The 60,948-nt window shown below is 41.0% G+C and overlaps 2 protein-coding genes and 1 non-coding gene across 9 annotated transcripts; 1 reads left to right on the top strand and 2 right to left on the bottom strand.

The window, feature by feature from the left end:
• Positions 1 to 1,792: 1,792 nt before the first annotated feature.
• Positions 1,793 to 12,360, bottom strand: RBMX (RNA binding motif protein X-linked). Of its 7 annotated transcripts, none has more exons than XM_064712772.1 (9): positions 12,240 to 12,360; positions 10,870 to 10,996; positions 10,566 to 10,672; positions 4,971 to 5,142; positions 3,785 to 3,901; positions 3,319 to 3,433; positions 3,077 to 3,202; positions 2,897 to 3,000; positions 1,793 to 2,391 (listed from the first exon to the last, which is right to left on the bottom strand). In XM_064712772.1, the coding sequence occupies exons 2-9, from the start codon at positions 10,976 to 10,978 to the stop codon at positions 2,084 to 2,086; spliced, it is 1,158 nt and encodes a 385-aa protein (XP_064568842.1). In that variant the 5' UTR covers positions 10,979 to 10,996; positions 12,240 to 12,360; the 3' UTR covers positions 1,793 to 2,083. The 7 variants fall into 7 exon arrangements, with proteins under 7 accessions (XP_064568842.1, XP_064568848.1, XP_064568845.1 ...); XM_064712778.1 differs by having other exon boundaries at positions 2,897 to 2,985; XM_064712775.1 differs by having other exon boundaries at positions 10,870 to 10,999; positions 12,240 to 12,295.
• On the bottom strand, positions 10,746 to 10,817 carry LOC135448009 (small nucleolar RNA SNORD61). Its single transcript, XR_010440377.1, has one exon. It is a non-coding gene; the product is annotated as a small nucleolar RNA SNORD61 (small nucleolar RNA).
• Positions 12,361 to 16,484: 4,124 nt separating the features above from the next.
• LOC135447686 (transmembrane 9 superfamily member 2-like) lies at positions 16,485 to 44,151 on the top strand. The gene is made up of 17 exons (XM_064712771.1): positions 16,485 to 16,704; positions 17,077 to 17,144; positions 18,434 to 18,527; positions 20,110 to 20,237; positions 20,462 to 20,591; positions 21,544 to 21,671; positions 22,845 to 22,956; positions 25,074 to 25,153; positions 26,067 to 26,175; positions 29,348 to 29,480; positions 30,464 to 30,583; positions 30,761 to 30,818; positions 33,691 to 33,850; positions 34,464 to 34,615; positions 35,547 to 35,658; positions 36,072 to 36,243; positions 43,512 to 44,151. Exons 1-17 carry the CDS (start codon positions 16,588 to 16,590, stop codon positions 43,577 to 43,579), a joined length of 1,941 nt encoding a protein of 646 aa, XP_064568841.1. The 5' UTR covers positions 16,485 to 16,587; the 3' UTR covers positions 43,580 to 44,151.
• Positions 44,152 to 60,948: the final 16,797 nt, after the last annotated feature.

The raw sequence follows: 60,948 nt of genomic DNA, 5'->3' as shown, positions 1-60,948 counted from the left end.
GCTGCCATTCCCAAACTAGCTGGTTTATAAAGCCTTCTTAAACCTCCTCCTCCAAAACTTAAACAGAAGTCAAAACAACACTTAGCCATGACGAACATCCATTCAAACCTACAAACACAATGACAAGGGAACTTCCTTGCAGCTATTACACTGGTTTAATATTTACCTTATGTACTGGTACAGGCACCACTCGTATCTGCTGTCAACAGATGAACCAGCACTATTTCAGTGGTATCTTCTAGAAGTTATCCCCCTGCAACTAAGAGAAGATACAACAAATTGAGAAAAATGTTTTACAGCACAAGCTAACCTACAGTAATTGCCCTTATTTCAAAACACCGGCACAAGTTTTGTTTGCAGATTATTCAGTTGCAAGTTTTTACTACTTCTTTAAATGGTGGAGGATTCACTCACTGGCTTTGAATGAACTGGAATGGCTTAGAGAAAGGTTGCGTGGCTTATGGATTCTCATTCCTTTTCAATGGTGCACTGCCATGTTAAATCCATAAGTTGAACGACAAAATTTACTGAGGACTAAACAGTAGTACAAAGGTTTTGGGTTTGTGGTTTGGTTTTTTAGTTGGAGGTCTTCATGTTTACTATATTCAAGTATCTTTTGAACTTCATGGCTTCACCCAACTTATAACAACTTGCCACAGACTCTGCCACATGCATCCCTGGGTATCCCTGCAATGCAGCGTCAAACTAAACAGAGTTAGGCATCCAACTAAGCATCAAGTCTGCATTCCTTGCTTCCAACTCCCAATAGTTGAGCTGATATGTCTCAACCTAAACCAATTCCTCACTTCACAAGGTTTAAATTTTGTTAATATGCTGCATATGCAGCCTTTTTAAGCATCTTCTCTGAGAGATACTGGTCACAAAATACCCCCTCCCCACACTACATGGCAATACTGTGTATACAGTGAGCTGGATTACAGCTTTAGTTTCAAAACTGGTGCCATAAATGCTTTTATCCAAGGATTGTTGAATTTGGAGAATTTCTAATGTATTGGGGAATTTATTTTCCTTTTTTTCTTTAATCTATACAGCACTTCCATTGCCATTACATGCAGCTTGTCTTACTGTACTAGAAGAAGTAAACTTGTTTCAATTTTGACTTAGACTGAAAAACTAGTTTGCTTTGCTTACCATCTTTGCTGTTTCACAGGCATTTGATGCTCTTAATCAGCTGTGGAATGCTGAAAGATTCACTTATTTTAGGAAGCCATAAGCCTTTCAGAAGTTGGAGAGAAAGACTTCTTTGCTTATCTTATTTTCTCCTTTGGAATCAAAGATGTTCCTTTAAAAGTGAAACACTACAGAGTTGCAAAAATTTGAAACAGTGTGAGTAAGCATCGATTTGCAGCTTCTTTGATGGAATTGGTCAATGGTTTGCAGATTGTTGTTTTTTTAACAGTATTTTGTAGCTGACTTACACGAACGTGATTTTTTTTGCAGGGGAGATCTTTTTAAACTCCCCATGAAAGAGTAGGAAGGCAGAATATAGTATTATCCACTTGCTTTTCTGGCTTAAGTGAATGAAATCCTCTATTTCTCTTTACACAAGGATCTGAAGGCATTTTGTACTGGGAATACTGTGACTTCAAATTCTAGGCATAACTGAGCTTTATGTGGAATCATCCCCACCACCCTCCAAATCACAAGCAATACTTTCAGAATGAGATGCTGAACATGTAGAGCAATCCATCTCCATGTTAGATGGTTGGATGTTGTGCGGAAGATCTTAAGAACAGCTTGTTCCATTCATGACGAAAATCAGATGGAAGTGTGGCATTTCAGGGAAACTTTACTTTGAAAATTACAACACTAGTACACAGCTCAAGCTTATACATTTAACATCTGCTTTCTGAAAGAAATGTTAACAATTTTGAAATGATATTAAACATTGTTTCAACTTTTCTCACAAAAGCATAAAAGTCATGGAGGGAAAAACTTAACAGGCAACAATAAAAAAAGGTTAAAAACAACTTTTCTTTTTAGTAGTCCTCTGGTAGTAAAGATAGAACAGCTTCCACATTTGAGAAATAATGTGTCTTGGTCCAAAAGTTTAAGAGTGTTTTTAGTATCTGCTTCTGCCTCCACCTCTATCGGATCTGCTTCCACCACGGCCACCACCTCTGGGCGCCCCACGGCTTGAACTACTGTAAGAATCCCGAGGAGGTGGATAGCCCCTTTCCATGGATGGGGGAAGACCCCTGTCTTGTCTTCCCACACGATCACGGCCACTTGAGTAGACATCACTTCTGCTGCTTGAGTAACTTTCTCTGCTTCCATATCCATCTCGTGTGCTGCCGTAATCATCATAGCGACTGCTTCCACCATATGATGGCGGGGGCCCTCGAGCAGGTGGAGCACTACGTGAGTTACCTGCAGGGTCAACGGTCAGGTAATATGGCAACACCGTAAGTTATATAGAACAATTTCAAATCTGAATTTACAGAATTGATGTATTAAAATGTTTACTGCTACTCTTTTTATATGTATTGAAGATGGTCTTAATATAATCTGCCACACTAATGGTATTTTAAGTGGGGATTGCATATCAGGCAGTGAGTGGATTTAGAGATTTTGAAGGAATGAAGACGGTGTTTGTTTATTCAGGCAGGCTCTTTAACTGGATATTCCAGTACAGCTTGTTATTTTAGAGAAGAAATTCAGCCATATTTTCCAGAGACAGCTGTCATTCTGAACTGTAGACTTTGCTTCTTTAGCTTACAGCTTATTAAAAAGACGATCAAATGATAACCAACAACTGCACTTTCACTGTAGGGGAAAAAAATTATGCCACTTCCCCCTAAAACACAAGCAACCTAGTCAAAGTCAGATGTTATGACATCTGTACGTTTATATGATCCTCAAAATGGATTCTTACCGTAACTCTCATATGAATCTCTGTAGGAGCCTCCACTTGGATGATCCGAGTAGTCTCTGTCACGCCCACCACCGTATCCATCACGATCGCTATAGGAGGAAAGACTACTAAGACTTAGTACAAATCACTAACATTACAGCAAAAATAAAGTGACAGGGAGAAAACTCCAACAGTAGGTACCTATATCCCCTGGAGGGGTATTCATCACGTGAGCTGGAATGACCATAATCACGATATGCGTAGTCTCGTGGAGGTGGTGCGTAGTCCCGGGTATCCCTGGAACTGGGATAATCTCTGCTTGAATAACTACAAAGAACAAAAACTGAGATGTTAGCCCCATGTTCTACCACAGAAGGTCTGGAATCAAGTTCCTTCTCCAAACAAAAACCAGTTCACTAAAATAAAACAGTAGAAAAATTTACCCGTCTTTAGTGCTGTAGCCATCATCCCTTGGAGACATGTAGACATCTCTCCGTGATGGCATTGGCTCTCTGCGTGGAGGACCACCGTAACCATCTCTTCCACGTGACACAGGAGCTTCAAAGTAACAGTCCGTTTAATTAGCATTTAGCCATGCAGAACATTCAAGGCAAATACTAACAAATAGCTTCAAGCAATTTAATAATATCTCCAGAGCCTACATTTAGAACACTTTACATTTCTGCTTGTACAATTTTAAAGCGGCACTAGACAAAACATATTCAAAATGCACCAAATTGTTCCCAACAGCTACAAAATTATACTGGTCTGAAAGGAACCAAAGGTTAGAGGAACAGTACATCATCCCACAGCAGACTGAAGTCCGAATCAATGATTTGCACCAGTTCCTAAGGCAAGACTAAGGTTCTAGAGCTGACCAAGCAATTAATTTAGTCAGGAAGTCCTCACCTCTTCCTCCCATGCTACTGCTACGCACTGGTCCTGAAGGTGCAGATCTTTTAGGTGGAGGGCCTCCACTTCGTGGAGGTGGGCCCCTCTTCATGGGGAGTGGCCCTCGAGAAGACCCTAGAAGGAGAAGCCACAAACCAATTATTATTTCTGTGATACTCACCTGCATTTTCTTAAAGCCTGAACTACGACCACCTAAAGGTGCCATTATTACCACTACATGATCAACAGTAAACCTCTAAAACTAGTCCTCTCCTGTCTAAACCTCTAAAACTAGACCTTCTCCTGTTTTCTAGCCACTTTAAATGCTACTGGCAGAATTGAGAGCCAAACTTCCCACAGCCTAAATTCCTGTCAAGAACTGTCTTTTAGAACTTATCCAAAAGCTACAGGGTGTGACACAAAGGAAAAAGACAGCTGATACCTGTAATCAGTCACAGCTTAAATGCTGAACAAGTTACTGTTCTCAGAAGAGCTACTTGGGGGGGATGTACTAGAGAAGAGCCTACAGAGAGGGAACAGAGGCACTACTACCAAGTTTGCAGAACCTAATGTACAGACTCTTCAAGACAGAAGTTTCACTATTTCCAGGGGTTTTTTTCCTGTCTTACAGCTTTTACTGTTACACCTCAGGTACTGTTTGCTACTTAAGTGAGTTTTGTTTTGATACTGAAAAGTCTGAATAAATAGCTGTATCTTAATGAATATCCAGTATCAAGTAATGTACTTTAGAATGCTTCAACTTAACAAAAAAGGTTTAGCTGCCCTCTCACTGATCTGGAAGGATCAGCCCTACAATTTTCTCAGTTTAGACCTCTTGCTATAAAGAATGAAAGGCAGTTCCCTTTCCCTGGTGGTAGCGAATCACTTTTTCAACTTGAATACCAGAAAGCTTCCTTTCTCACGTGCAAGGCAGGAGTTCTGCTTTTCTTTCATAGGCAAAAGTCAAGTGGAGTGTTAGTTGTAGAAAGGAATCTTCACATCTGAAAGCCTTTTCTTAAGGTGTACTTGCCTAATCAAAACTTTGACTAAACTGCCGAGATCGTATTTCATCATTTTAATAAAGAACAAGGAGTGCACTATTCAGGTGTTTGACTTTTTTTTTTTTCCAGTAGGATTATTGTCATCTTCCAATGGGATTGGTCTTGTGTTGTCGAAGTGTATAATGAGAGAGGTCAATACATACCCAAGTGACTCCCTCTTGAAGGTGGTCCTCTCGCGCCACTTCCGCCTCTTGCGCCTCTAAGGCCCCTGGGAGGACCTCTGCTTCGGGGAGGGGGTGGTGGCCCACGCCTACCACCACTTTCAAAGGATGGCTTGGTTGCTTGTTCCACTTTAATTGCCTTCCCATCTAATGACTAAAGAAGAAGCTGCTTTACTTACTGCTCAGTCATGTTTGTATTTCTTAAATCAAGCCCCTCTTGCTTCACTATTTATAGGGCTTCCATTTTATAAGTTAGAGCAATTCTAGAACTGATTTCAGTCTTCAGTATTAGTCCCCAAGTACTCAGCAGCATGTTGGGCCTAATTTCAATTTCTACAGTACTTCATTCTTGTGGTATTGATGGCAAAAAACCCACAGAGCAGCATCAGAAAGGCCTTTCAGTGAAAACACAAGTGTCCAATGATTACAGCAGCCCCACGTCATTTATTCTGTAAATGAAACATGATATATGATCTACAATTTACTTTCAATTGCCATGTACTTTTGTACCAAACTAGGAGTGCACCTGTAGTTAAAAGATTAAGCTGAAGGTAACTTAGCTTCAGTCGGAATTTCTGGCAATGGGGAGGCCGTTTAGCACATTTTCTTGACGTCCTGATAAAACGGTGATCACTGAAGTATTTAGAAGCAATTTCAGCATCTACACAGCAGACTGAGTAAGCCAATTCACCTCTTTTTTCTAGGGTTTCAAGCTGGGTTTTCAATCAAGGTGACTGTCACAATTTACTCTATTACTTGCTTTTCCACAGGGAAGGTGCTTTGTGGTTGGGGTATTTTTGTTTGTGGGTTCTGTTGCGTGGTTGTATTTTTTTTTTTTTTTGTGGTATGAAAGAAGTAGAAGCTTTTGCTGGAATACAGATCTGCAATACCAGGAACTCTGCAGCCAATATACCTCAAACATGAGCAGGTACAAACAAGCTGAGTAATACAACCTAGTTAATCAAATTTCTGGATGATCTTTAAATGCCACATGTTTGGCTATTATAGCACAATCAAGACCACAAGGCCTGCTAAAATTAGGTTATTCCATGCCTATCCTGGCAAACATGGTTTTTTTGCCTTTTTTAGCAGTTAAATATTTTAACTCTGCCACGACAACTTATTAATTATCAGGCAGAAAGCGTTGTTCATTGCACTTCTTTGCTGCAACAAATGAACAAATTAAACTGCTAAACTGCTAGTAATGTCTTTATCTACACTGCTAATAGTATTTTATAGAAGCACTGAATATTTTTTGTTCTCTGTCAAAATTTAGCTCTCTGAAAATTCACTGTAATGGTGGATGTATTTTGCCAGCTAGAGTTGTAGTGATTGTTTGAAAACCTGAGTGTACATACACAGGTTCAACTTGATCCACTGTGAGGAAAAAAAAGTAAGAAATACCAGCAAAATCATATTGGTCTTGGCTTTGACTTAGTGCAATATTTTACTTATGGAAGGTTTCTCAAAAAGCCTTTTGGCATGACAAACTGAAATATCCACTCTAATGACTGGAACTTCTCAGTTTGCATCATATGATTTGCCATTGCAATTAATCTCTAAGTTTCATCCTTCTCAAGCATGAACAGAGAGCCTGAAGCCTTAAGCTTTGCTATGGCCACTGCTGTCCTTCATTTCATGGATAGTCTTGACAGCTTGTTTTAAGTTTAGAAAGCAAACACTGTCCCCTTCTGCAAGCATGGGTTTTGAAAACCTGAATGCTAGGTTTAAATTCTTTCATTTCTGTTAGGTAGGAGGCACAGTTTTCCTTGTAATTTCTCCTCCTATTTTCTTCTGCCTTGCACTTAAGCATCTTACCTTGGCAAAAGATTTTCTTTGCACACTGCTTTACAAAAATAGTCTTAAAAAGCTATTCCATAGGTCCAGAAAGACCTTTCACTAGATACAAGAATGTATTTTTTGCTAACCAGAATATATTTGTTGAAGTTAGTCCTATTTCAAAGCAGAGGGGACATTTTATGGTTTCTTAGCTCAAAGAAAGGTCTTACCTCACCAAACATAAAAGTCACACAACCCATCTCAAAATAAGGAAGTTTTTTCAATGAGCTCAAAGCACAAGCTGTCAACATGAACACTCAGTAGCTTATTTTTATAACCTTGATTTTGAGTGTTATAGAAGCATTTTTAATACGATATGAGCACCAGAAAGTAAAGTCACTGTGGTGCTAAAAAGCATGGAAATAATTTAAGCTACAAGTAATTTAGGACGGTAATAGTTTGGCAATCAAAGTCTCCTATGTGTGAAATGAATAATCTGTACATATTTGTAAAGTGAGACAGGGAATTTCAACCAAACACAATTAGAGAACTATCCTGCAAACTGTTCCACATTTCAACAGAAAAGATTAATGAAATTTGCTTAATTTTGGGAGTGGGGCAAGAAATCAAGTATTTCAAAGAAACTGTTACAATAACTCGAATGAAGCTGGTCCTAGCACCGCACAGGGCTTTCCTCTTCAATGGATCACTTCGCTGCTGATGCTGCAATGACTCCATTTCTCCATGTTCCTTGATGGCACATTAAGTGAGTTTCATTTTGCCATATATATCCAAGAAATGAAGATCCATTTCTCAAGAGGCCAAGCTTCTGTACATTGCATCACTTCTTCCCAAAAGAACAGGAAACACTTTCTGTCAATTAGACAATCTTCTATAGTGCTGAGTACAGTTCACGCTGGAGGGATTGTAGCATCTGCTTCCGTCCGCTTAACACAGACCAGCTGGCTTGGCAGGTCTACACTGGAATAAAATCTTTGGTTTGTCCTGACCCTTTGCCTAAGGTCATATCCTCTCTTTAATTATCCGTTTCATCTTAAAGACGCAGAATCAGAATGTCATGAGAACAGCCCACAGCACCAAACAACCATTACAGACTGGAAAGTATCCACATTTATGTGTCCAGGTAAGCATGTTCATTTTGTGGCATCAGGATGGAGACTTGACAGCCATGAATTAAGATTCTTCTTAAGGCTAGTAAGCTGCTATTAAGTACTTCTACATTTCTTTTGCGCTGCTCAGACATCATAGCATTGATTGAATTTAGAAGACAAAGTAACTGTAGTGAGAAATCTCCATCCCAACTCTACAATAATTATCTTGTGATCTCTTTCTGCAGGACAAACTGATCTTCAACGCTTCGACTAGTCTATGCTTGCCTCAGTATAGTGAAATATAGCTGTTCACATAACTACCCCTCACCCAAACTGGTGCAAAACTCTGCATATATTTTCATAAACATGTGCAAAATAAAAATCAAATGCAAATTCATTCTTGCAGAATCTCTTGGAGTCAGCCTCTTCTACTGGCTACAACTTCAAATTCCTTTGGGATGACAGAATGAGCAACAGACAGGCAAAGCAGAACTCTTCCCCCAGCCAGACAGATCACCTAACTCCTTACAGACTGCTTGAACTGCAGTCTGCACAGTGCTTCCGCTGCTGCTTCTCAGCAGAATTAGAATCTCAAGAATGCTCCAACCCATCTTTTCCAAATGGACAAAGAGACCTTCAAATTGTGATTTATGACAACTGCCTCTTCTCACACCAGGCTTTAAACACTGCTCTTCCCTCAGACCTTGAATGCAGAGTCTTTTTGGAATACAAGCAGTACCTGTTGTCCAGAAGGCTTCCTGAAGATGAGAAGGAGAGACCACTGCATGAATATCTTTCATATCCACGGTCAAAGCAAGTTGGAGTAGAAGACATTCTAGAGCAAATCCCATCTGAGAATGTTCTTTTCATATACTATTTGCTGTTCAAAGCAGATGAAGGTACTTCTAGATTTATAGTGAAGACAAACCCACGAGAACAAGGATCCACAAGGCCGTCCTTTCTAGCATTTCTTGCCAAAAATGCAGGCTGTGCATTCCAGAACAAGTAGACATAACCTCAGCCACACACATTGTCTCATTTAGCTACTTTACCAAGCAGTATTGTCCCAAATATTTCCAATGTGACCAAACACGGGCCTCAACATTCAAGATGTAGAACAGTTGGTGATTATTTTCAGAGGGATTTTGATTTGCAAGCTGCACTCCACAAACACACAGATTAGTGACTGAATTCCTTTCAGTCTGACAACTGCCTATTGGTCCTTGAAATTACCTTATGTGAAGATTCAATGACCATTTCAGGGAAAATAAATTATTTAAGCACGGCAGTAAACAAGTCTTCAGAACTGTGGCAAACTAGACAGTGGAGAAATAAAATTCAATAAAAGGAGCACCCTGACAGATGTTTAGGCTGGTATAGAAAGAACGTCATCTGAATTTGCCACTCTCTGCCTTGACAAAACTACTAGTTTGCTTAAAAGGCAAGGAAGTCTTCTAAGAGAATAACCCTAATTGTGATAAGATTGTCATAAAGCAGCCAGAAACATCAGTCCATGGAGAAGAAAATCCACTATCCTTCTGCAACACATACTCTGCTATAACACAAATAACAAGAGGTTTTACAAACCTCTTGTGTTTATGAACACTACACAAAGCTCACTTTCTTATTCCTAAAGTTGTTTTACTTACTGACTGCAACAACTGGTATTTTTCTTTCACTTCAACTTCTTAAACAAGACAAACATACCAAAATCCCAAGTGTCAATTAATCACAATCACTCGATGTTTCTTCACTTTACTTGAATGGCATCTCAAGAGACACTGCTTACAATGCCAGTGCAGTGTGACCTAAACACAATCATTCACAGAATGCAGGGAAAACCAGAGTCTGCAATTCAAGAGACCTAAGATGGCTTTCCCTGCCTGAAGAGACAGCACCTTTATAAAGATAAGCAGTTGTTTACCAAAAAATTGCCAACTTACATCTACCTTTTCAAGCACGTGCCACAACAGATAGAGATTACAGCAGCCTACAATTCTCTGACAAACTATCCTGGTATTATCTTTTAACCTGTGCTGCAAACGCCTATATTTTTATTTTTAAAGACAATACATATCTTATTGCTCCTAAAGCTACACCCTTGTGTTTTAGGGCGTAAATGAACAAATTCGGTTGCTGGCTAACTGCAAAGCCATTGCACATAAACTAGAAAGACGCCCCTCACACAGACCAAGCAGATCAATGATGCAAGGCCCAAATGCAGGAGATTATACTCAGAATACCAGATAGCTCATCAATGCTCCAGCACTCAAGGGAAATCACAGTTACCCATGTTAAAGGAACAATTACTAATTTTCAGGTAAGTCACTTCCCTGAAGTGTAATTTACACAGTACTGCAATCAAATATGATCAAAAAGGAAAATTAACCCCAAAATCATTATTGAAACATGCAAGAATGAAGAGCTGATTCCTCCATCACCGATTAAGGAACAATAAGAAAAGAGAGCATAGCTGACTGCTAGCCAGACTTCCATTTTCTATTAGCAAATCCATGAACAGGAGAAACAAGGAGACAGAGACATTTTGTCGAATTTAAAGTCACAACTTGTCTCCACGATCTTCTAATCCATGCTCTTTCCAACTTTTATTACCAGTTGATTTACCCCAAAGATTAATTGTCCTGGTCAGTAGCAACAGCAACACATAAATGGTCTTAATTCCTACCTTTCCATTCATATCTCTGGCAGCATCTTTTGCATCTGCTGGACTCTCAAACGTGACGAATGCAAATCCTCTGGACTTGTTCGTTTCCCGATCTTTCATCAAAAGGACTGCAGAAACAAAGTCACATCAGCCTTCCCTGTAATTCCCAGTAAGGAACACTTAACCTTTATTTAACCTTTTAAGCTCAGAACTTCTTAGAGGACATGTAAGCACCATCATTTCAGATGATCAATGCCAAAAAGTCATCACAGCTATGCTGTTGTTTGTTTTATACTATTGCTATCTTAAGAAAAGTTCTCTTTACCTTCCACAATGCGTCCATATTTGCCGAATACAGCCTCAAGGGCTTTTTCATTAGTCTCTGTGTTCAGGCCCCCAATGAACAGCTTCCCAGGACGATCTGCTTCAACCATTTTGATTCTGTGAATGACCTACTAAAAAGAATGAGGCCATTATTAACAAAATATCAGACTGCAATAGTGACTTCATGGTATATAAATTACTTCTGTCCTCAAACGTACAAGCAAATTTTCTTTAGAAAGGTATTAGGTAAGAAATATGAGGTATAAAAAAAAAAAATCAAGTAATTACAATTTTTTGCAGTGGAAGCAACTCGAAGTAGTATTAACAGTTACTTCTTCACGTTATATAATGTATTTAAAAGATATTAAATAGAAATTTGAATAGTGGAACAAGGCACTGTTAAAATGAAGCAATATTGGTGAATGCGAAAACTCTTCCAGAAGTGCTGTTCCTTTTGTCCTGGACGTTTTAAGTAATTTGCTTACTATGTCAACGTAATACAAAATTGTTAACTCTTCAGAGCATCTTAGGTCACTGTTTTTACATTAAGTTCATTCTTTGTATTATTTAAAGTACATGGAGCCTATGCTTAAGTCCTGGCCTACACAACATGAGAGGCTGAACTGACACCAGACCACCATTGCAGTTCTACACAGCAATGCCACTGCTACAGTCGCGGGGGCGGGAGGGCTTAAAAAGAAAAAAGCCCAAGAGCCGAAGACAAAGCCAAACCCCCCGTGCCTGGCAGGCCGCCCGGCGCCTGCGGACAAGCGCTGCCCGCGTGTCTCCAGCGCGATGGCGGGAAGGCCCGCGCCAGCTTCGGCACTCGCGGGAGCGCGGACAAAGCACCCCCGAGGGAGCCGCGGCGGGGCCGAGCCGGGCCGCACGGGGCGAGGGTTCAGCCGCGCTCCGGGCACGGTGAGCACGGGGGGCGTCGGACCCTCCGCGGGCTCAGGCACCGCCACAAAATGGCGGCCACCTCTGGCAGCGGCTCCGCTCCGGCCCCGCGCCGGCGGCCTCCTCGGCACTCACCCACCGCGCGACTCAAGCCCGTCCGCACACATCGCCGCGGCGCGCCCGCCATGCCCCCGTCGCCCTCCCCCGGGATGCTCAAGAACCCCCGCACATAAAATGGCGGACACCGCGCCTCACACCGCCAGGACCCTCCTCGCCCCACCGCAACGGCGGGGGTCCCGCCGTCTTAACCGGAGCCGGGCAAGGAGGGACTGCGGGCCGGGCCCGGCTCCGCCGTGCCTCTGCTCCGCCGCGAGCGGCGCGCCACGCGGCCCGCGCCCCACGGACCTTTCGCCCCGGGTCTCCGCAGCGTCCTGCGGTGCCGCCCGCAGAGCCCTAGCCCGCAGCAGCGCTCACCTCAGCCCGCGCCGATCTGCAACTGCGCAATGGGGGCGAACAAAGGCGCTGCGGGCCTTTATAGCTTTACGTCACCTGCCGGACGGAGCCCCGGATGCGGCGGCATCGGCAGCGCCGAGCCCGGTAGGGGGCTCCCGAGACCCCCCGGGGCCGGTGCGAGGCTCCCGTCGCGGCCGAGAGACAACGGGGCCCGGATGGGACGGGGCTACAGGGGCGAGGAGTCCCGTCCTGCCAGGAGCGGGGAGCGGGCCGCGGGCCTCGAGCGGCGGGAAAACAGCGGGAGTGCGCCGTGCGAAAGGAGGGGTAGAGCTTTGTTTGCCGGCTGTGCCTCGTCCCGAAGGATTGAGGCCCCATGTGTAATGCTGTGTCGTTCTGGACTCCTCAGCACGACAAAGGAGCTACTGGAGATAGTAATCATTACAATAATGAGTAGATGTCTGGAGCGTCCCTCTTAAGAGGAGAGACATGGAAGCTGGGGCTGTTCAAGAATGAGAGGGGATCTCACTAATGCAGATAAAAATCCCAAAGCCAGATGCCATGGGATGGGGATGGTGCCAGAGTCTTTTCAGAGGTGCTTAGTGACAGGAGCAATGGTCATAAACTAAAATACTAGAAGTTCCAGCTCAACATGAGAAAGAACTTTGCATTGAGGGTAGCACAACCCTGGAACAGCTGCCCAGTGAGGTCATGGAGTCTCCCTCTCTTGAGACATTCCTGTGTCACCTGCTCCAGGTGACCCTGCCTTGTCAGGGGGATTGGACTGGATGATGTCCCAGAGGTCCCTTCCAATGCTAACTGATTTTGTGAAGCAGCAGATCTATCACTTCTTTGGAAGGAAAATCACAGTAGTATCAGTTAAACTTTGGAGTTTACAGGAGCTTAACCCAGTTTGCTAAAGCAGCCTTAAAGGCATTTTTAATTAGTTTGATTAATAGATGTGTATGGCAGCACCTCTTCCTTGGAGAATAACAGCAAACCAAAACAAGTGTGATTTAAAATTAAACGTGTTGATGGCACAAAATTTTGCCATTTTTGTTCAACTAACTCAAGTTGTTAATTATTTGTACTCAAAGTTCAACTGCGATTTTCTTTGTCTGGCTAAACCTGATAGTGGAAAAGTTAGGAAATCTGCTCATGCACAAATTGGCTAAACTTTCATTATTTGAACCTGAAGATTATCTAAATTTATATTAATCAGTTATCAAGGCCTATTTTCTTAGTGCCACCCAGTCTAACCACCATACAGTCTTTTAAGTTCTACCTTGCAGTTCTTGCTAGCAGCTCTCCAGACCTTAATTCCTGGGAGATGCCACAGAGTCTATGGACTCCAAGGGCACTGCCCAGTGCTGTTATAGTTACGCAGCTGCATAATTGCTACATTCTGATAAGAGAACATCAGACTCTCCTTATCTTCAGTTTTTCAGTCTGTCAGATACTGATATTCAGCTGCTGTTTGTGCTATGGGAAGCAGAAGGCAATGTTGCCTCAGAGAAGCTCATAGATGTGTTAAGAACACAAAAGAGGGGAGCTCTCAAACACTACTGTAAACTCCAGTATGTACTTGAAGATGTCACCTTACCAGTGTGGATGCTCAGAGTTTCTGGATGCTGTTACTGTGAAGGGGAAAAGGGAAAGATGACCTTTATAAGTAGGTGGAACAGCACTGCTTGTGATATCAATCCAGTTGCCAAAGAATGGCATTACCAGATACTCATCCAATTATCATATGAAGAAAAGCTTCAAATTCTAGTTTCAATACAAAACAATTTAAAGTTAGGAGCCTCCCTGGGATGGATAGTGAAAACTAAAGCAAATTGTTAGTCCTGTAAGAAATATGCTAAAAATGGCCTCCGTCAAGGTGGGGGTCTCTGTGCTTCTCTGACCTATGGTGTATTTACTGACTGCCACACAACTGGAAAAATAAGCAAATGCAAACAAAAGCCTCTTTTTCTGTCACCTCTGATTTAAAGACTAAAATATTTAATTGATGACTCCAGGCTTCATTTTAGTAACATTTTGTTAACACGTACTGAACATGTGGTTAGGTGGGATTTGCATGAACATAATGACATTTGAAACAGCAATTGAACATAAATGCTGTAATTGTATCAGGGCCACCCATTGTTCTAAAAATTCTTCTGACCATTGTTCTAAAAGGAATCTTCATGAGGCTTCTTATCAGAACTCAGTTGCATCTTCATTGCAAACTGGAATGGTATTTTACAGTCTCTCACTACATAGTGTATGTATGGTCTTGCTCCAAATTCAGTCAGATCTTTTCCTAGAGGATGAAAGGGTATATAATTCTTTGTCACTCTCTTGAATGAATCTCTGCATGTTTAACAGTGTTGTTGAATTTACACTGCAAACTTGTTCATGCAAGTACTATGTACCGTGCTCCATATTTTCATCAAACATATTGGCCTTTTACCAAGTTCATCATGCTTTGGTTTTAAACTGGATAAAAAGTTTAGGAGAGCTGAGGGATGGGGACTAATGAATACATAAATAATCTGAATCCAAAAGATTAATTCAGAATTAATAAAAAAGGGAATGTTATTCTCTCTAGATATGCAATCAAAAACTAATAACTGAAAAATGAGCATAATAATTTTATAACAAGGAGCAATTTTCTAGGCACTGTCAGTTGATGGGTGTTTATAGAAATTCAGGAATTTTCCTCTGTAAAACTCAGACTAGAGCAGATGAGAACAGCACAAAATAACTGTTTCTGGCATGGACTTTGTCAGCCATTTCTAAACTGGAACTCCTTAATGTGCTTCTCCCAAATCACCTATTTGGGATCTCAATTTGGCTCCATTCAGTTGAGCCATACAAGGTGGATCATAGGTCCCTAAGACATAGCTGGACCTGCCTGAAATGACAACTCTAATTTCCAGGCTCAGCTGAAAAAACATGAGAATTCTTGTGCTCCCCCTTATTCTTTTTCCTTTTGCCTGTTGCAGTTCTATGGTAAGGGCAATTCACTACATATTGATGAACTGGTTAAAATTAACGGAGGTGGATGTTTTGCAGGGCAATACAAATGTAGTATCACTGTCCAGAAATGTGAGTGGCAACAACAGCTTTGCCAAAACGGAAAATACAGAGAGATCGAGGTGTTTGCTACTCAGTGATACTTTCTGTATCATTGACAGGAATGCCTTTAGCACAGTGTCTCAGACAGCTGTGAGTACCCATCTTGCCATGGTAGCACAGAGCTTACAGCCATCACTTGCACTTACCCTGCTCCTCAGACATGTTTTGCAGCTTTCCTGGAGCACTGCTCCTGCCATCGCCACCTAAACAGCTGACACTGGAGCTTGACATCATGTTTGTGGTGACCGTGTTGTACCAAGAGGCCATGTTGTGGCTGCAAACATTACAGGCTACATCAAAAAACCACCAAATATAATTCTTCCAGATTGCTATATGAAAACTTGGATTTCCACCCCTAATTTCTGAGCTGGTAATATCTTGCTTAAGCCTTTTTCACTCACTCTCTACAACTCCCTGAAAGGAGGATGTAGCCAGGTGAAGATCTGGCTGCTCTCAGGTAACAAGTGACAGGACGAGAGGACATAGACTCGAGTCTTCAGGGGGAGGTTTAGGTTGGACATAGCAGGAATTTCTTCACAAAAAGGGTACTTAGACATTAGAATGGGCTGCCCAGGGAGGTGGTGTAATCACTGTCCCTGGGGGTATTCAGAAAGACTGGATATAGTACCCAGTGCCGTGGTGTGGTCAACGTGGTGGTGTTCAGTCCTGTGTTAAATTCGATGATCTGAGGTATTTTCCAACCGAGTTGATTCTGTGCTTTTTGCTGAGGGCTAAAACTTGAAAAGAGATTCTGGCATCATAGAATCCTAGAATAGTCTGAGTTGGAAGGGACATTCAAAATCATCTGATTTCACTACCCCTACCCTGCTCGCCATGGGCAGGGACACCTTCCCCTAGTCCAGGGTGCTCCAAGCCCCCTTCAATCTGGCCTTGAACACTTCCAGTGATAGGGCATCCACAGCTTCTCTCGGCAACCTGCGCCAGGGCCCCAGGCCGCGCACCCACCCTCGCAAGAAGGCATTTCTCCCCAGTGTCCCGTCCAACCCCGCCCCCTGGCAGCGGGAAGCCGTTCCCCCTTGGCCGGGCGCCTCCGGTTCTTCAGAGTGCCCTCCCCCAAGATGGCGCCCGGCGCTTCCCTCTTCACCGCGCAGCCGCTGTGGCCCCGACCCGGCCGTGACGCGGCTGCCGCCGCCTCCGGCTGCGCTGGGGCCGCCTTCGCAAGGCGCTGCCCGGGGCGGTCGGGGCTGCAGCTGCGCCTCATGGTGCCTTTGCCCATCCAGGCTGCAAGATGAGGCTGCTGGTTGCCGCACTCTTGCTGCTGGCGCCTCTCGGCGCTGCCTTCTACCTGCCTGGCTTGGCGCCTGTCAGCTTCTGTGAGGAGAGCGAGCAGACCGAGAGCTGCAAGGTGAGAACCCGCACGGGAGGGCCCGACGTGGGCCATCCCCTCGCTGTGCTCCACGCGGGGCTCCCACGGCGAGGGGACTCCGCGGGGTATTCCCAATCCCGCTGCTCGTAGGTGTGGTCCCGCGGGCGGCAGCCTCTGCACCGGGAAGACAGGCACCCCTAGCTGGTGTTCCCTTTTCCCGCTGAACTTTACAGCCCAGCGCTGGGAGGACCCTTAGCTCCTTCTTCCTGGCGTGGCCGGGGCCTGTCAGCAGCCAAGGGTAACTCCGTCATGGGGTAGCAGCATTTGCTGGTTAGCCTCGAATTTCATACCGGCCACACGTTTGTTTCTGAAAGTCCGTACTTTCATGCTTTTTCTCCTTTCCTGTTTCAGTCACTCATTGAGCTCTTCGTGAACCGGCTGGACTCTGTTGAATCAGTTCTGCCGTACGAGTATGATGCGTAAGTACATCCCAATACTTTTCCAGAAGCGTTTGGAAGGACGATTTTCTGTTACTGTAAGGGTGTCAGTATTGTGGCTGTAGGGATGGAAGAGTGAATCCGGTGCTTAGTGGCAGGAATTAAGTACAAGAGGGTGGGAAGGATGAAAGCCACACCTGTGCCACCTGACTGTCCGAAGTTATTGCTTAAAAAAAGGCTGCAGAGTTTCTTATGGGTGCATTTTTTGAGCTGAGTACAAGATTTAGTGTTCGCTGTTTGACATATTTGAAAGTTCTTTCTGCTAGGCAAATCTATGACATAAGGTGCTTTGAATTCCTTTTTTCCCCCTGCTAATTGAAAGAAACTCAGAGACCAGTCACTGTTAACTTTCCTCTTTTTTTTTGCCAAAGCTCTGTAGCTAATTCTTGGTTTGTTGGTTTTGGTTTTGTTTAATTTTGATTCTTTTATATGAAAACTTCTACCTGCTTTTGCAGATATTTATAGGCCTATAAAGTGATGATAAACAATATGATTTGCAGTCTTGCTGCTGGGCACAGAAAAGAAAACTTGCAGGTATTTTAGTTCTTTCCCTGGGCAGTGCAGCAGTAGAAGTAAGATGAAAGACTAGCTAGGAAATCCCCCGTCTCTATTTCCTTTAAACTTTATGGAAGCCAGTGAACTAGGACCACTGATTGAGGAAAAGTACTTATGTTCCAAAGATAAGTATGGGTTTGTTTGTTGTTATGTTGGGGGTTTTTAATATAATGTGCTGCTACCTGTGTTTAATGCAAAGCCAGAAGGGTTACGTTCTCCCATATTCAGCAGTTTCAAGCTGTATATAGCTGACAAGAATTGGTGAATGCTGTTTGGCAGTGTGGCACTGTAAGACTAAAAACACTTTCCTTCTTTGAAATGCGTTTCGTGTTAAATGCTATTTGTAAATATTCCTTTAAGAAAGGAGTGTAGTTTTTCAGAAACTTTCTGCATGAGAAAAGTCTGTAGCACAGTGCTATTTTTTCCCCCAAAATGAAACATTCTATTGTTTGTTTAAATTGCCATTTGAAAAGGGTGGGTGAATTAACCATCGTGCATTTTGTTAAAGATATGCTGGAATATGTATTGGTTGAAATTGATATTAAAATAGATTTTACCTTTCTTTGTAAAGGCTCTCAGATTTTTAACTACCAGTGGCTAAACTGTTAAAAATCATGAAAACTACTAAGGACATAATTTAAGAATTTATTTTAGGCTGGTATTTACATTTATATGTCAATTCAAAGTAAAAGGGAACCTTTGCTACTTTTTTCCAGTTTTGACTTCTGTCAAGATAAGGAAGAGAAAAGACCATCAGAAAATCTTGGACAAGTGCTGTTTGGGGAGAGAATAGCATCGTCTCCATATAAGGTTATTTTATCCCTTGAAGTTGATCCTGTTTAAATTTGATAGCCGTTGTTCTGATGGCTGTAATCCATAGATATAGCTGAAGATTTGATGACTGGGTGATTATTTTTGTTTATATATTTTAATATAACACTATGGTGTTTGTGTAATAAAACCCCATAAAACTCCTCCCAACCCAAAGGCATCTTAAGTTGGTTAATTACAGTTAGGAAACTGAGCTAGTGATCACCCTTCTTGCCTGTTGCTCTGTGGTAGAGAAGTCCAGAAACTATATCTTAGGTAGTTATTTAATAGCGGATGTAAGATGTGCTAGATGATGTGAAATAATTGATTTATTAAATGTAACATTGGAGACTATAAAGTGATAGTTCAGAAACTGTTTTGTATACTTGGTTGTAGTATTGGGTAACTTCCAGAGTAGGAAGGGGAAATTAGGTTATGGCTCTCTTGGGGTTTTTCTCTGCTTGTATATACTTATCATCTGCTGTCAGAAACCAGATTTTTCAGTGTTGATGCATATCACTTGGAACCTTCTGTAAAATAAATGTATGGAAATATTTTGTGGGTTGGGTATGTGGTATTTTTCTGTATCATGCCCTGCATTAGCAATGACCAAATGTAGCATATCTAAAAAGCTGTGCCGTCAACTTGGGACAGTTATTAGCAGCGGAGGAGCTGTGGTCAAACAGTGGCTCTTGGTGTTTGAGAGCTGTATGGTGTTCAAATACAGTTTCCAGACTTGGATTTGCCAGTGAAGCTGAAGACTGTGCTATGTGTGTGTGTGATGATTGCTAGATAATCCAAATCCCTGTGAGAAAAAGAGGCAGCAGTTTCTGAGTCTGCTGCTACACAGTCTTAAGGGACCTGATCACATCTTTTCATTAGTCTGTTAAGTAGGTGATGCCCTCTCCCTTACATGAACTGCTCTTAGAAATCTCCTTGATTGTCTGAGCTAATGTAATTTTAAGTCTTATGATTGGTGGTCACAAGAAGCTTTTAAATATGTAGCATGATGGGTCATTTGGACTGGATATATAGTGAATAGATTAGGTGTTATAACAGCTGTTTGAAATGGCTGTACACAGCACTAATTAAGAAGTGCTGTTCCTGGTTAGCATTTGGGCCTTAATAATGTTAGAATTTTCAGTCATGCTTTAAGCTCACTAACAGATAAATACTAACCGGGTTAGAAGTTGGAGATGCAAATTTGAGTGTGTTTGTGTTAGGTGATGTCTGTGCTTGAAGCTTAGATATTGTGCAACTTATGTTTTTGGCAGCCTTATCTAACTTGGTTGTCATGGAGAAAGCCAGCTAAAGTTAACATGAAACGTTCAAGAATGGTGTAGTGAAAGTCTGTTTTAGCCCATGATGAAATTATCAAAATAAACTGGTAAAAGAAAAAACAATACCTTTTCTACTAATTTTCAATTTTCAGTCCTCGGGGTTTATCCTTCAGAAACTTACAGTAAGGAGCTAAAGTAATTTAACAAAACACTTCCCTAATTTATCTGAAAAAAACCCAGAATGCTAAAAGATCTTTCAAGGAAAATTGAAGTGACTTTTTTGTGTGTGCTTTTTTTAACAGTTCACTTTTAAAAAGCAGGAAACTTGCAAGAAGGTTTGTACAAGATCATATGACCCAGGAAACAGTGCTGATAAAAGCAAACTGGCTTTTTTGAAGAAAGGAATGCAATTGAATTATCAGCATCACTGGTAAGCCAAGACATATGCTTGAGATCGGGTTTGTTTTCTGGTTTTGGACATTTGTTACCTATGTTTTAAGTTGTTGCTTTCTTCCTTTTGTGTAATAATTGTCTCTCTACTGTGCGTCTTGTAGGCGTTACTGAAAAGTGTGTGCATTACATGAATGTGAAATGTCACTGTGAAGTGAGGTGCACTCCTTTCTGAGGACGTGTTCTTTGATGATTTCTGTCTAGGATTATCGATAACATGCCTGTAACGTGGTGTTATGATGTGGAAGATGGACAAAAATACTGTAATCCAGGATTTCCAATAGGATGTTTTGTTACTCCAGATGGTAGAGTTAAAGATGCTTGTGTTATAAATGTAAGTGGTGGAACTTTCTTTGTTAGTATAGCGTGGTTTCATTTGTGGTTTTACTTTCAAGCTTTGTTTTCCTGAGAAAGAACAGATGTGTTTGTAAACATGCTTAATGTTCAGACTGTGGGCACTGACAGAGCTGAGTGCTGCTTGTGTGTGCAGTGACTCACTGATACAGTTTTCCAAATAAAATGTTCTTAGAGGTCTTTGACTAATATATGTTTAATAAAGCTATAAAAGAATGATGTCAGTGTTCAAAAGCCTTAAAAAATTTGAGACTTTATTCTGAAATTTAGTGTGTATCCATCCTAGTACCTATTTACTTTTTGTCTGTCATGTTCACATGCAAGATGTTCTTTTATCAGTATCAGATAGAGGCTTTCTAGTGAAGTCCTAGAAATGAGCTCTGTGTTCTAGTTGCAAAAATCATGTCTAGCACAGTTTACAAGTTAAATGTGTCAGGGTTTTCCCAGGTGGCTGAAGGTTTATAAACACAGCTGTGACAGAGAAAATTATGTTGACAGCTGGAAATGTGTCAGTCATCCTGGGAGATCCATTGTGAACTAGTACAATCACAGATAGTAGTGATAATTTTATCCCTCCTGGATGAGGGACAGCACTCCTCTTGGTGAGGAGAGAGCTTCCCATGACTCTGCTCTACCACTTGACCTGCTGCTTTTGTGCTGTCAGTTAATTTGTATGCAGCAGGTCTGATGCTTCTTTGAAGTGTTGCATTTATCATGCACGTTCAGTTTACTCTGTCTACAGTGACCTTCCAACTCAGTTACTCCTCAGGCTCCCCAGACAGTTGAAAGTGATATTTTATACAAGTATATTAATGTTAAAGTGTTTGCCTTTGTTACTCCTTCATGCAACACCAGTCTCATGATAAAGTTCTTGACTTCTTGCGCCCTCTCCTGTTGGAGAAGTTGCTCAGTCTCCTGATCATGTTTTGTAGTCAGAGTTTAACAAGAAGAACACTTTCTACCTCTTCAATCACGTTGACATAACAATCATGTACCACAGCGGGAAGGATGAAAACTGGCCTGGTGCAAGACTGGTGATGGCAAGACTGAGACCACAAAGGTAATTGTGCATTAAAGCATCAGGTTCTGGTACTCTGGAGTCCTAACAGCAGTTCCAGAGAGAACAGTTCCTTAGAGATGTTAAATTCTGAGTAACTTGTTATTCTGACTTCTGGTAAAGCTTTCGGTGTGCTGGTTTATGTCTGGAGCTGTTTACAAGGACAATTCCACAACTGTAAATGTCATTTAACTTTGCTTTTGAAGCGTTTCCTGAAGTCCCTTGTGATGGAAAAGCTACTTACGCAGACTTTTAGAATCTGACCCAAACAACAGAGCCTTTTTTATGTTTTGGTTGACTTGTATCTGAGTGTGTATGTTTTCAGATACACTGAGAAGCACCCTTTCACTGAGTAAGTTTCCCATGTCAGATCTGTTACCTGTCTCCTGAATGTACTTTGTATGAATGTACAGGTGTACTTTTTCCTGTGTAAATTTGTATACAGAGGCATAGTTGAAATACCATGTTAACACTGCGATTCAGAACTGAATGACAACAACTAATTTCCTAAGAAGACTAACTGATTTTCTCAAACAGTAGCTGCTTAGTTTTTGTGTTGTCCAGAGTGGAGGTGCAGCAACTCTGAGGTCAGAAGAGTGCTGGAGCAACTACTTTGGCCTCTGGTCAATCAGTTCATACACAGTTCATATTTATCTGTATTTGAAAATTGCAGCCCAGTTATAAAATTTCAAACTAGGTGGTTTTTTTATAGCTAAACTTTTCTCTCTTTTCTGTAGAGAGGTTAAGTAAGTTAATAAATTACCACAGTTTCTGAAGTCATACAGACATGCTTGGAACAACATGACTTGATTGTACTTGTTTTTTCTCCTGCGAACGTACAGTGGTTTTTTAGTGAATTATACTTGTTATACAAGTTTATTCCTTCCATGAGTGCAGGAAGATTCTACCAGTCTTACTCATTTTTTCATAAATGCTTTATCAGTAGCATCCTGAATGGCTGAAAAATGAGAATTTCCCTTTTCCCTGGCAGTGCAGATCACGAGGGGGCAGTTAGGTTGCACATAACCTTAATTTTGTCATTCTCTGACCAGGTGCTTTGCTTCAACCTTGAAGCTCTCCTTATGGGGAATATTTGTGGTTGGAACACAACGCTTTATTTTTTTTAAAGAAAATTGAAGTTTTAAAAAATTTTATTTAACTTCTTTTCCCTGTTAGCTACAAGCATACAGATGAGAACAACTTAAGCTGTGAAGGCCCACCTATGGAGATTCCTGGAGAATTCACCAATAAACTGAATTTGGTTTATACCTACTCTGTGACATTTGAAGTAAGTATTAAATGTGTTACATGAATATGTAATTCCACAAAAGAATGAAATCAGAACAATTGGATAACTTTCTAATAGCTGTAAGTGGATTACAGCAGTGTAAATTCTGTAAGGATGGTCTTGTGAAGTATTTTTCTGAAAATCTTAACAGGTTTTTTGTTCTTGTAACTTAAGTGACACTATGAAAATATAAATAAAGGGTTTTTTTCCCCCCTGTGTTTTATTTCTAATAGAAAATTAGCAGATTGTATAACTGGAAGAGTTGTCTTCCTTGAGGTAAATGCTGCTTTCAGATTTCAGTCAGGCTGCTGAGAGTCTTATGTTAAAGAACAGTTTATATTTGGGGACATTTTGTTTGTTAAATGTTGATTGTAAAGTTTTATCTCATGAAGTTGCAGGGTTTGTCTCATTTTGTGTGGTGTTTATTGTTTTCACTGGCTTTTTCTTGAGTAGGTGATAATTTATTTTTTACAATTAATACTCTAATGTTTACTAATACACTAATGCTTTATTCAGCCTGTAATGAGTTAGAAGGAAGTTTCTTTCTGGCAAATGGGTCTTTATCCCAGCATGGAAAGTGAGCCTCCTGTAGGTGTGACTATAATTTGATTTAAGGTACTTCAAATCTTGGTACCTCTGTTTCAGTCCTGAAAGCGTGGTTGTTTTTCTGATGTAACACACCAGTTTTAGAGGGTTTGGCTTGAGACCACAAGCTTGTTTTGTACAGACAGTGAAGCAGCCGTGATACCATATCACAACAGCTTTCATCCTGCCAAATTGAATTTGATTTGAACCAGTGTCCTTGAGGTGCAAGCCTCGGTAGCCTTTTACTTTTCCCTTGAGACACCCAGTCCTCTTTCAGCTCTGATTTTCCTACATGAATGAGCCTTCTTTCATTAACATTTGTGTTTAAATCTTGAGGTAAATTGTGATTCAGAACCTCAGTATGAACTTTGGTTACACAATGGGTGAGTTGTCTGGGTACCCACACTCTTTCTCCCTGACATGCAGCAGGTAAGGCTCACATCCAGTGGGTTTGGATACTTCCAGCAGGTGGCACTTCCAAACTGCTTATTGTCTCTGTCATCCATAAGCCTTGGTTTGAAATAATACCTTCTGTGTTTTACTTTTTATTAGTAGTTTCAAAATAACTTGAAAGTGGAGTGTTTATCAGTGAGAAGCATTTTTAAATAGGAAAGCGTCCGTTTAAGTAAGCCTGACTACATAAAGCATAAATATATAACTGTTTTGTGGTCCTTTTTAATGTACTTCTGATGAAAAAAGTTATGGTGTCTGCTTTAATTAACTGACATGGACAAGGTATTTAGCACGGTATTTAGTGTGAAAAGTATGCATCATCATGGCTCTAATGTTTAGTACACAAGTGTACAAAAATAAAAGTATGAGAGCGGTTTGGTACTTAGCTGTGCAAACTTAGCACCTTGTGCGTAAATGAAGAAATTCAGCAGAACTTCGTGCCAGTCAGGAGATAGAATTTGGTAGCAGGACAACATATGTGTTCATCCAAAGAGAAAAAATAAAAATAAATAAATGGGGATGACAAGGCTTGTGAGTCAGAGTCCTCAGTTGTAGACATGGAGGCCATCAAAAGAATATCTGGAAATGAAAGTTGTGTGCCAGGAATCAGACTGGAAAATAGTCTGTATCAGCCGCCACTATGGCAGAGAGTGAAGAAGCCTGTGCTAAATCCATTAAAATTGATTAGAAGAACATATTTCTAGCTTCCCTTGGAATTTTTCTCTGGAGTACGTTTGACAAAGTTGAAATTTCAAGATCATTGTGCTATGCTGGGAAAATTTGTAGTGATGTCATAATGGTTTTTCAGCTGTTGGGATCTGCAGGCAGCTACATCCCAAATCATGGAAAGATCAGGCTTAGTGAAGCCTAATTTAAAGGTAGAAGATGATGATAGGAGATTTCAATGAAAATTCACTCTTTTAGAGTCTCTAGAGATGAATTACATCCAGGGTTGATACCAAGCTTAGAAGTGCATGCTGACTGGAAGGTTTGGGAAGGGATGTGGTATGCTTATTTCTTCTTGAGATTTCAACAAACTTGTACTTGCTTGTATTAATTACTGTTTCATTTCCTTATAGGAAAAGAATAATATTAAGTGGGCTTCCAGGTGGGACTACATTTTGGAGTCCATGCCACATACAAATATCCAGTGGTTTAGGTAAGATTTGCATTTATTCAGTGAGTAACCTTGCAGGGGAGCACAAAGATTTCTTAGTTGTACTTCTAGGGAGATGGAACAATGTCTGTAGGTTTTCAGTCAAGAAAAGTTTTTGCTTTCATATGTGAATTAAGTTTTCATCTCTTGGAAACAATTGTATTACTGCATTTTGTGAAAGGAATGCCTCAACAGTATCCAAAAGGAAAACAGCTTACATTTTTTTACTTTATCATTTCCATTCTGGAGAAGTTTTGAGTCATCGCAGCTCTGCAGTGTTCTTTCTGTTACTGTCTGGCTTTGACTGCCAAATGAGAAGTACATATATATACTGCATGTTTTGTACTCAGCAGCTGCTTACAGTAAAAAGGTCTTTTTTTATGGGTAAAAGATGTATGTGAAAAGCTCTTGCTTATTTTATTTCCCTCCATAGCATGGGTATTATACTAAGTAAGTATATAATTTGTGTTGAAGTGTTAATGTTTTGCAATGTAAATCTTGAAAAGGCTAATCCAAATAAATTGTTCTCTACAAAATATTAAATGGCACAAAATCAGTTTCATTGGTTAATAGATACAAAACCTACTTGACAGTCTGCATTAAGAACTGTAGTTGTTTCATCAGGGAAGTTACTTCTTAGCTATATAAGGAGGAAAATAAAGAAAAACCATGTGTAACTGTGTTCAGAATTAGCAAGGTATCATGAAATACTGTTTTACTCACTTCTGTCTCCTAAGAAGTCAGAGACTTTTAAGTCGTGTACCTTTATTTTCCCCTTCTCTGAATGGGAAAATACTGAAAGGTCTGAATATCTAAGGCTTTTCCTCACATCTGAGCTGTACATGTAGTATGAACTGATACATCTCCTGAAACCTGAATAACTGGATTCAAAGTTTGACATTTTCTTTATCTGCAGTATAATGAATTCCCTCGTAATTGTTCTGTTCTTATCTGGCATGGTGGCTATGATCATTCTGAGGACTCTTCATAAAGATATTGCAAGATACAACCAGATCGACTCTTCTGTGAGTAAAATTTACAGCTTTTACATGAGCACATTTTTCTGTCCGTAGTGATGTCTGTCTCTTAGTTTTGAGTACAGTCTAGAGAGATCTATAATTATGATGAGTTTGATACATGTTAATATCTCTGGGGATTAAAAATTATTGGAGATACTCTGATTAACATAGGCTGATACAAATTGATGTTACCTGTGGCTGGAAACTGTGGAGGAATTACTTTGTTTAGTTAGGAGATCATAATATTGCAGTTCATGGGCAACACAACTTCTGACCTGTGGCTGTGTTAGAGCTACTTGGTATGTGGATAAATGATATTTTATTTTATTTGTAAATACAATTCTCATGGTAATCACTGTTTTAAAGTGAGTCTAGTTTGTTTAAATTGCTATCCAACTGAACCTGTTGTGAGTTTTTTTGAGATATGTACTCCTTAAAATGGGAAAGCTGCAGGTTTCCATAGTGGAAGTGAATATAACTTGGAAAGAGTTAGAAAGACTTGACCAGTAGACTGAGAGTAATTTTTACTCAGCATTTTTCTCATTGGTAAAAGTGGTATCTGCAACTCAAAGATGAGAAGTAATGTCAGATGCAACAAAGGTTTGAATTTTCACTTTTGTTGCTCTCCATCTGGTTAAAGAAATACTTCAAAATGCACAAAAATGTTTCATATTGACTGTGAATTCTGTGTGAAGATACTTCTGTTCTTCTTTGTGGTTTTAATATTGAATATCTTTTGTTCATGTATATCCAGACAGTGATTTAAAGTGGAATGATTTTTTTCACATCCTTTAACTGATAGTTTTTGTGAGGCTTCTATTTGATCTCTCAATTAAATTGTGTTCAGTATTTTATACTGTGTTGTCTTTATTAGTTGATCGTTCTTAATGTGATAAAGAGCAAGACTTGTAGAAACTTGATTAGTTTTTATAAGTAACATCAGGGATAGGTGTGACTTTCAGCCACAGTTTTTATTTTCTTGCCAGGTGTGAGAGACTTAAAAATGTGTTGCAGCTCAAGGAGCTTATTTAAAAAGGTGTGAAATAATTGTGCAAAAGAGGACGTTGGCTGAAGAAAATGCAGAGAAGCAAAGTAGTATCTCACATTTAGGGGATGCTGGTGATTGTACTTCAGAAGAGATCGATGCACCAGCCAATGACTGTGGTCTTAGAATGTGCATTTAATGTTTCAGCTGATGCTAGCTGGCTTTTAGTGTGATGTGGATTTAGTGAGACATTAATTAATGAAGTGTTCAGAAATCATTAGATTACTTTTAGGGTCTTATGACTAAGAGGGGATTCCTGAACTGAAGAGAACTCATGTCAGTATGTTTTCACCAGTGAGAGGTAAAGTGGTTTTTGTGTTTGTTTGGTTTTTTGTTTGTTTTTTTTTTTCCTAAAATCTTTGTAATGACTGCTTGAATGTAAAGGACTTGAATCTTTGTTAGAATGTTTTGAGCACTAAGATAATTAATGGGTAAAATGAGGATTACAGCACCTTTGAAAAGTTTAGAGTAATTTTGCTCTATTATTGTTTGAAACTCTAAAATACAGCTTACTACTTGGTTTGGCTGTATAGTTCTTATCATTATGTTGTAAGGTTAGCAGTATGAAATGCTGCTGAATTTTTTGAATAGAAGTCTGAAAAATACTCTGACTCTTAGCTAATTAGCCAGTAATAAAAGAACTTAATTAAAAAACAAAGCTTTGAGACAAACTGTGGCGCATAGGCTTATATAGGATAAATCAAGAGTCTCAATCTGCCATACTTGGTTTCCCTGTATTTCTTAAATGAAGATAATTACCATGTAGCTATTAGTTTTAAAGTTCACATTAGAACCAGAAGGTGTATTTTGAGTGCATTTCCCAGATGAGTTGTTGACAAGGAATCTGTACGAGTCATTTCAAATCTGTAAACATATTCTGTGTTCTATCAGGAAGTGAAGTACTAAGCGTTTATTCCTGCTTAGTGTTTACCATTTTGGAAACAGAGATTTGCTTCAGGTGGCAACCTTTGCAACTCTTCCATTCCTTGCATACAGCTACCTGGGAAATGCCTTTGTTTTGCCTTACCTCAACAATTTTCTTGTTATTATCACAATTAGTTCAAGTTCAGACTTCAGTTTTGTATTTGTGCTTCTTTGACCAAATGAATCTTTCTTTGCTGAAAGAACACTGATGTGTGGAATTATACCTGGATATCTGGTATAATTTTCTATCAGGTATAGGCTGTGGTTTTGTATTTTAATCAGTGTTATCTTGTGTTTAATAGTTTTCAATTTTTGTATTCATACATCAGCCTTCTGAGAGTAATTTCTAGCAAGCAGAGCTATCAGTGTGGGGAAAGCAAAGACAGTCTTCCAGAAAAAGAAAAGTTACATCATCTGTATGTCATTCACTAGTGTGATCTGCTTTCTTTCTTCCCCTGTTTTTTGGCAAGCTTTAGTGATAAGCAGACCTTTGAACTGAACTCAGTATTACACTGAATGGAACCTGTAGCTTTTAGTCACAGGTACAGGTACCTTATGACGAGTAGAGGGTCTTCTTGTGGGGTTGATTATCTGTGGTTGTGTGCGTTCGTTTTGTTGTTTGGTTGTTTTTTGTGAGGGGAGGTGTCTGTTTTGAGTGACTTTATTGACAAGTTTTGTTCTTCAGCAGTGGTTCCTTAGAGCCACTGGACTGAGGCTTCCCCCTACCGATTCCATCCTTTCATCCATTCACATCTGGCAGTGGGCCAGAGTGTTTGTACTTGTCCCTCATGATTCCAGGGTGCAAACTTCCTTCCGGGGTACAGAGACAGTTTCATTCTTTTTCAGTATTGTCATTGAGACCAATGGACTCTGAAATCAAAACAGAAAAAAATAAATACATGAACTAGATTGAAGTTAAAACTAAACTACATGTTTTAGTTTAAATCTAGAATGATTTTCTCTGGTTTGACTAATTACATTTGCTTTTTCTTGCTTTAGGAGATGAGAATTTTCTTCATAAATCTTGCCTTTTTCACTGAACCATTAGGGGGTTATAAAATCAATGAGTGATGAATCAGATGCAATTAGTCTGCCTTTGGATCTTAACTGGAAGCTAATCAAAATTTAAATACGTATTTTGCATCTTGTTTGTGTTAATTCACTACTGCATTATGTATTGCTGCTAAAGACATTGTTGATTTTATACAGGAAGATGCCCAAGAGGAATTTGGCTGGAAGCTGGTTCATGGAGATGTGTTTAGACCTCCAAGGAAGGGAATGTTACTGTCTGTCTTTTTGGGCCAAGGAACCCAAATTTTCATTATGACATTTATTACTTTATGTAAGTAACTTCATTAAGGTGATGTGTATGTAGTGTAATAGTAGTAAGAAAGATGCAATATTATTATATAGAAGCCTTCTTTTGGAAATAGAGTTCTTCCTTTAGTAACATAAAATATTAAGGCAATTTCATAACAGCAATTAGATAGCTTTAGTGAGGCTGTTGTAAGCGTTGAAAACTTTGTGATATCTGGGCTAATGCTGATTCTTCATGAATTCAGAAATCAAACTTCCTTCTTACAAGTTTCTTTGTTCCGGGAACCCTTTCTGTCCAATATATTTGACTTGAGGCTGCAGCCATACAGAAATATGAGCAAGAGTGCACGCCAGTGAAGTAGTACTGACACAATGTTGAGATAATGATAGCCTACCATAAATAGCTGTATATGCATGGGATTTTGTAACCTGTTACAAGGTGCTATTTTATTATTGGTTATCTGTAAAATTCCTTTTTTTACTGTACAGTAGAATTGGAAAGTACACTGATACTTAGTACAAAAGAAGAATCTTTCAAATGTTGTTCTCCAGGTTTAACTCAGATTTTGGTCGTTCATAGGGGAGCTGCTTTTTTCGATTTATTGCATGATACTGCAAGATTACTAGAATTTTCTTGATAGGCTTGTCTGTCATTGTTGATCGCAGCTGTGTGTCTTGCTTAGCAATGATAGTTTCCTGCACAATCAGTTTAGTAATATAGAAAGAAATTGGTGGCAAGAGAAAATGCTTTTGATGGATGGTGGCATTTTATTTTTCAGCGTTTTGGCTATGAGAAGTTTTCTACTTAAGAGAGGAGGTGAAAATAATGCTTTTGAACCAAACAGTACCATTAGGGGTATGTTTACGTGATGAGGTTGTACAAGAGCTTAGACACTCAGCCTTCATTTAAATATGTGGTAGTGAAAGGGATAAACCTTCACAGTGATCTGTGTTACAGGGATGTTTTGACATGTGTCCACAAATAACTAAATTTTTTTGTTTCTTTAGTTCTAGCTTGCCTTGGTTTCCTTTCTCCTGCCAACCGTGGTGCTCTGATGACCTGTGCAGTTGTATTGTGGGTCTTACTTGGAACTCCAGCTGGTTATGTGTCTGCTAGAATGTACAAGAGTAAGTACATGCATTTATTTAATGTGACACAAAGTGTTAAATTCAGAATTGCTGGGCTGAGTATATACCTCCAATTGGAACTTGTGTCTCAGACAGTGTATCTGCTTTGTGCTGCCATTCTGCCAAACAGTTGGAAAAAGTCTTGACATTGAAATTGTTTTTACTTTTTCTCTTCAGCGTTCAGAGGTGAGAAGTGGAAGACCAATGTCTTGCTTACAGCTCTGCTGTGCCCTGGGTTAGTATTGTTTCCCCTCATTCTTTCTTTTATTCTTAAGTATAAACAAATCAGAAGTAGGAAGGAGTTGGGGAAAAGCCAATTGTTATGATGCTTGTCTGTATGACTTTGTGTATGGTACTCCCAAGCTGCTGTTCCTTTTGTGCATTGCCTATCTATGACTATAAAGAAAAGTGAATTCTGAGGAGCTGGAGCCTGGTACAGCTGGAACACAGCTTCTTGGCTTCTTGTTTTGTTGTCAGGTGTGGGGGTAGGAGGAATGGGGCAACTCTCTTGCAAGGTTGTGTCACAGCCTTTGGGAATCACTGCACCAGAACATGGGGCACAGTGCTGGGGTAATTCCAGTTTGGTACTGCAATACTGGGTGGTTCTGGTTATAATCTTCTTACATGTGAAGAACATGGTTCACTCTCCTGTAAAAATTTAGGGTTTAATAGATGACAATAGGAGACAAAGACAATAAAGCAAAGATGTTATGGCTGGATGTGTCTTGGCACACCTGCTATTTTCGAAAACACCCTTTATGTATAATTTCTACTGCATCAGCTTGTTACATATTCATAAACAATTATGCATAGTAAAGTTTTCCTCAAACTAGTTTACTATTATATTCCAGGAACTATTTTACATGGCCCTTCCACCTTTTTAGAGCATGTGTATTTCTGGGCTCTGGTTTTGGCTCCTTCTCTTTTATCACTTCCAGCTTGGGCCTTGGTCTGTGCTTTCTTCAGACTATGAGTGCTGATAGTTGGCATATCTGTAGTAGGTGTCCTCATCCTGTGTTCATTGGATGTTATCCCATCCAAGCAGGCATTTTAACACAAGCATACTTATATCAGCTATTTCACTACTGTGTCTAAGCTTAATTAACAACAGAAATAAAAACTATATCTTTATAGCAAAGTTACTTTAGCACCACACATATAGAATCCATTTTAATATTTGTAAAAAGCCAATATTATAATATGTGTCTATAATGTTACATGAATGTAGGTGGTGTCCAGTTTGGGATGTGGCTGTAGTGTGTGTCATACTGTATAATGTGGGCAACACTGTCCTGCTTGGGAAGAGCAATAGCACTTCAACCTTTTGTTTTCTCATAGCTCTTATGACCTTTTTTGAGAATTAGTGGGGAGAGGGAGCAGAAATTCATTTCTTCTGCAAGCCTTCCATGTTTCTTGGTTGCAACTTTGAGTACATGAAGTCATCCCTTGGCAAGTATTTTTGGCAAAAGTGGAAGAAAAGATTATAAGTTTCTTAGGGTATTTCTTTCCCCCAAAGCCTCAGAATGAATAAAACATGATTTGGCTTCAAGTAAGGCAGAATTTCTTCAAATTAAACAAGTTAACAATCAAGTCTAGTATTTCTGTGAGAAATCTTACTTCTTAACAGAATGTGCTTCAGTCTCTCTGCTCTCATTTAGGTGTTATCAGGAGAAAGAAGAAAATATATATCAATGGAAAGAATACTGTGCTAGTCAGTTAAACTCCCAAATAAATTAAGTTTCACAGAGGAAGTAAAATGACTGAGGCTGACAGAATATGAACAGATGCCCTGATTACACTGTGCTAGTTCAGTGAATTTGCATAATATCATAAACAGCCCAAGGCCTTTTTAATCTCAGTAGACTGATGGGAGTTAATATTTGCAGTATTTTTAATAATTGTAGAGGGGGTAAGTGAGGTCTATGTTATGAGCCTGGGTAGATGATAAAGATTAGAAAGATTTTTAAAATGGATTTGATTTTCATTTTTTGTTCAACAAGATGCTTACACCAGGGGTCGCTTGGGTGTGCTTATTGAACAAGTCTGTTCCCCCAAGCAGTTTTGGCAAGTGTCAGGACTCTCCTAGGAAAAAAAGGAGCCTGTCTATTGCTCTAATCTTTCCTCCTTCCTTTTTAAATTAAATACAGGGTGCATGTTCACTTTGGGGCAGCTTAAATTCTGTCTCAGGAACACTTTTTTTTAACAAAACCCAGACAGTGGTGCACTTTACAGGACCCTTTCTGAGGCTGAATTTTCTGTGGTGTGTATTTGAATCCAGAAATAGCCACAGTTAGCACAAGCTTTTTTTATATGGAGTTCCTTTGCAGAATGAACATTCTGCTTTGTTTTCTGAATGGGATATTTGAAATCTTCATCTCACCTTGATTCAGCAACACCTTGATTCTTGTCTCTGAGTTGTTTCTACCTTTTGTCCAGGATGTTTAGAAAATGAGGCAGATGTGTTTAAGGGGGGAGGAAAAAGCAGGTCTGGCGGCAAATCATGACTGATGCAGTCTTTATTTAAATTCTCCAGAAGCACGAGCTGCTCAGTATGTGTAACTCCATGCTTATACAAATATTTCTGTTGTAGAGCAGAGCCCTCTTTAATCCCCCCTTCCCCTTGTGACACAAACTGCAGCAGCACATTAGAGTCCCTGTTGGGAGAGTCCATGGGGCTTCCTAAATAGGAGATTTTGCTATCACTGTATTTATTCAGAAGGAATTTTCTATTTATAAGGGACATAAATAAAAAAATATTTATGGTTTTTAATAGGAAAGAAGGCCCAAATAAGGAGTTTTTACATTTATTCTATATTTTTCCATTCTTTGTACAGTTGTTTTCAATGGCATATATCTGTTACTTTTTGGTGTTATGTACAGAGTCTTTATTTAAATAATGGCTTTACCATAGGTACATGCATTACAAGCATTGGGTGGTGGAGGCATTTTTACGTTACCTGCACCAGTGGCAAAAGAAATTAGGACTGTTGGGAAATTGGAAAATTGAAAGAAGCTACATTTATTTGAACTAATTTACATTTTGCAATACTAAATCATATTTATTCTTTCTTAAATATTGTAATATATTTTCTGGTCTTATTTTTCAGGATTGTCTTTGCTGATTTCTTCATTATGAATCTCATTCTGTGGGTGAAAGGCTCCTCAGCTGCCATCCCTTTTGGCACTTTAGTTGCTATCCTTGCTATGTGGTTTGGAATTTCAGTCCCACTAACCTTTGTTGGTGCCTATTTTGGCTTCAAAGAGAAGGTACGGTCCTTTGAATATAAATTTGAAATACACCTGTGCTCTGTAATTGAACCACTGAAGCAAGAGTTCTAGACAGGATCTGGTTGGATCAAACCATCTGTGATCCCATGATTGTAAAAGAGTGTGTATTTGTAATGTCATACCAAACTGGTTTTTTCTGTCCATTCACTAGAATCAGGTTTTAATTATGGTCTTGGAGCTCTTACTTGCTATTTGTGCTTCAGCAATAGTAGCAGTATTGCTGAGTTTTGAAGTAGTACTTCAGAGGGTCTTCAGTTTTGTACTTCACTAGTTTGAGGTAATGCCAGAGAGCTAAGAAAAAAGAGATGTTATTGGATTTTTTTAAATTTTATTTTGTTTTTAGTTAAGGACTGAACAGATTTATTTTGTGTTCTGCTTTGATTACTGGCCCATAGTTGGAATGTCTAAAGCACATGTGCTTTTTCCTAGTAATGGGCATCAAGTTTGTAGGTTCTTTTGTTTGATAACGTATGGTGGCTTATGAACGAAAATATAGTTATGTTTATAAATCTTTATATGTTAATACTAGGGCAGAGTAATCTTATTTATGATGTAATAATTAATCTTTTATTTCTGTTATTTTTTTCTGCAGCCTATTGAGCATCCAGTGCGTACAAACCAGATTCCTCGCCAAATCCCAGAGCAGTCATTTTTCACAAAGCCATTGCCTGGTATCATCATGGGTGGTATCTTGCCTTTTGGATGTATTTTTATTCAACTTTTTTTCATTCTGAATAGCATTTGGTGAGTATCACCTTTTTTTTTCCTCTATTTATACACGTTTGATAATACACATGGTGAGTTTGAACATCCCAAAGCACATAATATAAGGAATAAACCAATTTTGAAAGTTTCTTATAGTTTTGCAAATTTTATGGAATTTCTGGAGCCTTTATATTTATTTCTGTGCTTAGAATTTACAAAACTAATTCTTCTTAAGGAGAACTTCAGAGTTTTATATGAGAATCCTATTGCCTTGTTTTATCTTTTACATCTGGCTCTGTACAGCACAAATGTGGTTGCATGCTGTTGTGGTTAGGTAGAGCCTAATCAATTGTGTAACTATATTACGACTTATGAAACTAATGTGATCTAACAGTTTCTACTGTGTAGGTCAGAATCAGGTCAAGATCTTGGGATTCCATGTTCTGCAAAACAAAGACTCCACTCCCCATGAACAATCCACTCCACTCCTGAATCTTGTAAAACCCAATCAAGCAGTGCGTGAAAATTTAAACCAGTGCAATCTTTCATTACTTTCACAATGTAAATGTGAAATGTCTAATACATTGTTGTTCAATGGGAAATATTATCCTGAAGGTGCCTGGTTTTTATGGTGTCATCCGTATAGGTTGAGAGATCTTACAGAACAGTTTTCTAAACCAGTTCTTAAATGCAAATACATTAGATTAACTTTTTATATCAAAAAATGTGTAATGTAACTGTGCTGAAAAATATAATCAGGTATATTGTGGACTTTTGCATCCCTTTATCCTATGAAAGGGAAGCATGGAGGGAATATGCAACTAATACTCCCTCTGTCAAATTCTGTACTGCAGTAATTGTCACCTTCACTCAATAAAGTTGACTCAGAATCTGGTAATGTGACACTGTGAATTAACTCAGAACTACAACCAAAAATGAGACTCATGCTTTTATTTGTTTTTAATTTTAGGTCTCATCAGATGTATTATATGTTTGGATTCCTGTTCCTAGTTTTTATAATTCTTCTAATTACATGTTCAGAGGCTACAGTTTTGCTGTGCTACTTCCACCTGTGTGCAGAGGTAATAGTTGCAGTTCTGATGTAGATATGACTTGTAACTGAAAGATGTGAGAAATACAGGTGAGGTATTCACATACACTGTGAAATGCTGGACACTATGAACTGATTGCGTTGTAAGTCTTGGCAGACCTGTCTTAGCCAGTTTTCTGGAATGTGCCTTCTGCTTCAAAATAATCTGCTGGCAACAGATAAGCAAAACAAACTGCTTTGATCTTAGAGTAGTTTCATCTTCGTAGTGGAAGCAATATGGCTGACTTTGAAAGAAGAAAATGTCTACATGCCATGTTGGAATTTTACTGAGCTAAATTTTACAGAATTAGATGTGTTCATAAGACAATGTTACTTTTTCACCTCTTATCTATACTCCATTTCCTACATGGTGATTCTCAGCAAGCGGTTTATTGTTTCTTTCAGGACTATCACTGGTGGTGGAGGTCGTTCTTGACCAGCAGCTTTACAGCAGTTTATCTCTTTATCTATGCAGTCCATTACTTCTTCTCCAAACTCCAGATAACGGGAACTGCCAGCACCATTTTATACTTTGGTTACACAATGATCATGGTCTTGATTTTTTTCCTTTTCACAGGTAAGTACAATGTTCAAACTAAAATTAATATAGAGGGCTCTGGTTTTGAAATGAGAAACATTAGGTGAAACTTAGATTACATGAAATATTAAACACAATTTATGACTCTTTAGGTAGTGTTACTTACATGGTTTGTGACACCACACAGCATAGTAAGATTTTTTTTACATTTTCTTCATAACTTGAAATTACATTTATTTATTGTAGAATTAATTTTCCTCTATTGAATATCAAGCCATTATATTTTCAAAGGCCTGTTTTTGTTAATTTTATTGAATATTATCATTTTATGTAATATCGAGTATTTTGTTCATTTCATCAATATCGAGTATTAACTTGATTCTGGATTTCATAATTGGTTCTAGAAGTTCTGTAGTTAAAGATAATTTCTCTCTGCCTATGGAGTATAAAAGATATTTTCAGTTTTCACTATCAGAAGTGAAGGAGGCTGGTGCTGGGGAAGAAGTGAATGTTGACAAGATAGAGTTTTAATACTGTTAGAGTTGTCTTACTTGCTCGTTAAATCACTTCATAATTATGGAAATGTACCTTAACTGGAGGAACCAATTTGAAATATGGCTCTCCAGTGTTAGTTGTCCAACTTTTCTGATGTAACTCATGCAAACAAAGTATATTCCAGAGGATTATTTTAATGCTCATAGTCACTTGACTGAAACAATAATTTTGAGGCTGATTTGATTAGAAATTTGTGCCAAATATAGTATGTGTTAGTGAAATAAGAAGCTCTTTGAAGGGTACTGGCCTTGAAAAATAGCCATGAGTGTTTTATCTTGGTGTTCATCATACTGCTGCTGTTGTAGATGTAGATTTAACACATGAAGTCAGATCTTTTAGGTGTCACTGCTTGGCTTCATGAAATACTGCAGTGACAGAACTAGAGAAAATGCTTGTTCGCATATGATGGGCTGCTGATAAAAACAGCCATGGCAGTCACTCCAAAGATTTGTAATAGAGGATTTCTCAGCAGATGGCATGGTAGTTTATATTGTTACTTTTTAACTTCTTCTGCCTGTTTGTTGAAAACTGCTGTGATTACATTGTGTTCACTTTGTGAAATATATCTTTGAGTTAATTGCAGTTGAAAAAGAGTGGCTGAAATAGGTAATGAAGGTAGGTCTTAGCGTCAGACTTCAAGTTTGTCAGTGTAATGAGGAGAAGGATGCCTTTCATCCTTATGTATTTAATTTTCCTAGTACTGGCTGGCACAAGGCAAAAAACCCACTCTTCATAAAACCCTGAAGAAAATTCCTGTATGTGTTTGAAAAAAGCAGTTATGCTGTAGAAATTATATTAAATAACAGTGGCTGTCACTTATTGCTGGTTTTTGTTCTTTAGAAATGTCTCTCTTCTAAGAAGAACAATAAAAGTTCTAAAAAGAAGCAGGGAAAAAGCCTAGGAGGATTTAATTTTTCTGGTTTTTAATTATTAGAAAGCAAACTTGGAAGTTTGCATTATTACCAGTTTAACCTCTGTTTAAATTGTAGTGAAACAGACAAGCTCCAGATGTCTTCTATAATATCTATCTACCTATCTATCTTTTAAAAATCCCCCAAATGATAGTCTAAAATGTTTTTATTACTTTTATGCTAAAGCAATATGTTAATATGTGTCTCAGTTTTAGCATAGGTTAGTTGCTGTCCTGCCAATTTCAATATCACTTATAATATGCAAATTGGTAGAATTAAAAATGTCCCTTTCATATATAAAATGATAATTGAAGTTGTCATGCCAGCTGCCGAAATGGTATTCAAAGCTTCAGATATGCTCATCCTGGAGTTCTTGATATGAAGGCCAGTGAGACCCCTGAAGTACAATAATAAACTGTGCTGCAGTTATTTTTGCAGTGTCGTCTTTTTCTTTTGAAAAAAAACCCCACAATTGTTCTCCCTGTGCTGTTTTTGTAGCTCATGAGGAAAGCTACTTCATGGCCCTCCTTTTTTTTTTTTTGACATTTAATAGAATAGCTAGCCACTAGAAGGTTGATTAGTACAACAGATGCACAGAGTACGTAATAAATCCTTGCTAATGTAAAATGCTGTGATAACTTTTCCATATTTAGTTGGGTGATCGATTTTGGGCCTGAAGTGTAAACTATTCTAGATAAATGGCACAAACAGTAGACACCTAACTTTGCTTTGTTTTGTGAAATAATCCTTAGCAGGCATAGTTTTAGAAAATAAGGGTTCAGTTTTTCACAGTTCCTGGAGGTGAAGGAGTTTGCTAATGTAATGTTACACATGCCTTGCATTAATAGCCTTCCAAAAATGGGACCTTGATCTGTTCCACTTAAGTTAGTGCCAGGTATCTTGGTTTTCTCTATTCTTGCCTACTAGGTCTCAGCAACTCTGACAGAAATGCAAGGGGCAGCTCATTGCGTTACCCAGGGCATTTCAAAAGGGATCATAATGAATAAGTAAATAAGAGCTGAATGCTTGTATACCAAGACTGACAGTAATATAATCTGACCAGTGAAATCTGATGATGTGCACACCTAAACCAGACAATTTAATTTTAATGTACAAAGTGCAGCTAATCTTTGAAGAAATACCAAGTGTGGTTGGATGGGGGTAGCTACATTATTACATGTATTTTTTTTGTGGAGGCAAAAAAATCCTGAACGTAGTCAAAGCATGTTTCTTTACAGTGACCTCTATTTTTGAACATCATTTTCACTTGTGAGTTAATGCCATTTTCAAAATTGAGTTTTGATCTTCTGGGTAGATTGTGTTTAGAATCTGAGATTCTGAAGCACCCACCACTGTGCAGTGATTGAAACCAGTATGATACAGAGAGCTTTTAAGGTACATGAGAAGTATCAGCCAAGTGCAGAGTGCTTTTCTATTTGCTTTCTTACAATCTGCTCGTGCTTTGAATTCTTCTTTCTTCATTAAACAATAAAGCTAGAAGAGATGAGTAGAGAAGAGTCTGCTTAATGTATTTTGACATTTTTCTTTGCAATAATCCTTGTTTTTAATTTTGAATTTAACCTGGTTTACTAATAACTGTTCCTTACTCAGTTAGATGCTGGCTTTGTGTATAGCATCTTGTTTCTGTGTACCAGAAAGTGGTAGTACATATATTACAGACCAGACTATTCAGCAGAATATAAAGCAGAGGACAAGATCGTCAAAAAACAATGAAGGTGTCAGTGTTTCCCCACTACATATAAAGGGATTTTTGGACATATCTTGCTTCTTGGCTGAAGAAGTGTCTTGAGTCATCTTCATATCTGGATTTGTGAGTTTTAAATGGCTCCTGCAAAAGATCCTTTACCTGTACCTTCCTAGAATGGTAAATGACATGCAGTGAGCTGCTGTACACTGGGATGGCATCACTTTCCTAGGATAGTAGAGATTATTTTAAAAGGTAGAATCTTAAAATATGCAGGTCATCTGCTTAGGGGAAAAATACGGATCTATCCCACAACAGTGAGTTCTTCAGTGCAGACCATTGAGGTGTTTTTTCATGCAGTTTAAGTTGGTGAATGGTTAGGATTGGGTAAAGTAAACACTAGCCAACTAATTTGTTATATTGGATTAAACCAAACAAACGGATTAGAAAGGCTCATTGGAGGAATTGGTGTTAGGCTTGGTGCTGGGTCATTTGACAGAGATGTGCATGTGAAAGATGTAAAAAATCTTAAAATGTGAAGGAGTTCAGACTAATGAGAAAATAAATGTAATGGTCTCAATTCTTGCAACTAGCGGGATATTTTACTGATTTGTTTGTAGTTTTAGTTTGTTTGCTGCTTTGTTTGAGTCTTTTTTGTGTTGTGGTTTTTTGGTGGTTTTTTTAAGTACTTAGTGTTATAATTTTTTTTAACAGCTTTTCCAAAAACGCTTTTAGGTATCTGTTCTGTCATGTTGTGTTCATTGGTGTCTTGAGAAAAGCCTGAGCTGTGCTTCTTGTTGATAGTGCTTCAAAACTTCGGTTTCAGTTTGAGTGTGTTTTGAAAGAGGCAAATACAAGCAACATCCTGGTATGGTCTTATCTAATCCTTACCTAAATACTTCTCCTGTTCTAATGAGAGGCTCATTTTAATAAGGGATGATTTTCATTTTGGCGCAAGATGAGCTTAGAAAACTGGTCAAGATTGAAGTGCTACCTATGCTCTTCAAGAAAATAAATTTCAAGTGCTGCAATGTGATATGGCAAGGTTGGATTTTAACTAGTGCCACTAATAAGAGAAATTCTATTGAGTAGAGGTACAGGTTTTGGAAACAGATGTGCAGTTGTCTGTGTTTTAAGATTGGCTTTAGACAAAGTAGTTAAAAGGAGAATCTGAAAACCTGTGGTACTTGTCAGCACCAGCCTAAAGATCCAGTATGAAGTGCTCAAATCTGGAACAAGTGGCAAATTTGTGAAATGGGTTAAAATGCAGAAAATGTGGAAAACATTCTGGCTAGAATTTTCAAACAAGTCAGACTAGTTCAGAAGTATTTTTTCCCCAGTTGCTACTCATTTGCAGATCTCTTTGAATGGGATATTTACTGCTATGTAGGAAATCAGAAACATTTTTACTGCTTTACCTTTTTTGGGGCTTATAGTGTTCATGGAATCACAAGCGTCCCAAGGGCTGAGGGGGAAAACACTGAATTTCAGTGGAACCAGGCGCTGTGCTGTGGTTCATGTTCTTAAAAATAGAGGCAAAAATTGAGCTTTTTTTTTCTGCACTAATATAAGCAATCATGTAGGTAAAGCTACTGTTCAGGAGAACCTTATAAATAATGTTCTCTTACCTTGTATTAATTTCTGTCCAGTAATACTAGTTGCAGTGTTAACACAACTCTGCTGACCTGAGCTTTTAGAAGCTTCTGGTCTGTTTGGCCCATGTTATTAAAAAAAAAAAAAGGAAAAAAAAAAAGGCACTAAAACCACCTAGTTGATTTGGTGTGATTCATTTGCATTCCTAAATCTGCAGTTGGATTTCTAACCTAGTTGATAATCAGTTTTCAACCTAGTTTGTGCCACTACCTTTAAACTGATCTTAGAGCATCAAGTGGCTCTTTAGGAGAGGTACCTTTGACAGATAATGGGGTCTTTAGTTCTGGTTTTGATATTTCTGGTCCTTAGAGCTATCCACATATGGAGTTTGTAGGATATATTCGTTCATGGGAGGGAAGAAGAAATTACAGTGCTGGTTAGCCCCAATTATTGATGTAGAGGTAGCGACAGAAGGAATCTGGCTCACCAGAGAAGGTTCTGACTACCTAAGTCTGTGTCTTGGTGATGAGTGTTGCCTTTCTCTCCTGAATTTATGATTCAAATCTGATATCTGACAAACATTACCACTTAAAAAGTGTCTTACTCTGCTTCCAGTACATTGGCAAAGTTTTTGATAAAGTTTGAAAAATGAGCAGGATGTACTTGGTCTTTGATCTGCTAAACAGACTTTTTTAGGAGGGGGAGTTGAAAATCAATGTTACTGGAACTTGTGTAAATCTGTTTATAGATAAAATGCTTATTCACAGTGTGAAGTCTTCAAGTTCTGTTATGACTGAGGCAATGTTTTATAGAAAACTGATGTATTATAAAGATTCAGACTAACAAGGATTGGAGGAAAATATGTGGATTTAGAGTGTGTTCCCATATTAAGTTGTGGCATGCTCAGAAAACTGCAGTAGCTGTCATTCTTGGGATAGTTGTACATTTTTGTTATGATAGTACACTTTTGTTCTAGAGCAGCAGATAAATTTCCAAGGTATCTAATGTGTTAAACATTTGGAAGAAACTGCTTTCAAAGCCATAAAAGGCTTGGAGAGAGCTATTTTATAAAAACAACCAGGAAGCAGAGACTGAGAACCATTATTAGAACAAAACTGTGAGAGTAAGGTTTAGAGTAACAATGCTGGTATTAGAATATTTGGGACAGTAGGAAGGAGTGGGATAAGACCGTGAACTGTAAAGACTTAGTCATGTCAAGCCTACAAAGGAATTGCATGCTTTGTGTGATTGCTGTCTCATCTATCAATGGCCATAAATCTGCTGTCTCCTACTGTTTCAGAGAACAACAACTGCAAACTTCGAAGGAAAGGGTAATCTGTGGCATATAATAATAGTCTGTCAAAAAGCCTTTAACTGAAAATATACATGGTAGCATGAGGAATGTAAGAATTGGCATACAGATAATAAGCATCCCAAGAGGGGTTGTTTGCTTTGGAAATATGAAGATATAGTTTGAAAGATAGAAATGTAACTCATAAAAAAATCCAAATGCTTCATAAAGAATCTTCTAGTTATTAAGTCAGTCACAATAGTGAAAGAGATTGGATGTTAAACATGGGCTGTACAGACAGAAAAGGATAATATAAAACTGGAGGGAGCTGAATGCATGATCTTGTGAATGCGGGCTGTGGAGCTGGGAAGGGCTGTCCCAGGGCTGGCACATAGCTGTGTTTTTGAGAGGGAACTCAGTGCAATTGAGATCTTCCCTTTTTTTGTCTGTTAAGGGTTAATATCTCTGTGGCAGTTTACAACTAGTAAAAGTGTGACAAGTAGTGCATTGCTTCCTTTAGAGGCTGAAGACTGAATTAATTGGGACTCTGTCCCCTTGCATATGAAGTTCTTAAAGTAATTTAAAAGTAAATGTGATGGACAGTGTCTTTGCAGTTGCCCAATAAAAGTGACTGCCAGTGAAAACCACAAATTTGTTCATCAATTTATAAATAGAAAATTGTTATATACTAATCTCATTCAGTGTTTTGGTTTGTCATTGCTGCTTTCACTTGCTGCTTACTTCCAGCTGCTGTAGCACTCAGAGCATTCCTTTGCCAAAAGGAAGTAACAGGATACACAGAAGAAGAAATTTCTATTCTCAAGTATATATAGAGCACAATGAATATAAAACTGGGGCAGGTGAATTTTTTCGAGGCCTAGTTGTGTGTCATAATTCATAGGGGACAGTGAAGTATTGTAGACCTAAAAAAATCAGGCAGGGGCTGGCTTGGCATGTTTATAAAAGTCACTTTCTGAATTGGTGCTTGTGTCCCTGCTCATAGTGGTGGCAACACGGTCATCGATGGCTTAAATGTATGTGAAGCAGCCTGGACCCTAAAAAGTCATCTTTGATCTAATTCAATAACCTAGCTTGAGGATGAATGTGTGTTGTTAAATTTAAGAAGTGTTGTTTTTCTGGGTAGTTAGCTGGATTACAGTGTTATATTCTGTCCTGCTGGGAAGTACATGTTAGATTTCTCTGTCAGGGCAGGCTGGAAGATAAACTAACCATTATTACTTTCTTGTTTCAGGGACTATTGGATTTTTTGCCTGCTTCTGGTTTGTAAGTAAGATTTACAGTGTTGTGAAGGTGGACTGAAAAGCTTCAAAGTGTCTTTTGAACATATCCTCCTTGCTGTTTGATAATTTTTACCATGTATTGAGGAACATCCTGTGTAATTATTCTAATTTGTAAAAGTGGAAGACCAGACCACAACAAAAAAATGCATATTTTTATTGAAGAAAATGGCACCATTGCCATTTTGATATAAACAAAAATGTTTACATCAATATACTCATTGAACATGTTAATTATAGTAGTTTAAAAATTATATCCAAAATTTGATTTAGGATGAATAAGAATTCCGTGAAACAGTTTATTTGAAAAATTGAGTGCATTATGCAGTCCTCCAGCTGAATTTCCTTGTGACTGGAGTTTGGGGTTTTTTGTCACCTCTTTTGGTTACCATTTATATACCATGAAAGCCTAGGACTGTCAAGTAAATCTATGTAAAATGTGAATTTTTAAACTAAACTATGATTGTACATATTATCCTGCACCTTCTTTACAAATAGATTATCTTCTTACAAATGTACATGCATTTAGTGTAATGTAGACTTTATTAAAAATATCGACATTGGTTTTTGTTCAAATAAAACTGCACAACTCCAGCTGATGTTTTCCTTTCTTGTTGATTAGGTCTTCGCTACTTGGACAGATCATATTATTTGGAACAGTTGATTGGTTTTGAGTTTTATATTGTTCATAAGCAGTTTGATTATGTCTTTGGTGCAGATTGTGCAAGAACTGGTGGGTTTCTTGAATCTGTGGTTGTAGGATGGGCACGGGCTTCTGGACCTGTGTGTCATCTCTGTGCTTTCTCCAGCTTACCCCAAAATACTTTTTGCTGGGCAAACCACTTTCTATCAAAGATTAACCCCCTATTTCTTCTTATAGCCATTTGCAACATATGTCTCCTTATTCTTCATCCTGTGAAGATTAATTGAGCTTGTTGGGAAGTTTAGACATGAATCTAGGGGGCTTGGAAATGGATATTTCATAAAGATGAAGCCTTTTCCTTCCTATGCAGAGCTTAGCTTCAGTGCTGGATTGTGTGAGATGGAACATCTTAATAGCCTCTTCAGCTATAAGATGGCAAGGGCTCTTCTCTAAGGAATGCCAAAGTTTTAAAGAGGCTCCCCAAAATCTTGAAAGGCCCTGGAAGCTGAGCAGAGTCAGTGCAGACATGTAATTCCAATGGCTGTGTTACAGATGCTGTTGGAGATGAGTAGGGGGATATTCACTCAGATTAATGGGTGAAATACTCAAAGCTTATTAAATGGCATATGGAAACATTCATCGCTGGAAGCTACTTTTCAGCACCTAAACCCACAATTTAACAAGACCCAAAATGACTCTGTATTTTTTCATAGTCATGTAAACACCAGGTGTCTGCAGTTAATGTTTATTTTCCTTTTGATAGTGTAATCTTTGGTATAAGGATTTCACGTCTCTCTGGAAGCTGTTCCTTCAAGGTTACTGAAATGTTGGGACAGATCACCTAGCTCAGGTGGGATGGCTGCCAGGCCACATCTTTTGAATGGTGCCCGAGGAATAAAAACGAAGCTTTACACAACTTAAAAAGTGCCAAGCACTGGCGTACCAGGAGGAGCTGGCTACAGTAAACATAGTTCCCAATGAGGTTCAGATATGCTCTTGGCAGCTTGGCATCACAAGTATTTTCCCATCCTACCAAGAAAAACCTCTGTTTCCCTTCTGTTCCCTTGCAGAGGTGGGAAACTACAGCATTGCTCTCAGAGAAATCAGGTTGTGGTTGGTTATCAGCTGGTTCAAAAGCACCACTCTAGAGATTTCATGCTCTTGGAATTGGTGCTAGTCTGTTTGTCTGGGCCCTTCCTATTAAATTTTATATTTAAAGTTGGGGGGGATTTTATTGGATACTTATGTTGCATGAAGCTGCTTTTAAATTTTACGTGTTCAAAGGGAAATTAATTCATGAGAGAGTTTGGAGCTACAATTGCTCCAAAAAAATAAACTCCTAGCAGGAAATTTTGCCAGATTAATAAATATGCATTGCACAAGAGGCAAAGTAAAATGGTTTGTAAAATTGTATTTGTGGTGCTTTTACTGTGACTACTACTGAGCTAAAACATAGAAAGTGGGTTGAACAGGTTTCTGAAGCTTGCCAGTCATTCCAGAGCCAAAGTCATGAAGTAAAATTGATTGTTCTTAAACTGTTATCAGTGAACTTTCGTGTGCATGTGTGTGAGATTTGCTACTGCTGCTGCATTCCCCCTGCCAAAGAGACAACCATCCATTTTTCCTGCTGAGGTCCTCTACATCTAAATACTTGTATTGTATACTTCCCATATCTATGATTTGTGCTGTTTTGTAGAGAATCTGAATATATGCCCTCAGAATATTCTGGCACCTTTTTTTGACTATGGAAAAGGAGCCAGCTGTCATTTGGCTTTGTGCTTATAGGAAAGCTTTGGTTAAGAGGGAAGAAAACAAAAAGGCAGATGCCTTATCCACAACAGCAGCCCTGCAGGATGAGCTCATGCTCCGGGAAGAAGTCCTATGGGGACTGGAGAAGCTGAAGCAGATCTAGCACGTCTCAGGAGGATGCATGGGCAGCTTCCTGCGGGACAGGCTGGGGAGATCCACTAGCCTCAGTATCAGTGAGAAAGGAGGGAACTGAGTGAACTGGTGTTGCCTGTGCAGCTGAGGGTAGTTAGGCAGCAAAACCAGTGACTTGATGGGATTGTTAGGGCTTTCAGGTGTGGTGAAGAGGGAGCTGGGGGAAGGACTGTGTTCTGGATCATTGGCTGGAGTGTCTGCTGCTTCTCAATCCCAAACAGCAGGAAAAGATGTGAGTTAAACAATCCACAGTTTTTGAACTTTGCCTCTCTGAGGGCAAAGGGGGAAAAGGGAGGTGTTTGTGGCAGTAATTGTTATGCCATTGACTTGGGGTAGAGGTTTTCTGGGCAGAAGTGGGCTGGCTTCTGAGGCTCTCTTGGGGCAGGGAGTGTCTCTAGGCATGATGGTGGCTGTGCCCCTGGGCTGTGATGCTGCTGTCATAGCAAGCTTGTTGTCCTCCACAGACCATGTGCCTCCCCAAGAACTGGCAAATAAATGCTGTCTGGGAAACAGCAGGGCTCTGGTGCTGCACTGGACAATGACTTGTCCAGTGCTTGAGACCAAAGTGTTTTATGGTGAATTGGGACATTTAAAGCAGGGAATTAGACCCTGCCATCTTTCCGTCAGCTGGGGTTTTTCTGTGCCTTGGGTATAAAACCAGGAGGGTGGTCCCTGTCTCCTGGTTGCTCTGTTTATCCCTCAGAGATGGAAGGACAGGCCTGTCCCTGCCATGGGTGGCCAGCCTAATGATTGCCCAAGAAAGGCTCTCAGGGCATGTGTTCTGTTCAGCTGCTCTGCTGTCACCCTGTAGCCTGTGCTGTGCTGGGGCAGACATGTCTGTATTGTGTTTGGAGTTTGTGAAAGGGCTGACTGGGGTGGCTGTGGCCACAAAGAGCTCCTACAGACCCTCTAAGATAGCATTGTGTTGTGTGATGTAGGGAAGAGGATGTCTTTTGCCCCCCCAGATTTCTGACTCAACCCTAGGGAAGATTCCTTTGAGGTTCTGAACAGGTCCATGGCATGGATTGGATTCAGTGGGTAGCTTTTCTCTTCAGGTTGCTCTTTGAGTGACAGGTATTTCAGTGTGTAGTTTGTGAGCCCAACCATGCTTTCCTGGCCCAATGCAGGTATCCTTCAGGAAGCACAGGGTGCCTTCCCACATTGTCAATAACCTTAAACCACTGTTCCTGTGTACTACATACAATACTCCTTACATACTGTCCAGAGATGACCAGGCTTCAGACACATGCTTCCTGGGTAGAAAGCCACACACCAGTGTGATCCAGTTACCCAGCTCCTCAGAATCTCTCCACAGGATGTGTGGAACCAGGTGTGTCTGCTTCTTTACTTCCTCTTTTTCCAATCCTGAATGACTCCCAAGTTTCCTCCTGCTCTTTCTCTTAATGAGTTGTGCTGCACTGGGACAGACATACTGGCTGAAGAGTCTAGTTGCTGGAATAAGGACCAAGTACCCATCAGAGTGTTTGCTACTAATCAGTTATTGCCTGTCACTGCTGAGAAGCAGAAGGGCTCAATTGCAGTGTAACAGGCTTATGGGGGCTAAATGATCTTGTTATTTACCTGCAGGTTGGTGGTTGCTCTCTGCTTGTAGGGCTGCTCTTCTGGGAACATAGGAGGCATAAGCCCCTGTCCTGTATTACGCTTTTTTCTTTTCCCTTTTCCTCCATTGGTTGGGTTTTTTTCTGCAAAATTTCTTGCTCATCCTCACTGTCTTTAGTTGGCTTAAATGGATGGTGTCTCCCTTACTAGGCAAATCTTGTTCTCTAGGATACCTCAGAGAACTAATTAACCTGCCAGACTGCTCAACAACATTACAAAAGCATTTATTCTAACTAAATATGGGATATATCTGCTGCCTAGTTTCCTTGTTTTAAATTTAGAAAAGGTGCAAAGCTGGTGGGGAGAAGAGCAGAATTCCGTGCGTCCAACTGGAGAACTTGGTTGACAACCACGCGGTGGTGATTTACGGCTGGGTAATTTTCCAGCACCATAATTTGTGTTGGCTCAGATGAGACCTGGTGGCAGTCTGAGTTAATAGCTGATGCCGTGGGGGCCTGGCACACGTGGCTTTGATCTCCTCAGCCACGGCGCCTCTGAAATCACCCAGGCTGAGAGGAGCAGGAGGCTCCGGCTGCGTGGGAGCAAGGAGGGAAAGTGAGAATGCACCCAGATGAAACCCAAGTTCACGTGTGGGGCCCTCAGACTTTACATAAGGTGCTATTTTTTCACTGAATTATTTTCTGTTTTAACACTGATTAAAAGAGGCTTTTATTCTGATGTTGTTTGTTTTTAATAATTAAGAGGTATAATAAGACAATTGCTGGCAAAATGCATTGCTTATAGCAGAAATAGTCTTTGTTTTGAGGCTTTCCTGTGTCAAGGTTCTTCAGTAGCTCTCATTAGGAATTGCAGTACCTGCCAGCCTTTGACAAGCAGTAGCAGGAGGAACATAGCCTCGCAAGAAAAGTCTAAAATATTTATATTTAAATAATTTACCTCAAAAGTTTACTCTCTGAATGTTTCTTGCCACAGTACCTGACCAATTATCATGTTATCAAAAGAGTGTACAAACCTATAAGCTGTGGGCCTGGAGTGGCTTGACAGATAAGCCTTACTGATGGGAATAGCTGTAACTTCACTATTATCAGATGGGTTCACTTTTGAATTTTGAATTACTTTTTTTTTTAACTAATAGTCAATTTTATGCAAACTGCTCAGCGATTAGGAGGTAATTTCAAAGATCATCCTCCATAAAGTCTCTTGATCATATTTTATGCTTCCTGTGACTCATGGATGTAATCTTGTATCCCTGGGATATTCATGGCATGCTTGTCTAATTCCCTATGGTAGCTAATCTCACTTCTCTACCTTAAAAAAAACATTAAAATATCTTTAAAGCATGACTGGTAAGGAGGCAACTTTTATGGCCAATCTCCAGCTCCAATTGCTCCTGCTGGGGAAGTCATAATGATGAATTTGTGACATAATTTCTACGGCAACATGCTGGGATTTCATAAATGGGGATGGTGATTATAGAGCAGGATCAGGTGAAGCTGGATTGTGATAGAAAAGGCCCTGATTCAAATGCAAATTGTTCAATAATGGCATAGGGGATACCAGAAATTACTGGCAATTTATTTTATTTGGGTTAAGCTCTTCATTCAATCTTCTTTAGTTGGAAGTCACTTTTCCAAGTATGTGAGCAAAAGAAATGGCTGGAAAAAATATTTTTCTCCTCTCAAGAGAACAAAGTCATTCTAATTTAATAATAAATTAATCCGTTAGTGTAATTAATAAGGATGTTCTCTATTTCAATAATTTCCCCAATTCAAGACTCTCCAAGTGCTTCACAAACCCTAATTGATTCCACCTTAGTACTCCCTGTAGCAGGATCACATAATTTACCTCATTTTCTGGAAACAGAGAGGTGTGTGAACCAGGCAAATTGATTTAACCAGGTTAAATGATTTGCCCAAGGCCAGACAAAGAGCTGAAGTCAGGAAGGAGCAGTGTTTGAGAGAGCAGCCTCTACCCAGCTGGGTTTTGGCTGTGGGAGAGTGGGAGCAGCTCTTGCACAGCCACGGGAGTGGGGCCATGCAGTCACAGCCTCCAGATCAATCTGGTGGGTTTGTGTTGTCCAGCAGATGAAGCTGGAAAGAGGAACAAGCCCCGTGAGCACACACTGGTGGTGAAACCAGCTGAATTAGCTGTTCAGTAGTTATTCTCACTGAAAGTGGAAACAACTTGGTTTGTTTTTTGGATTTTCTTTTCCCTTTTTTTTTCTTTTCCTCAAACCACTTGGAATTTAAACTGTTTATCTGAGGATTAAACTAATTGCTTCTGCAAAATGCCATTCCCACACTATCTAGTGTACATCTGTTAACTGGGGAGGGATAACTGAACCAGTTGCCAGATGGTCTCTTGGATTTGGGTGGCGAGGAGCCAAGGAGCTGCCAGTTGGTGGTTTGTGGGGTTCTAGCAAAGAAGTCACGCTACATGCACATTCCCCTCAGTTACTCTCTTCAGCCTTAATGAAGATATTGCCTAATGCAATAAAGCAGCCATTAGCCCCCTCTCTGCGCTCCCTCCTTCCCAAACGGGGTGAGTTTATAAGCCTGATTTGTCTGACTGAGGCAGGCTTTTCCAGGAGCTCGGTTCTCCGCACGCTATGTGTGCAAAGGCACTTTCTCGAGTACTCAGTGCCGTGTCTGGCAGCTGCCTCTTTCCATGCCATAGTGGAAAGATGCTGTAGTGACAAAGCTGCTCTTTGAAAGATGTTTTTATAGCTAGAAAATCAAAAAATCATTGCTTAGTCTTGATTATCAAATGATACATATATATCTAAATGCAGTACATACTGGCCCACATCATAGTGACTATTTCAAAAACTTCAGCCTGAGGGCTGGATGCTGTACTTTGCATTTTAAAAGCATTTTAATATTTGTAATATTTGCCAGTGCTTGGAGTAGGGCACAACCCCTGCTGTGCTGGAAAGAAGTGTTCCATCAGTCTGAAGAGATGTTCCTAGTAGGGTAATACAGGTGTCTTTACCAACACTCAGAACATCTTTTCCAGGACTGCACCGGCCTGGGGATCCTCGGGGCTGACAGCTGGGTGGTGTGCTCTGCATGGGACCGCCGGGGCATCCAGAACCCAGCCTGCTTCTGACTATGCCCTGGCATGGGCTGTGGTGCCCATTAGCTGTCACAATGGGCTGTGGACCATTCATTTCACCCATCTTGAAATGACAAAGTGACAAGTAACAGAGCAGCTTTCATCTAGTTGAGGAGGTCTGGGGTGCTGCAAGTTTTTTTACCCCTTCTTACACCAGCAAAGTCTTCCCTGCCGTAAACTCACAGGAGGGAGGAATTTATGGCTTCAGCATTAAAAAAAAAAACCAGTTTGGCAGCTGAGATTTTGGTTTGCTGTCAGAAAGGTGGTGGACATCAACAAAATTCAACCAAAACTATTTGTTGGAGGGAAGTCAAATCAATGTTTTTTCCCCATTCTGTGAAGTGGAGCAGCAGCATCTCCAAACTCACCAGTGCTGGGGCCAGACTCTGGGGCTACACTCCCAGCCACACCATTTGGCTACATTAAAAATAATGTTAGATGCACTGCTAAGCAACTCCTTGTACTTTGAGAGGTGAATTTTTTTTTTTTTTTGTTTAAAGGAGGAGTTTGGCAAGGGGCAGAAGTGGTGTGTGCTCCCAGGGCTGGTCTTACACCACTTGCAAAGCTCCCCAGGGTGGTTTCTGCTGGTGAACAAATCTCCTGGCATTGCAAAGCAGTGACTGTTTCCAGGTATGGCCAGTGCTGAAGGGCAGAGCTGAGACTCCATCTGTAGGGTGCTGCCCTGGGTGTGTGCAGGTCAAAAAGCTCTTTGCTTTTTCTTGGAGAAATGCGTGGCCAAGTTGTGCACAATCTTTGTTGGGACAATGTCCATGTGGCATCACTTAGCGAGCAGCTCTTGGTGGAAGCAGGGCTGGAGTCTGTGAGACAGCTTGTGTGGGCATGGGAAGCAGTCCTGGCCCTGTGGAGCTTTCTCCAGCTCACTGTGGGGCCCTGGGCACGCTCCTGGGGTTCCCTGGCTGTGCCTGGTGCAGCACAGGGCAGGCAGGGGCTGTGTGTGGTGAGAACAGCACCTGGCTGGACAGGGAGGTATCTGTGCTGCTGCTCCAACCCGCATCCCTCTGCTGCTCCTCTGGAGGAACGACACGTTCCCTGCCAAGCCCTGTTCTCTGGGGGAATGACACCCTGTCCTAAGGCTGCTGGGAGCAAGCACCTGCCTGCCCAGAGACTCAGGAGATCTGAGGTACCTATGCCTTTTCCTTTTGCTCCAGCTTTAGTGTGAAAATTCCTGTAGAAAAATACACCTGAATGCTTCCCTGGGCAGGAGCAGGGAAGGGAGGGAAAAGTCTCTGAAGGAGCTCCCTTTAAGTTCCAGTTTAAGTTTAATCTGCCCCAGCCCTGGGAGTGCCACAAAACTGGCTTGCAGATGCAACTACCACTGTTGTCTGTGTGTCACCATTGTCCCTTGACTGCTGCAGCTCTCCTGGGACCACATCAAACCTGCTCCCAGTCCTCCTGCTGAGGCCTCTGTTGTCCATTTGGCTTTGTGCCTACTTGGCTTCTTATGTGCACGCAACACTGACGGAGGACAGAATTTGCATGTGGCACTGGCGGAAGAAGATGAATGGAGATTTGGGCTCAGAAGGAGTTTTGTCTGCTGTCTCTGTGCAAGGATGTGGTTAAGACCCTGTCTGGAATTGCCAAGGGATATAAAGTAGAAAATAGCACGCTTTCTTGGGAGTGGAGAAAGCAAAAAGATGTCCTGAACATGATCCATCAGGAGCACAGTGCTGCTGCTTGCATGCTCAAAGAGAAGGGGCCCAGAAGCTGCCCTTGGATATTTCACCAGGAGGAGATATGGCAATGTGCAAGCTCCATCAGAGGAGTCACACACTCCCTTTTTGAGAAGGGAGCTGGTGCTTTCTCAGCCGCTTCTGAGAAATAGAAGATGAAATGTGACATAAGACTTAATAGCTGTTTTTAAGGATGAATCAAAGAGATAAAGGCAAACTGAGAAGGTGCACATATGGAAGAAGCTCCTTTATTGAAATTACAGGCACACAAATCCAGAAAAGCCTTGTGGGTTAGGTCTAGGTGCTGATTTTGGTAAGCTTCTTAATTGGCATGATCCCTCCTTGCCCGGGTTATGGGTGAACTGACCTTCAGAAACCTGGTTTGGGGATGAGCACTGGCAATCCCTGAGGCTGGGTGGTGGCATGCAAGGTGCCCCGCTCCACGGGGCTTTGACACAGGGCAGAAGACTGAAGGAAATAGCCAGGGGCACAGGACAAATCCCAACTCTGACTCCCAATTTCCCAAGACAACACTGAGCTGGAATGCCTAAAGAGGATCCTTTGAAAATGACTGGTGGTGAAACACCAGCTTTGGTTTCTGTACTCATCCGTTGCACTTGTAGGACGGTAGATCTTGAAGAGATCTAGACGGTGGTCTTGAAGCTCAGGTTTATTGCAGCCCTTGTGCAGAGAGGCTCCTTGGAGGCCACAGAAGCCATGGGCAGCTTGGAAAGGCCAGGCTGGCTTTCGGACAGCGTGTGGCTGTGCAGGAGCCATCCTGCTGCGGCGCCTGCGTCACTTCTTCGCTCATCCCGCTCCTTAACGCACAAGGAAATTCAGGGCATCATCGTTCAAAACTCTGTGTCTCTCACACAACAGGATTGATTTCTCCAAGCTCATTTGGAACGTGTTTGGGGGTCAGATGAGAAATGAAGCAGGATCAGAGCCAGCCTGAGGGAAGCTTCCATTTATGTGCATTTCTCTTTTTTTCAAAAGAGGTCTCCAGCATATGTATGTTCAGCAGGGAGAGGTCTGGGCAAGGAGCACGCCCTCAAAGCAATTCCAGTTCTGCCTTTGGGATATGCCTTACATTTCACACAAACTGAACTGGGTCCAATATGCTCTGCATGATAGAATATGGCTTTGTGAGCACGTTCATATGTGAGACTAGCATTAGTAGGCATTTGCGCTTCAATTTGTGCTAAAAGCCAACAGATGGGGAAAGTAAATGCCAGGAAACCAGGCCCTGATCAGGTGACTTGAGCTGTGCTCACATTGTATTTAGACAATAGGCTGTGTTGTGTATTTGGAGTCTGATCTTGTGAAAATGAAACCCTGCTGGTGCTAACCCACAGAGGTTTTGCACGCTGGGAAAATGGCCAAATTCCTCTGGAAAATGGTGAAGCTCCAGCTGGGAGAATTAATGAAAGTTCACTTTTGCCAAAAATGCAGAATTTCCTCTCTTTGCTTGAAAAAAATTTGCTGTCATTGATGGAGATTCCCCCTCTCCTGCCACCCCATCTCACACATATAGAAGAGGAACACGGCAGTCAAATACCCAGACCTGCTGCAAGGATCACAAGTAATTTGTTCCCTGTATCTGAAAGGGGTAAGGTGAGAAGTCAGGGTTTGGGCTGCAGCAGGAATGGGTAGGCTTCCTGCTGAGAAACCCTTCCTAAGTGTAAAGGATGGGATTGCCCAGGATGTTTGTGGCACTGTGGGGTGAGAGCAGCGTGGTGAGCATGTCTGCAGCCATGCAGATTTATGCAGTCTGTGTTGAAGTGGGGCAGAGACTAGGGCATCTTTTCTAGCTCAATTTCCTATGATTTCTGGTGCCTTCCAAGCTGTCTATTGGGCAACTTAGACCCAGGTGCTGGAGGAAGGTGCACAGCTCTCCTGCTCCCAGCACTGGTCTCCTGGAGTTTTACTGTTTTTGGGAAGCTTCATAAGGATTTGGCTGTTCATCAGTTGAATCTGGCTTTGTTTGGATGCTTCTTCAAGTCTCTCCATCCAAAGGGAAACCAGGCTTTTTCTCTTTGTACCAGCTGTGTAAGTGAGCTCCCAAAAACGCTCTGCCCTCTCCCCCTGCCCAGACTGACTTCAGGGAGGCCAAATTCACAAGGGTTGCGTGTATGGGGCAAGGTCTCTAGAGGGCAACAACTCCTCAGTGCTCTGTGGTTCAAGGCTTTCAGAGAATTTTGACCTAAATTACCTTCCCAGGCCACTTTTTCCAAGTTTCCTTCTCTAGCTTCCAGCCCACAGTTGAGGTGGGGCTGCGGTTCACCTGCACAAGGGCAGCTCTTCCCCTCCCCAGGCGCGGACTGGAGGATCTCTGCTGGTAGCACAGGCAAGGTGAGCACCTCAGACAAGCAATCCAGGCATTAGTTTAGTCTTTTATGTGCAGTGAAGAGCATTTCAAGGATTTTGCTCTTCTGGCAGAGCTGTCTGCCTGATTCTGAACAGAAACCTGATCCAACTGCTCTTGTAAAGCTCCTTTTTTCTTCAGTAGTCCAGTGGTTAAGTTCATTGACAGTAACTCTGAGCCAAATTGGCTGATAATCACAACCTGACCAGGCAAGGACAGTTTATCTTAAAATACAACAATTATACAGAAGAAAAACAAAACCTGAGCATGCTGCTCTGCTGTATTTTGTTGCCCTGCTCAAGGAGGATGGGCTGCAGGATGACCTGCAGGATGAAGTGCTGCTGTACTAGGCTCGAAGGCTTGTCTAAAATCCAGCCTTTGACCTTGCTCCACTGGATTTTTGCTTATCAGGGGGAAAGGGGAAATTCAGGATATTTACACATTTCTGATGTGGAAGGAAAAAGAATTATCTGGGATCACTTATCACATATTATTTGAATGACCTTCAATGGGTTGCATTTAGGGAAATTTGACTAACTTTAAAAGAAAAACGGTATTTGGGTCAAAATTTTTAGCCTCCTTGAACAATATTGCTGCAGTTCCTAAGAATAACCTGTAGAAGGATTTTTCTCCTTTGGGGAAAGGCAGGTCACAGTGCTGTTGGAGCTGGGGGTAAGGGAATTCGTTGCTTCTAGTGCAGGTGTGGAGCCATCACCCACTCCTTGCTTGGCTCCAGCAGGTTGAGTTTGCCCAGGAACTGTAACAAAGGCTTGTCTGGTCATCTGAAAAGCTAAAGGTTGCAGATTTCTGGCAATTGACGTAAAGGGGTTTTTGGAGCCCGATGCCGTTGGCACGCAGAGCAATGGAGGGTGCGTGCAACACTGCTGGAGGGTCAGGGTGGCCAGGGGGGAACTGCCCGAGCTGTCTCCCCCCACAGCCAAGAGCTTCCCTGCTGCTGGAGGGGCGGCCCGAGTGCAGGTGCAGCTCCCGTGCAGCTCCTTGCCCATGAGGGCTCTGGGCTGACGGTGCGAGCGCGGCCTGGGCCCGGGCCCGGGCCTGGGCCTGGGCCTGGCTCCGGCTGCCCCTCCCCTGGGCCTGGCACCCGCCTGCAGCTGAAGCACTGGCCTGGGGAGCTGCCTTGCTGGGTTTGACAGACAGGGACTGTAGGGAGAAATGAGAACATCTTCAACATCCTCAGAGAGATTTGGGTCATGCTTATGACTTGAATGTTTGCTTGATGAAGAGTGAATTGCTTCAGTCCTCTGGCAGCCCTTGGGAACCACTTGTGAAAGGAATAGCAATTGTTCTCTGCTCAATTATTCTTATATAAGTGAATGCCTTGTGGTGGACATCCCCAGAATGGTGCATAATTGATGCACTTAACTGGTGATTACACCAGAAGGATCTCACTTTGCATGGCAAATATGGGGAAAAGGCACGATGCTGGCGGAGCTGTGCTGGGCCTCTGGAGAGGGAGTGTGCGCTGGCTGTGTGGGAAGTTATTGTGCCCAGTGCGGTGACCTTGAAACATATTGAGCTTATTAGGAGCGCATGATGACTGAGATTTCAGTGTGACTGCGTGGCAAAGCAGTCAGGCCAACGAATATGTGATAATATTTTTTATAAATGTGATAATTAGATAAAAGAAGAAGGAGTTTAGATTCGAAGACACTAATTAAATTCACATTGACAAATCAGCATATTGGTCTCGTATGGATTAAAGCAGCTCTGAAATGCTTCTTTTGTTTAGATTACACTAATTAAATTCACACGTTTTGCCAAAGCCATAACAGTTACCTTGAAACACAGAAGGCTGAACCTAAAGCTTCAAAATGCATGTCAATGAATGTGCCAAACTCAGAGCATTTTTGCAGAGGAAATAGCTGAAGATTTTAAGAAATTTTGGGACTAATGTTTGTGAAGTTTTTATACCCTCACAACTGAACACTGTCAGAATGATGCATGCTCTTACTTAAATGCTGAGTGCTTAACTGCAGTTTTAAATTATGCTCAGTGATGAGGTAATAAAGTATTTCAGCAAATATGTCTCAGAGGAGAACTTGAGAAAGAAAAAAACCCACATCTATTCCCAGCAGCCAGTCTTTTCAGGTCAGTATTTAAAAACCATAGGTCACACGTCAGAGAATTATGAGCTGCTGCTGGCAATATTTTTGGAAGTTAGGACTTCATAAATATATCAACTACTTGATGCAGGGCTGCCCCACAGCAGCCACCACTGAGCCAAAGCCAGAGGATGGGAATTTTGAAATTTAAACGAATATTTCTGTTCTTTCTGCTGGGTTAAATCTGAAAAAACTGAGCTTGTTGATGTGCACGTTGCCCAGAAATGGGAGAGGTGTTGTCAAACTGGAGCACCCTGTGCTGGGCTGGTGGAGCCTTAGGAAGATGGTTTTTAGGGTTGCAACTGCTGTTCCAGCATCCCCTGGCTGGAGAGGAGCCCAAAGGCATCACAGGATTGTGTTTTGCGCTGTGCAGTCCAGGCAAAGCCTCTCTGTCCTCTTTAAGGACGAAAAGCTCAGTGTAAGCATTACTGCCTCATTGACAAAGCCTTAGGTGTGAGGGCCCCACAATAATCCTGAGTCATCACCATCTCATCATTAGAGAATATTCTATTTTCTGTCAGTAAACACAGTTTACCCACTTTACAGTTAAGCTTCTTAAGATTCATAGCTGATGAGGGAGCAATTAGAACAGAATTTAAATGAATACACACAAACTGGGGAGTTCCTGCTGGGGGAAAGGAGAGGTTCAGGCTCTGTCTAGAAAAGTGCTTAAGGCACATGGCAGTAAAATGCACTTAACAAGAAACTCGTTACTTTGGGGCTAATTATGTGAAACTTTGCTGTGTTATCTGCTTCAAATCTGTCTGTTGAATGGACAACTGGACCTGAAAATCTCTGAATTGATGCTGTATTATTGTAGTAATTTGTTCTATTTCCTTGATTCCATGAAACTCATTGGGCTTCTCCCAGAAGATTTATAGTTACAGGATTTGATCCAAGTTCAGGCAAAGTTTTGGGACTTTATTTTAAAGGCTGGACATTAAATGCATTTTAAATGCAAGTGAGCCTGCGTGGGGCAGTGGGAAAGCCAAAGGCAAGGGCTCTGTGAGGGCTGACAGTGCTTCTCCTCAGAGGTTTTTCATCTCTGCTGTGGTGAGGTTTGTTTTTATTTTTTAATCAAAGCACTGAAATACTGGTGGATGGAGAGGGCTGCATAAATGCAAATCTCATTTGCCTGTGTCTGCTGTCAGCTGGGGTGCAGGTGGATCAGTTCTCAAGGAGGGAACGATGAGGGAATGCAGGGATAAATGAGCATCACGGGGAAATTCCGCGCCTCAGGGGCTCTGCTCTCTCTGTTCTGGTTTAAAGAGCTGTGGGGACAGCTGGGCAAGGGCACATCCCAGCGATGGCACTGGGCCCCTGGAGCTCTCCCAGCGTTGGTGTGGGTCATACCTGTGGGAGCAAAAGGGGATGGCAAAGTGGCTTTGACCTTGAGCAGAGTCCACTGGAGTCCAAGACAGAGCAGCTACGAGTCCTTGTCATCTTCAAACCTCTTTACACATGTTAATTAATTAATGCTGCCTAATTTGATCTGTTAGTCAGTGATTTGCCCTGAGTTATCACCAGTCAGGTTGAGGAGTGGCTGGCTGCTGCCACACGTGTAAAGTGAGAGCTGGTTGCTGAAAATCTTCTGCTAGCAGTCCTCATTTTGGGAAAAAATATTGGTTTGTTGCAATATACATTTTCTGTCATCAGTCTTTGCCCAAGGTGGGTTTCTGCATTCCTCCTGCCCTGCACGGCGATGGTTGGGCTGGCACCAGCGCACAGGCTCTGGCTAACAGTGCCCAGCGGGGAGGTGGCACCGCGTCTCTGATTTGGACCAAGGAGAGGACAGTCGCTGTGCGCAGCTGTGGCTTCTCTGGGATGGGTGCAAGTTCCCACTGGAGCGTTGAGAGCTCTCCAAGGCTGCGGCTTTGTGTCGGCCCGCGGGAGCCGCGGCTGCAGCTGGGCTGCAGCTGTTGTGCAGCTCTGCTGGTGACAGTGTCAGCTGAGCTCAAACCCACCCAATGCTGCTGAGCGCTTCTGCCCAGCCCTGCTGGGATGCCCGGATCCTGCTGCGCCCCAGGACGCGCCTGGCTGGGGATCGAGGGATGGCGAAGGGATCAGAGACGGACTGGGGGCTGGAGAGCAGGGGGAGTTTGGGATGGGAGGAGTGAAAGTGCAGAAGGTTCAGCTAAGTTTTACCAACCTATCCAGATGTGACATTTGTGTCAGCTAGCCAAAACTCAAGATAGATGGTACTGCGATTAGTTTAAAATTGCTCATTGTCCTGGAGAGTGGTCAGGTCCTCAGCTCTTACCCAGAAAGGTGCCTTGGGAGATGGGCTGGTTCAAACCTCTGAATGCAGGTGTGTTTTGTGGGGCTGCACCAAAACCACCGCCCTGAGATGGTCATAAGAAAATTGGAAGTGGAAGCTGTCCAAGGTAGCTGCAGGTCTGGAGCCATCCAAATTCTGGACAGCATGAATGCATTTTTGTTTTTTGTGTTGGATCACAGCGGATACAAATCCCTGTACAGAACAAGGTACTCAGATCCCCATGTGCCTTGGCTGTGTCATTGCACCTTGCAGAGGTCCTGCCAGTGCCCAGCCTGCAGCCCGGCCCTGGACACACAGGCTGGGCTCTTTCTCTCTCAGCTGGTGACCAGTGTCCCTGCCATCCCCTTTTGCTCCCACAGGTATGACCCACACCAACGCTGTGAACAGTGTAAGAAAAAATGCTGAGCTGTGCCTTGGAAAATTGCACAATAAGTCAAGTCAAGAAGAAATTTGGATGGGAAGGAATTAGTTAATGAAATAAATGATTGCACACTGCCAGTCTTCCTTCATGTGAGGGTAATGAGGGTGTAATTCAGGTAATAAGCCGAAGCTAAGGGCCTACCCTGCCCGTGGGTGGGCAGCAAGAGCAGAGAACTCCTTGGGACTTCTCTGACCCTGGTGTAATTCAAATTGTTCATGTTCCACAGTGCTTTCAGTCCTCTGGAAAATCAGCTACTCTTAGTTGTTGCCTGTCCCATCCTATGGCAAATGCCCCCTCCTGCTGATTACCCTGTCCCTTTAAAAATAAAAAGCACCCACTGTCAAATTTGAGGATGATGAGCCTTGTTACACCTCCAACCTCTGCTGTTCTTTATGGGAACTTGCACCTTGTGCGCACCCTGGGCCTGGCAGCTGTGGTGTCCTTGGACTATATGGATGCCAGGGATGTCACTTACCACGCAAATACCTGCTGGTGGAGAGGGGCTGGGGATGCTTACATGCATTTTTCTATAATTGGCTTTTAGCTGTAATATGGCTCTAAAGATAAGTTTTCCCACCCTAAAGGAGTCTGGCAGGTATCACAGATGTCTTTGAGGTAACATAGCAACTCACTTTTTTGGCTATTTGCCGGCTTCCAAGCCCAAAGCTGTCCTTTCTTTTCTAGGATAAGCTAAGCTATTAAAAAAAAAAAAAACAACCCCAAAAAAACAAAACCAAAAGCCCCCCAAAACAAAACAAAAAAAAAAAAAAAAAAAAACCAAAACAAAACAAAAACAGAAACAAAAAAAAACAAACAAAAAAACAAAAACCAAAAAACCCAGACCAACAGAATAATTTGCTTAAGCCTCAAATTCACAGCAGCAAGATATAATTGCACCCTTTGATCTTCAAAGATCTCATCCAGTGTGTGCTGAAGTCAGTGAAAGTCACTCTGTTTGACTTCAATGAACATTTATAATATACAACTCAGAAATATCCTTCCATTTTATCTGTACATGTCTGAAGCCTCTCTGGTGGAAATAAACTTCAGTATGTAAGTTTGGGGGTTTTAACATAATTTTATGTGGCATGAAAGTGTTTCATATTTGAACATGAAAGGAATAAAATTTGTTTGCCCTGAAAAACACTACTGCTATTAAAGAAGCATGTGGCATCAAGCCCAGATCACCTAGCAGGAGTTAATACAACACTTGTAGCTGCATCAGTATTGCTGA

This window comes from Zonotrichia leucophrys, chromosome 4A, assembly GCF_028769735.1.
Source record: "Zonotrichia leucophrys gambelii isolate GWCS_2022_RI chromosome 4A, RI_Zleu_2.0, whole genome shotgun sequence".
NCBI classification, from domain to species: domain Eukaryota; kingdom Metazoa; phylum Chordata; class Aves; order Passeriformes; family Passerellidae; genus Zonotrichia; species Zonotrichia leucophrys.
This window is presented reverse-complemented; position numbering and strand designations above follow the sequence as displayed.

What these genes read in the sequence shown, in the direction of transcription:
- RBMX (XM_064712772.1), bottom strand. Translation starts at nt 10,978, where the DNA reads ATGGTTGAAGCAGATCGTCCTGGGAAGCTGTTCATTGGGGGCCTGAAC. An exon ending in ATATGGACGCATTGTGGAAG is followed by an intron (nt 10,673 to 10,869) that starts GTAAAGAGAACT and finishes TTGTTTCTGCAG; the next exon opens with TCCTTTTGATGAAAGATCGG. An exon ending in AGATTCATATGAGAGTTACG is followed by an intron (nt 2,392 to 2,896) that starts GTAAGAATCCAT and finishes TTGACCCTGCAG; the next exon opens with GTAACTCACGTAGTGCTCCA.
- LOC135447686 (XM_064712771.1), top strand. Translation starts at nt 16,588, where the DNA reads ATGAGGCTGCTGGTTGCCGCACTCTTGCTGCTGGCGCCTCTCGGCGCT. An exon ending in CTGCCGTACGAGTATGATGC is followed by an intron (nt 17,145 to 18,433) that starts GTAAGTACATCC and finishes ACTTTTTTCCAG; the next exon opens with TTTTGACTTCTGTCAAGATA. An exon ending in CCTACTCTGTGACATTTGAA is followed by an intron (nt 22,957 to 25,073) that starts GTAAGTATTAAA and finishes ATTTCCTTATAG; the next exon opens with GAAAAGAATAATATTAAGTG.